This window comes from Microtus pennsylvanicus, chromosome 5, assembly GCF_037038515.1.
Source record: "Microtus pennsylvanicus isolate mMicPen1 chromosome 5, mMicPen1.hap1, whole genome shotgun sequence".
NCBI lineage: Eukaryota > Metazoa > Chordata > Mammalia > Rodentia > Cricetidae > Microtus > Microtus pennsylvanicus.
Window position 1 is genome coordinate 69,449,208 of NC_134583.1, and position 56,855 is coordinate 69,506,062.

At 49.7% G+C, this 56,855-nt stretch overlaps 1 protein-coding gene across 2 annotated transcripts; it reads right to left on the bottom strand.

The window, feature by feature from the left end:
- Positions 1-9,701: 9,701 nt before the first annotated feature.
- Rgs10 (regulator of G protein signaling 10) lies at positions 9,702-55,175 on the bottom strand. Of its 2 annotated transcripts, none has more exons than XM_075972458.1 (5): positions 54,960-55,175; positions 40,974-41,092; positions 39,772-39,858; positions 27,363-27,506; positions 9,702-10,135 (listed from the first exon to the last, which is right to left on the bottom strand). In XM_075972458.1, the coding sequence occupies exons 1-5, from the start codon at positions 55,006-55,008 to the stop codon at positions 9,989-9,991; spliced, it is 546 nt and encodes a 181-aa protein (XP_075828573.1). In that variant the 5' UTR covers positions 55,009-55,175; the 3' UTR covers positions 9,702-9,988. The 2 variants fall into 2 exon arrangements, with proteins under 2 accessions (XP_075828573.1, XP_075828572.1); XM_075972457.1 differs by lacking the exon at positions 54,960-55,175 and adding an exon at positions 49,611-49,730.
- Positions 55,176-56,855: the final 1,680 nt, after the last annotated feature.

A 56,855-nucleotide genomic window follows, 5' to 3' on the forward strand; every position in this document is an offset into this window, starting at 1 on the left:
GTGAGTTCAAGACCAGCCTGGGCTACATGTGTAAGACCCAGTACCAAAAAGCAACAAGAAAATCCCATAAAAGGCTGCTTACACATACACCCCATTAATAAATTAACATAAGCATCCTGCTGATGGACTTCTGGGACTATGTGGGGTCTTTGAGAGTAGCAGAGACCAAAACAGAGAACGAAATTAAAATCAAAAACAAGAGTTGTCATCATTCTGAGTGAGGTAACCCAGACCCAGAAAGATAATTATCACACGTTCTCACTCATAAGTGGTTTTTAAACATAAAGCAAAGAAAGCCAGCTACAATTCACAATCCCAGAGAACCTAGACAACAATGAGGACTCTAAGAGAGATCTAATCTACATGGGAAGTAGAAAAAGACGAAATCTCCTGAGTAAATTGGGAACATGGGAACCATGGAAGAGGGTTGAAGGGGAGGGAAGAGGAAGGGAGAGGAGCAGAGAAAAATATAGAGCTCAATAAAAATCAATTATGTATATATGAGTTAAGAAGAAGCCTGAGCTAGCTGGAAGGTGGTGGCACACGTCTTTAATCCCAACACTTGGGAGACAGAGGCAGGAGGATCTCTGTGAGTTCGAGGCCAGGCTGGTCTACAAGAGCTAGTTTCAGGACAGGATCCAAAAGCTACAGAGAAACCCTGTCTCGAAAAACCAAAACCAAAACCAAAACAAAACAAAACAAAAAAAACCCTGAGCTAATAGGCCAATCAGTTTATTAAACAAACAAACAAACAAACAAGAGTTGGAGGAAATCTCAGCATGGCAGAAAGTGCTTTGAGTCTTTCAGGCAGCACTGGGACCTGGGGACCGGAAGAGAGATGCAGTTGTTTGTCTTTTAGTCCGCATCTCAACTTCTGCCACCCGCATTGGTTGCCAGATCAGCAGCCCTGGTCACCTGGTACCGGACCTGGCACGTCTTTGAAGATTAGTATACGAGCCTTCACAGCCAGACCTGGGGAAGGGGCCTCTCACACCCTCTGATATAAAAGAATCCATCCAGGATGGTGACCCAGACTTGAGGGTCCTCTTTCCTCAAAAACTTCCTCTGCCAGGAGCCAAGCGGCTCTCTTCCTCCATAGCTCACTATCGCCCTCCTGAGGTAGAGCTGTGAACTGCAGGAAACATCCTGCAACCTTCCCTTCGTGGGAGCGCGCTCCTGTGGGGGCCAGATACCAATGTCAGGTATCTTCTGTCACCCTCCACCTTACTTCCCTAGACAGGGTCCCTCACTGAACCTGGAGCTCACTGATTGGCTAGGCTAGCTGGCCAGTGAACCCCAGGGGTCCCTTCTGACTCCTCAGCACTGGGATTCAGGTATGACTACCGCCCGAGGCTTGTACTGTGGGCCCCACTCAGGCCTTCCTGCCAAGTGACACAGAGACCCCAGGGTCCCCTCTCCTTCAAGACTTCCCACTCCAACCTTCCTAGCTACTTCCCCATGGTCCTCCAAGCCCCTCCCATTCCCCTGCCTCAGCCTAGCCACTCTATTTGATGAGGAAGCTGGCTTCAGGTTGGAAACTGAGCTATGTCCCAGCTGTTGGGAGCTCTGCCATTAGCTCTCTCTCTCTCTCTCTCTCTCTCTCTCTCTCTCTCTCTCTCTCTCTCTCTCTCTCTCTCTCTCCCTGATTGCTCCTTCGCTGGCTCTGCTCTGGGCCTCAGCAGATCCTGCTCTGAAGATGTGTTTGATTAGGACACTAATCATTTGAGTGACAGGCAGACCCAGCTCTGGCCCTGGGGCACTTCCTGTGGCTGCTCAAACCTCACTGGGAGTGGCATTGTTCGGGCTGTGCGGGTGACACCAGGAGGGGCGTGTGTTCGGGCTGCGCGGGTGACACCGGGAGTGGCGTGTGTTCAGTCTGCGCGGGTGACAACGGGAGTGGCGTGTGTTCAGTCTGCGCGGGTGACACCGGGAGGGGCGTGTGTTCGGGCTGCGCGGGTAGCAGTGACAGGAAACCCACTCTAGGAGTCAGAACAGTTACCTCTGTCCTTCCTCATGTGGCCTCAGATAAACCAGGTGACCGCTGTAGCTCCATGATTCCCCAGTACACTAATGTTTGTTAACCCCCAGTGTACCAGGCACTATGTCTGGCACATGACATGCATGTTCTTCAGAGCCATATGCAGTGCCAGGAACCTTTATGTCCCTGAAAAAGTCGTGTGTTGGAAGCTCGTCCCCAGTGTGTTCTGATTAAGAGGGGTAGGTAGTCTTTGGGAAGGGAACTTAAGTTTTGAGAGTTCTGATCTAAGAAAGGACCGAGGGAGTCAACTTACCTGGTCCGCATGTGGGAACACAGTAAGGAGGAATCCTGTGTGAGGAAGCCGGCCCCACCACCAGCGACCACATCTGCTGGTACCTTAACCTTGGGCTTCCAGCCTCTGGAGTGAATCTCTGTTGTCCATAAGCTAGTCAGCCTAGGGTGTTCTGTTAGAGGAGCCAAAACAGACTAAAGCATAGGCACCCATGGTACCAACCGCCATCTAACAAGAGATGAGATGGGCTTAAAAAGATGTGGGACCCAAGACCATAGCTAGGATGTGACAGAGCTGGGTTAGAATTTAAGCAGTGGAACATCACAACTTGAGTGATCCAAAATTCTCACTGTCAGAGATGATGATGGTGATGATGATGATGATGATGATGGCAGCGGTGGTGGTGATGGTGGTAGGGTCCATGATGACAATTATAATGATGGTGGTAGTGATAATCGATAGACTCTGGGGAAACTTGCAAATTTTGTAAAAGTACACACACATTTTGGTGTCTCTGTGTCATGACCTTGCTCACCTAGGAGATTTAAGAAGCGTCCTTCCTCTACGCCGGAGGGACAAGATCAGCCTCTTGAGAGCCTTGCCGCTGTGTCTGTCCCCATGTTTGCTCCCTCCATTAAGAGGGTGAGAGGGTGAGAAGACGCATGTTTGCACAGTCACCCGCTGGAGACCAGAAGGCAGCCAGTTATTTTCCTGGGGAACAGCTCTATCAAGCAGACATCTGTTATTCTGAGGAGATCTGTATGCCATAACAGTTTAAAACACAGAGTTTAGATGCTTAAATAAGAAGAAAACAGTTTGCCTACGTTGCAAAACAGTAATATAAACTGAGCTAGAATTAGCACAAGGGAAACATTTATCCCCTATCTAATCTCCAAACAAGACTTTGGGGGAATGGGGTATAATTACGTTTATTGGCACGGAAAGGAATTCACTATATATCAGTAAAGAAAAAATCGGTTGTAAACACAAAACTGAACTTTTTGAAGGAGCATTGGCTTTGCCACTGGACAGGGGTCAGGACCCCTCTGCATGTCCTGGAGACCAAGAGGAAGACAAGACCAAGACTGCTTGCCCTATAACCTTTTTCTTCTTGAGAAACAAGACACGTTTTGTGTGTGTGTGTATGTGTGTGTGCACAGAGGCCAGAGAAATAGGACATATTTTCTTTTTCATGTGGGTCCATGCGTAGAGGTCAGAGGACAGCTTTAGGTGACATTCTTCAGGAGCCATTTTTTGGTAGCCGTCAGCCTGAGGCTTGGTGCATGGGGAGGGATGGGCTCTAAGGTCAGGAGGAGGCTGTCCTAAGCAGACAGCACACTAGCAGAGGTGGCCAAACGTAGCCTGGTACCTGCTTACAGAGCTGACTCCAGGTCCCGGCAGCTGTTAAGAGAGAGGCTGGGAGATTACAGGAAGTGAGGCAAGCTAGACCCAGATCTCTCTGGCTCTGTAGACCTAAGACAACAGGTGTAACCTGAATCTTCATTCTGAGAAGGAAGGGGATATGGAGGAGGAGGGGGATATGGAGGAGGAGAGGGAGGAGGGGGAGATGGGAGGGGAGGGAGAGGAGGAGGGGGAGAAGACAACAGAGTGAGTGTATCCGGCCAAGTCTGTGCTTCTGACCGATGCTGGGCGGAATGAGGGCGAGGGGACACTAGTGCCGTCACTGGTAGGAAGCAAGTCGCTTGGTCGGAGCTGTGGCAGTGCAGGTGGAAGCAGCATGCAGCACAGTTGTGGGATTCTAGCTGAGGATGTGCTATGTTCGTTTCCGCTGTGGAACATTTGTTTAGCGATGCCAATCTGTGCTGCATTCTTTTGTTTCATTTGCTGAACTCTGTGAAGCTGTGTCACTTTGCCAGCCTAAAACACCTGATTGGTCTAATAAAGAGCTGACTGGTCAATAGCTAGGCAGGAGAGGAATAGGCGGGGCTGCCAGGCAGAGAGGATAAATAGAAGGAGAAATCTAGACTCAAGAAAGAGAGAAGAAGAGAGGAGGGAGGAGCAAAAAAAGAGAGAAAAGGAGGAAGACACCAGGGACCAGCCACCCAGCCAGCCCTGAAGCAAGATGGAAAGAAAGATATATAGAATGAAGAAAGGCAAAATGCCCAGAGGCAAAAGGTAGAAGAGATACAAGATAATTTAAGTTACAACAGCTGGGTAGAAACAAGCCAAGCTAAGGCTGGGCATCCATAAGTAAGAATAAGTTTCTGTGTATTTATTTGGGAGCTGGATGGCAGACCCCAAAGAGTAAAGGAAAAAACAAAAAACAAAAAAACCTTGAGCTGTGGAGACAGTTCAGTGGGTAAAGTGTTTGCCATGCAAGCATGAGGACCTGAGTTCAGATCCTCAGCACGCACACAAATGCCAGACATGGTGGCTGTACCTGCAACCCTAGAGCAGGGGAGGCAGGGACAAAAAAGACAATGTGGGGAACAATTGAGGCAGAATTTAATTCTAACTTCCTCCACTCCACACATGCATGCACACATAAACACATACACCCCAAAAAAACCCTCAGAACTCAAGGTGAGTGGTATGTGGGAAAGAAAAGATGCTGTGAACACCCAGCCGCCTCTGTCTGGCTTTGTGAGAGTCTGAAAAGGCCACCTTTCTCCCGGTGGCTGCAGCTTTGGGACCACCCCTCCAGCCCAGCCTCCAGCAGGTACCACCTGCAAGGCCCTCGCCCACAGGCTCCTACAGCTTTCCCTGTGACTCTGGACTGGCAGTCTGGGTGGGAATCCTGTGAGAGGTCACCGTGCCTGCTCAAGGGTTGGCGCTGATTTCAGCAGTGAAGTTTCTTCGTGCCCTTGCTAGCCATCGGCCTCTTTATAGCTCTCGCTGCCTTGCACAGGGCTAACCTTGTGGAGAAAGACAATTGAGAACAGAATCCCTGGAAGCTGACGGTACACGACCATGGAGCACACTTAAACAAATGAGCAACCACAGGCAAAATGAAAGTAAACAGTAGCGGATGTGAACCCGGACTGTGCTCGCCGGATAGTTTGCAGAGCTTATAAACAAAGAGTCCTCCCCAAGGCAGAGCTGGGGCCTGGGTGCTGGCTGTCAATTAATCAGCTTCTAACTCTTTGACACATGACACAATACATGTCCGTGGCCCAGTCACCACGGCCATCGGAAGAAGCTTAGCTCAGGCCCAGCTCTTCTCCTCCGAGGCTGAAATGAAAGCTCACCCCCAGAAGAACAGAGCTCACCCACTATTGCCTGTTGCAGACTAGCACCCCCAGTACAACCTAGCCTGTGAGCCTCAGGACTGAGCACAATCGGGCAGTCCCATCCATCCGTTCCTCTTTGGGACCATCACATCACCACCTGCCCAGCTGCTTCCCCAAGGCAGGATTCATGCAGCACTTTCCCCGGGCTATTAATATGGCAGCCACTCCCCCACAGAGGACCCGCAGCCCAGGATGTGACTAGTTGGTGCTCATTTAATACCTGCTGGGTGAGAAATGAGCCTGCTTGCTTAAAGACCAGCATTCACCCCAGCGCGTGGCCTTGCAAAGGTTCTGTCCGTTAAGGGCGTGGGCCAAAGGGGAGCTGGGTCGGAAGACAGGTGTGGCTCCAGCCTCAGATCCCCCCCTCACAAGTGTGCCTTTGTATTTACTATTCGATCTGGTGACCTCACCCCAAATCTCTTCGGGTAGGAGGCTAAGAGAAAGAGCCCCAGTGGTTCCTGTCGCCTCTAGAGAGGAGTCCCCCATAGAGAAGGCACAACAGGGATGTGAGATGGCTCCTTAGACAGGGCACTCCCTGCCATGACCACCCGCGCTCAAATCCAGGACCCAGGTGGTGGGAGGTGGGAACCAACTCTTGCAAATTGTCCTCTGACCTACACATGAGAGAGAGAGAGAGAGAGAGAGAGAGAGAGAGAGAGAGAGAGAGAGAGAGCGAGCATAATTTTAACAATGAAAAGAAGGCAGACAGTGCAGAACCCCCAGGGAGAAAAGCTCTGTGGCTTACTCTCAGAAAGCCAGGCAGGGCAGCGGAGCACATAGGGAAGAGGATCGAGTGACCGTAAAGTCAGAGAAAAAGGTCCCCTGGGCTGTACTCTCTGCAGGTGGGAAATGGAGATGAGGGTGCACACTGAGAACGAGCTGGTAACAGAGGCCGGTGAGTGGCCTGAGACAGGGTGACAGCAACATGGGCCAGAGAGAGCCTGTGGGCTACAGGAGCTGATGCCATTATCTGCCTGAGGTATTGGCGTAGTGAGATTTTAAACAGATGCCCAGGCAAAGACAGCAAAATGCACCCGTGGCCTGCAGGCTGAGTGCTGAGGTCCCTGGAGACCACTGGACGGAGCATGTCTTTTTATTCTGCTGCCGTGACATCTGGGACCTTGCTGACACTGGAGAGGATGTTCCCCCCAGAGCCAGCCAAGTTCTAAGCCATAAGTCACTGGACTGTATCCCTTCATACACAAAGCAGCCACGTTTAGAATACACCAACTAGACTATACTTTTCTCAGGCTCTTCCATGCTGGGCCACGGTCCACCTACCCTTACGGCCCCACAGCCAGGTACAAGGTATCTGGGGACAGCCATATCCAGGAGCATACTGGCCAATCCCAAACATCCTGGCCTTGCTCGCCTTATCCAGGAAATGACAAGAAGGGCCCACTCCATGCCGCCCTTTGTTCTGCCTCCCATCAGCACCCTTGAGCAACCAGCCCCACACGGACCTGAGTGACTGCATAACCCCCTGTTAGGAAGTGAGATCAACCAAGTCTCTAAAATAGGAACTGTCTCCTGGCTTGCTAGGCTCGCTAGACCTTAATAATAATAAAACTTCATCTATAAATTTCGATGGTGTGTGACTTGTCACAGTTGTTTATTCTTCTGTTTCCACACACACACTTCAGTCCTGGTGTCTAGTAATCCTCAGAACACGGCAGAATTAGCTTAGATACTAATCCGTGGGTGGATGAATGGACCACGATGGGCGGCTGAGTAGATGGATGCTGGAAGGATGGATGGAGAGTGGGTGATGGGTGGGTAAGTAGATGGATGCTGGATGGATGGAGGGGGAGGAGGGGTGATGGGTGGGTGAGTGGATGTTTGATGGATGCTGGATAGATGGAGGGGGAGGAGGGGTGATGGGTGGGTGAGTGGATGTTTGATGGATGCAAGGATGATGGACAAGTGGGTTGGTAGGTGTATGGACTGGACAGACAGACACAAGGAAAAAAGTGAGGGGCTGGATAGAAACATTTATTTGGGACCCTACATTTTAATCTCATTGCAATTGCTTCTCTAGGTACCAGATTCTATAAGTACCTAAGATTCTGGTGGTTAAGAAATAAAGAGAGAGGGAACGAGAGAGGGCACTTTTCCTCTTATGGACAGTTTATGGACTCTTTGTTTGTCCCTTTATTCCATTTAGTTCCTTCTGACACAGCCTCTGAACCCAGTGGTGTAAGAGGAAAAGTCAGAGGGAGGCCTCCAGCCACTCTGGTCTCTGCCCTTGGTGGGTTTTCTGAAAGTTGCTAGCCTGGCCCCTTGCGTCCACAGTGATATAGAGGGTCCCCTGATCCCTGCATAGCCCTGATCCCCTGCATGTCTCTGATCCCCTGCATAGCCCTGATTCCTGCATACTCCAATCCCTGCATCCCCCCCATCCTTGTATAGCCCTGATCCCTGCATACCCTGATCCCCTGCATAGCCCTGATCCCCTGCATACCCATGATCCCCTGCATAGCCCTGATCCCTGCATACTCCGATCCCTGCATACCCTTGATCTCCCCATCCCTCTGGCCAGCCAAGCAAAGGTGGACTGGAGGACCTGCATTGTTAACCTTTACTCTTTAGAATGTGCTGATCCACTCTGCTCAGTGACCATGTGGCTTTGGTAAAAGGAAGCTTAGGGTCATTCTCATTGTCATGGCGGAGAAGACACATTGGAGACGTGTGCCTGAGGGGTGTGCAACGTCCTGGGTTCGTAGTTGTCAGCAGATACTCAGTGGTTGCTCTTTCTTCAGCAGGGAATTGTTCCCCAAAGGCCACTCCTTCTCCAAGACCCAGAGGAAAGGACAGGAAGCAGCCAGCAGACTAGGGAGTCCAGATAGGGCAAGGTCATCAGAAGGTCATCATCAGGGAATCCGTGTTCATGCTTTATCAGAGATGTCAGGACACTATAATTCTTTTTGGGTTTGTATTTTTTGAATATTTTTATTTTATTTAAGATTTGCTTTTATTTTATGTGTATGAGTGTTTTGCCTGCATGGATATATGTGCACCATGCGCTTGCAGTTCCCACAGAGGCCAGAAGAGGGCACTGGATCCCTTGCAACTGGAGTTACAAATAGTTGTAGGCTACCATGCAGATGTTAGGAACTGACCCCAGGTGTTTTGGGAGAGCTGCAAGGGCTCTTAACCACTGAACCACCTCTCCAGCTCTTGACTATCTCATGAGACAAATTCTCATTATGTATCCCTGGCTGGCCTGAACTTTATATGTTGACCAGGCTGACCTTGAACTCACTGAGATGGACCCACCTCTGCCTCCCAAGAGCTGGGATTACAACATGCCTGCCCATCATATTTTAAAATGTACCTCACATTGTCTCTCAAGTGTCCTTGTTTAAGCAGTAAGTTGCACAGTCACCTCAATGGCAGGGGGTTTTGCAAACAATAAAGCCTGATTCCGGAAGGCCCATAGCAGCAGAGGCTCATTGTGGGTACCAATGAGAGCTAGCAAGCATGCTGGAGACAGTCTAGCAACGGTGTTGAGCCCTGAAAGAGGTGTGGACACTAGCTGAAGGAAGCTGAGTCTGATCTGGGGCCCTGCTGGGCTCCACTGTAAAAGAGGGGTAGCTGGTCATTCCCAGCCTCTCCACCCAGCTGCAGCAGACTTCATATGTTGACCAGGCTGGCCTTGGACACATGCAGACAGCACTTCTTTCCCCTCATTGGAATGTGAAGCCAGAGTTCACAAATGCAGAAAGGCATTTTGAGAAGAAGGTACAGGGTTGATCTGCCTCTAGGTAGTCAAAGGGAAAGCGGGAACATCCCATCAACCCCAGGTCAGCACATCTTGGGCTGGGGTCCCACTGGAGACCACCACGAGCAGCCATCACCTCTGAACAATTTCTCTTTTGTTTTTTCCCTTGGCCGAGACAGTGTTTCTGTGAAAATGAACTTTAAATGTGTGTTGTGTGAAATCAAGGGACCCCATATGAGAAAATAATGGCCCTTTGCCAATGCTAGCTCTCAAGTCCTGTCAATCAATCCTTAGCAGCTGTCGGAGATTTGCTTTAGACATCTCTGAACTTCTCTCAAGAACTATTTAACCCCAAAGCAATCAGCAAGCAATGCCCACCGCTCCTGCGTTTGCCAACAGAGTCTATGGAGACACACAACCCAGGCCAGAGAGGCGGGACGAAGGCTCACAAAGCGGAAGTAGTGAAAGGCTTCACCTGTGGCCTCACAGGAAATTTAATTAGGATTAAAATGCTCTGAGTGTCCAGTGTTGGCGGAATCTCGTTTGTTTTGTGAACTGAAACTTCAAAGCTACTTTGTTTTTAATGGAAGATTAGTCATCATGCAAAAGTTACTGGTCAAATATGTAATAAAATACACATATCCCACGGGAAGGTCTGGCACACTTCAGTCCTCACACACGACAAGCGATGACAACCCTGCACAGTTCCAAGAGTCCATCCCTCTGCTCCTCTGGCTCTCGGGGGCTCATGTGTTGTAAATTCTGGAGGCTCGTTTAGCTGCGGTTTGAGCATCGGGAGGATCTTCTTCCTCTTCCTCCGTCCTCTTGTGTTTCAAAAACAAGTCAGACTTCAAGAAGCGGCTGTAGCTGTCATACTTCATGAGATTGAAGATCTAAAGAGGAAAGAGAAAGAGTCTGAGGGCCACCACAAACTCAGACCAGGAATCACCGTGTCAGACACCTACCACAGGCCAAAGAGTAACACACCCTCAAGCATGCGTGTGAGCACAGACATACACACACACACACACACATATACACACAGACACATACACACATGCATATACACACACAGATACTCATATACACACAGATATACACACACGCACATATACACACAGAGACACACATATACACACAGATGCATACACACATGCACATACATACACAGAGACACAGACACATACATATACACACAGACACATACACACATATACACACAGATGCATACACACATGCACATACATACACAGAGACACAGACACACACATATACACACAGACACATACACACAATATACACACAGATACACACACAGACACGACACACATACACACAGACACACGCACACACACACAACACATGCTAGTACAGGCCCCATGAAATCCCTCAGTAAGTAAAAGTACTTGCCATGCAAGTCTGATGACCTGACTTCCATCCCCAAGACCCACAGTGGAGAGAGAACTGACTTCCAAAAGTTGTCCTCCGACCTCCACACACATGCTGATGGCATGCACATGCCCACACTGACACACACATTACACATACACACACTGATAATAACAACAAGAACTCTAGGGTAGGGCTGTGCTGGACAAGGCAAACACCCTGGACACTTTTGGTCATCACGTAACAGTCTCAATGGGCTCCAGAGAATCACATGCACAAATACATCTTTATTTTCCATGGAAGTACAGATGCACACCGCCTGAGTCACGCCTTTGCCTCAAATGGCCCTTTAAGAATCTTCACTGGCCATGTATGGTGGCACACGCCACCACTCAGGAGTTCAAGCTCAGCCTCGGCTACATAGTGAGTGGAATTCAGCCTGAGCTACATGAGACTTGTCTGGAAAACAAAAACTCTTTTTGAAGCCTCATATTAGGACCCAGAAGGTTTGGTGTTGGAGAGCTCAAACCTATTGCCATGCCAAGACAAAGGGAGCATGTCTCATGGAGGGGAGGGGCTGCTCACACAGTCTGCATGAGGAGAGGCTGCAGGACCAGCTCTCAGTTGCAGAGAACACAGAAGCCAGCAGCAGAGCAGACCCCTGTCAACCAGGCAGGCTGTGGTCTCTGGAACGCAGGGGTTCTGAGGTACGGTGGGGCTGAGTCCTTGGGACTAGACGGAGCGGCGCCTACTGGCACCGCACATGCGCTGTGCGGAGGCCCCACATAGAAGCCCCCTGTCTGTGGGCCACACTCCCTGGACCCATTCCTGCTCACCTCCCCTCGCCCTGTAACATGAGAGGGAAAGGAAGGAAGGACACATTTTTCTGCTGGTGTAGACTCATCTTTTCAAGACATTCTCTCTCGCTCTCTCTCCCGCCCCCCTCTCCCTCTGTGTGTGTGTGTGTGTGTGTGTGTGAGAGAGAGAGAGAGAGAGAGAGAGAGAGAGAGAGAGAGACTAGCTCTGTGATTCTCTCTCTCTCTCTCTCTCTCTCTCTCTCTCTCTCTCTCTCTGTGTGTGTGTGTGTGTGTGTGTGTGTGTGTGTCTGGCTGGCTGGCTCTTACCTTGAGATTAAAGAGCCATGAGGCACACCAAGGTGCTTTCCTGTATAGCAGCTCAGACTTGACTGAATAGAAAGTTCCAGAATGCCACTCACTACCAGGCAGGGTTGCCAAGTGGGTGGTAAAATCCTGATGTCTTTTAAACCTGCCTTCTCCCAACACAAGCAGGGGCTGAGGCCTCGGGATATCTGCTTGGAAGGCGGGAGGTGCCCAGGGAAGGGATGGTAACGTTTTGTCTTTCACCTTCACGTTCTCAGCAGGGCTGAGTGAGAACCAAATCACCCATTTTGCAGAGACCACACCCAGGAAACACTGGGCACATTGCGCTGCTCACAGTGTCCACCCTGTGCCCACCATTCCCCTGGGCCATTCCATTCCTACCAAGCTCTGCAGTTTACCTATTTGGTGCCAATTTTGTAATTTTGAAGAGAGCATAACTAGTTAAGGTTTGGATACATCACTTTTTATGAAAATATAACACCCCAGAAATCAAGACAATAATCAACAGCAGAGGGAGGAGGCAGGGGATAAGAAACTTCATTCTCCTCTCTAGGTTTCCCACAAACGTGCTAAGCAGGTATCAATGCCCTCCACCACTGGGTACCCTTCTGCCCTTCAGGTACATGGATTCCCAGGGGGTCTAACAGGTGCCCGCCTGGCTCTGAGTGTGCCTGAGGGAGCCAGTTCTGTGAAGGCCTTTCCGGGCATGCAGTCCTATACCCCCGTCACTTCCCCCAGGTCCCCAGCAAACCCAGGCAGCACCAGTAGCAGGGGTAGGGCCTCTCCTCTGAAGTCTCTGTGGCTGGGAGAGGAGTATCCTGTTTGTCGTCTGCGACTCTGAAGCTCACACTTCAGAGAGAAGAGAAGGGGTGTGTTAGAGGCACCCAGGGTGTGCCGAGGTGAGAGGCTGAATCCGGAAGGCTGCTTCATTTGGGGATAGTACCCAACAGCCCCAGAGACTCTGCTCACTCGGCTCTGGGAGAGGCGGCTTAGCAATTAAGAACACTTGTTGCTCTTGCAGAGGACCCACGTTCGATTCCCAGCACCCACATGGTAACTCACAATGGAATTACCACCTGTAACTCCAGTCCCAGGGGATCTGATGCCCTTTTCTGACTTCTCAGGACACCAGTGTAGGGCCCTGGTCTCCCTTATTCCTGTGGTGCATTTGTGGGGACAGTTTATGATCAACTTACTAAGCTTCCTGTGTGTTTCTGTGCTATGCCTGCCCCGCCTGGTGGTTAGCTGCAGGGCATTCACTCCATTGATAATATGGTAATTTCCTACCTGCCTGGGCGGAGATCCTTGTGCTGCAGTCAGGTAGATAAAAACTCCCCCAACGCTGAATAAAGTGGCATTCGGCTGATCTCCTTCCGAATGACCCTGGTCTCTCTGTGTCTTCTTTTCAATCTCCAGGCCCTTGCCCGACTCGCGTTCGGTACAGTGGCGCGCGAACTGTACCGAGGGTGTAACACCAAATCGGGTGTTACAATTGGAGGCACCGCTGGGATGATCATCGGCAACTAGACCCATCTGCGAGATCGGGAAGTAGGGATCCCTGAGAGGTCGCCCTCGGGAAGGCTGGCCAGCAGGTAAGAAATTGTGCGGCGAGGGTGTATTGGTTATGGGTGCAAGTTATTCTGTTCCTGTGTTAAAGGGCCGGTTAACAGGCCAGTTGTTAGGTCTTTTGGAAAATAAAGGCACCGGTATTAAAGTTGAGACAGCAGAGGAGATCATTAAGACAGTTTTAGAGTTTAGTCCCTGGTTCCTACATGCAGGGGGTTTTAATATTACTGATTGGGAGCAGGTAAAGGCTGATCTTCAAAATGCACTGAAAGAGCGAGGGCCACAAGAATTCCCCGTGGCGATATTTTCACTATGGCGCTTGGTCAGAGATGCTCTTCTCAGTGATGATGTTAAAGTGAGAGAGCAATTAGAGAGTTTAAACAAAACCCTTGAGGAGATTCAGGAAGTAGAATCTGTGAGTTCTATTAAGAGTTTTGAGGAACAGGAAGTTTTAGGAACAGGAAGTATTAGAAAGGATATAGAAGAAGAAGAAATTTTAGAAAAGGAGATCGCACTGATAAAAAAGAAGTTAGAAAAGGAGGAAAGGAAGGAAGCAAACGGAGATGTCTCCATGAGACCGCCTCCGCATAATCCTTGCACTACTGCTTCTGCCCCTATGGACTTAGAGGCAGAAATCCGAGAGATCCGGGACAGGTTAAATTATCTAAGTGGAGAGAAGCAGATTTATCCTGTTGTGGAAAAGATTGATCAACAGGGACAGAGGACCAGGCAACATAACCCTCTGGCTTTTAAGGATATTAAGCAGTTGAAAGAAGCAGTTGTAGACTATGGAGCTCATGCTCCTTTCACGGTAGCTTTATTGGAATCCTTTGCAGACCTCAACCTTATACCCAGTGACTGGATGCAGCTTTGCAGGGCTTGTCTTTCAGGGGGAGATTATTTGTTACGGAGAGGTGAAATGCAGGAAAATTGCAAAAAGACTGCGGGCAAAAATGCTGAAGCAGGTTTCCCTCAGAATAACCTTGACATGTTAACTGGGGAAGGACAATATGCTAGCTTAGAAGCACAGATTGCTTATGATCCTGCAATTTATGCTCAGATAGCTGCAGCAGCCGTTAAAGCTTGGAAAACTTTACCTAACAAAGGATCACGAGAACAGCTTTCAAAGATCCTTCAAGGATCTTCAGAACCTTATTCTGAATTCATTGACCGCCTTCTACAGGTGGGAAGCCGCATTTTTGGGGATGTGGATTCAGCTATGCCAGTCGTTAAACATTTGGCCTTCGAAAATGCAAACAAGTTCTGTCAGCAAGTCTTACGCCCCCATAGAGATGGAGATTTGAATGATTTTATCAGATTATGCAGAGACATTGATGGCACCCACGTGATGGGCCAGGTCATTGTTTCTGCCCTCAAGGAAGGCCAGGGTGGAGCTAGGCCTAGGAATTGTTTTCTATGCGGAAGGTCAGGACATCTCAAAAGGAACTGCCCTGCTGGCAAAGGAGCAATTAATCAGCCTAGAAGGAATCCAGGTGTTTGCCCAAAATGCCAAAAGGGAGTCCACTGGGCCAACACCTGTCACTCTAAGACGGACAGTCAAGGAAATCTTATCCCCAGGTCAAAAAACGGGGGGAGGGGCCTGCCCCGGGCCCCCAAAACACAAGTGTACGGGGCCATGAGTGGAGCAGGAGCTCCCATCAGATTCATTCCTCAGAGAAATGCCTCACTGTCAGCGACCTTGTACGAGGCACCTCAGGAAGTGCAGGACTAGATCTCTGTACCTCCGCCCGAGTAGTGTTGACCCCACAAATGGGTGTGCAAGCCTTGGGGACTGGAGTATTTGGACCTATCCCAAGGGGTTCAGTAGGTATAGTTTTGGGTAGAAGTAGTTCTGCGCTCAAGGGAATCAAAATTTTACCAGGAATTATAGACTGTGATTTTACTGGAGAAATTAAAATTATGATTGAAGCTGGTATGGGAGTCCTTGTCATCCCTCAAGGAGCGAGAATAGCTCAATTAGTGCTTTTGCCCATGTTTCGCTCTACTAATCCTTTCTTTAAACAAGAACGAGGGGACAAGGGATTTGGCTCCACAGGATCCCCTGGAGCTTATTGGGTTTCTAGTTTAGAGAATCGCCCCACTCTTACTTTAATAGTCAATGGGAAAAGGTTCCAAGGCCTTCCTGATACAGGGGCTGATTCTTCAGTGATTGCTAAAAGGCACTGGCCTGCATCCTGGCCTCTACAGCCAGCCTCTACAACCTTGCAGGGAGTAGGAACGGCCAGTTCTCCAGAGTGCAGTACTCAGTATTTAGATTGGGAGGACGAAGAAGGCCATAAAGGCATTTTTAAACCATTTGTCCTGGAACACCTTCCTCTTAATTTGTGGGGAAGAGATGTTTTGCAAGCTATGGGAGCAGTTCTGACCACTGAACCTGTGCAGCGTATGCTATTGAAGCAGGGCTTTGTCCCTGGTCAGGGTTTGGGCAAAAATCTGCAGGGGGATGTGCAGATTTTAGCAGACAAGAAAATAATACAACAGTCACCTGGACAGCGTGCAGGGTTAGGAAATTTTTCCTAGGGGCCATTGCAGAGCAGCCAGAAAGCATTCCTATAAAATGGAAAACTGAAAAACCTGTTTGGATAGCGCAATGGCCCCTGAGTAAAGAAAAATTACAGGCTGCTCGTACTCTAGTCCAGGAACAGCTAGAAGCAGGACACATAGTGCCATCCACTTCTCCCTGGAATACCCCTATCTTTGTTATTAAGAAAAAGTCTGGTAAATGGAGGTTATTGCAAGATCTTAGAGCAGTAAATGATTGCATGGAAATTATGGGGGCAACTCAACCTGGGTTGCCTCAGCCTGTGGGTATTCCTGCAGGATATTATCTTTTAGTTATTGACCTGAAGGATTGTTTTTTCACCATTCCCTTGCATCCAAAAGACTCTGATAAATTTGCTTTTAGTGTACCTTCTATAAATTTCAAAGAACCATACAAGCGCTACCAATGGGTAACATTGCCCCAGGGTATGGCCAATAGTTCTGTAATTTGCCAAATGTTTGTGGCACGGGTTATTGCCCCTATTAGGTATAAATATTCTCAACTGTATATAAGTCATTATTTGGATGACATCCTATTAGCTGGACAGGACCCAAAAGTAGTCCTTGAGGCTTTTGCTGACTTGCAAGAATGCCTAGCACATGCTGGGTTAGTTATTGCTTCCGAAAAGGTACAACAACAGTTTCCATATCAATACTTGGGGCATCAGCTGTTGCAGACAGGAGTAAAACCGCAGAAGGTTACTCTTCGCCTAGATAGACTACGAACTTTGAATGATTTTCAAAAGTTGCTTGGAGACCTAAATTGGGTCCGGCCCAGTCTGGGAATTCCTACTGGAGACTTAAAACCACTTTTTGACATTCTGCAGGGGAATCCAGACCCAACCTCCTTTCGTGAGTTAACACCTCAAAGCAAGGCAATGTATTACTCTAATTGAAGAAAAGCTTGCCTCTGCTCATATTAACTATATTGACTATAGTCAGCCACTGCTGTTGATAATTTTCCCCTCCAAGCATAATCCTACTGGAGTTTTTTGGCAGCAAGGACCCATCCTGTGGGTGCATGAACATGTGTCGCCTGTAAAAATTGTTATCTCTTATCCATCAGCTGTGCTACGTGTTATTCAGAAAGGATATAAGCTTAGTTTGCAAACTTTTGGAATGTTACCTGATAAGGTTATTACACCTTATACCCAGGCAGAAATAACTTGGTTATATAAGCAAAATTCTTGCACCGTTGGAAACTGCAGCTTATATTGCCTCTGTATCTCGAGTCCAGATGCAGTTATTGGCTATTCAAACTTTGCTTTGGGCCCGATCTGTACCCATTTACGTAGGGCATTTGCGGGCTCATACTGACCTCCCTGGTCCTTTGAGTGAGGGAAACGCTTTGGCTGATCAGCTTACTCGTCAGATTTATGTAGTTAGTCAGGAATCTTATGAAGCTGCAGAAAAAGCTCATAATCGTTTTCATCTCAATGCTGGATCTTTAAGATTTCATTTTAAGATATCTCGAGAGCAAGCCACTAATATTGTTAAAAAGTGCTCTCTGTGTACAGAACTTTTAACTGTTCCCCATTTGGGAGTTAATCCTCGTGGGCTTGCCCCTAATCATTTATGGCAAATGGATATCACCCATGTTCCTTCTTTTGGGCGCATGCAATATGTTCACGTAACCGTGGATACATATTCTCATCTCATTTTTGCCTCAGCTCACACAGGAGAAAGATTACGAGATGTAAAAAGTCATTGTCTCCAGGCTTTTGCCTACATGGGAGTTCCTAAAACTGTAAAAACTGATAATGGACCAGCCTATACTAGCACTGGCTTTGCCAAATTTTGTTCTGAGTTTTCAATTTCTCACAAAACGGGTATACCTTATAATCCTCAAGGACAAGCTATAGTGGAGCGAGCGCATCGTACTCTCAAAGCCTATTTGCATAAAACAAAAAAGGGGGAATATGGTTCCACCCCCAGAGATCATTTATCTTTTATTTTATACATTTTAAATTTTTTGACTGTTGATGCTCAATCTCATACTGCCGCTGACAGGCATTGGCGGCCAGATTCTTCCGGGATGCCTCATGTCAAATGGAAGAATCTATCAGATGGCACCTGGCATGGTCCAGATCCTGTACTGGTGTGGGGAAGAGGGGCTGTTTGTGTTTTCCCGCAGGATGCTGACAATCCAATATGGGTACCTGAGCGGCTGGTGCGTGCTGTGGATTTTCCTGTCCAGAAGCCTGAAGACAGGACAGAGCCGAGAGATCAAGGAGATTCTGGCTTGTCAACTGAAGAGTTGCGGGTTTCCTGAGGAGCTGGCTATGGTGGTCCGAGTGCCAAGGATTGTTCCTCGCCCGTCTACCTATCTACCCATCCCATAATATCGGCAGCCACAGCTGTTGCTGCCATAGCAGCTAAAGCTGCTGGATTTTTCTTTAGTCAGTCAGTTGCTTCCTGCTAGCACAAAGGATACCTTCTCAGGGCAGGTTGCAAATGCCGTAGCCATTCAAATTGAGCTAATTTTGCTCTTGGTTGTGGTTAAAGACCACTGCTAGATGTTACAGTAATAAGCTTATTGCTGTTGTTTACGGACCCTGAGGTGTACAATTTACTAATTGGCTCTTAAAATTATTAGCTATACCAGGGTTATTTTCACCAGCGCTGAGACCTTACTTAAAGGGCTCCAATTTGGGCAGAATTATTAAGGATTGAGCAAGCACAGTCTCCTTAAGGGATGCTTACATATGCTGGAGCATCATCTTCATGGTCATGATGCCAGAGCCAAAGGCAAGCTCAGGTCAATGTTGCCACGTGGCAAGTCCCCTTAGCTATTGCCCCAGAGAATCTTTCAGCACAAATCTGGCTGAACTCGGTGATGGATGACTAGTGAGCCAAAGACGGGAAAGGCTTTTGGGGGGCTGCCTCAACCTAAGACAGGAAATATGTTTTGACCTGGATGCTTTCCCATGACGGGTAAGGGGTATTGCCTGACGTCCAATGCCACCCAAGACAGGCCTAGTCATAATTTATACAAAGGGGGGACCTGTAGGGCCCTGGTCTCCCTTATTCCTGTGGTGCATTTGTGGGGACAGTTTATGATCAACTTACTAAGCTTCCTGTGTGTTTCTGTGCTATGCCTGCCCCGCCTGGTGGTTAGCTGCAGGGCATTCACTCCATTGATAATATGGTAATTTCCTACCTGCCTGGGCGGAGATCCTTGTGCTGCAGTCAGGTAGATAAAAACTCCCCCAACGCTGAATAAAGTGGCATTCGGCTGATCTCCTTCCGAATGACCCTGGTCTCTCTGTGTCTTCTTTTCAATCTCCAGGCCCTTGCCCGACTCGCGTTCGGTACAGTGGCGCGCGAACTGTACCGAGGGTGTAACACCAAATCGGGTGTTACAACCAGGACACCGGGCATGCATGTGGTGCCTAGACATATAAGCAGGCAAAATATACATAGATATAAAATAATAAAATAAATCTTTTTGTGGGGATTTATTATTATTGTGGGTTGGGGGCAGGAGGAATGTGAGCACAGCGCACACGTACGTAAGTCAGAGGACTCAGTGGGCAGCTTTTAGGGGTTGGTTCTCTTCTTCTACCATAGAATCCAAGTAGCAAACTTAGATTTGTGGACAAATGCTCTCTCCTGCTGAGTCATCTTGCCGGCCCGGCCACAAATGATTTAACAAGAGCACAGGGCCATTCCCTGCAGTGGGCAGGTGTGAAATACCCAGTCAGACCCGAAGTCCTTAGGCTGTGGTTTCCGGATGTCTGGCTTTCATCACCTCTGGGTGCTGGGGGAACTAGGAAGCAGCTGTGGGCAGCAGGCCCAGGAAGACTTCATCTTCCTGGATGTTCACAGCTCTGTGGCTCTGCAGGGAGTCCATGGGCCAGCTTCCCGCTGCTACTGACAACGGCCCCCTGGCATGGGCATGAGAGTGTTGGGCCCCAAGAGTTTCCACAATGGAGCCCCTCGTTTGTGAGATGCAGCAGGGTGACAGAGAACACGAGGAAGTTGACTCCAGATCCTTCACTGGCTATCGCAGGACAAATGGCCGTGTCGGAGCCTAGCATGTTTCCTGTGTGTTCAGCAGACCGTCAAGTGAGGACCAACATGGCTGAGAGATCTGGGGCCACAGACTACTCCAGTCATCCGACAGAGCACTCTCCCCCGAAACCATGACAATGCCCTGGGGACTGTGGTCTCACAGCAGAGGAAACAGGACTTAGGGCTAGGGCTTGGCAGGATGATGAGGGCTGCTCAGCTCTGTCTGGCAAAACAGAACCATGGACAACTTTCCCTCAGCGTTCCGGAGGCCAGAATCTGAGGTCAAGCTACCAGCAGGCTGACTTCTTCCAGGGCTCCTCTCTGTGTGTCTCATGGCTGTCCCCCATGTATGCCCTAAGAGAACACCCATCAGGGGCCAGCAAGATGGCTCAGCGGGTGAGCGGGCTTGCCCAGAGGGCCTGGGAACCTGAGTTTGATTTCCATAATTCACATCAGCGTCGGAGGAGAGAACCAGCTCCTCAATTTGTCCTCTGACCTCCACACGCATGTTGTCACGCACATAAGCATAACCCCTTAAAACAACCAAACACTTGTCACTTCGGATCAGGGCCCACCGGTGTGACCTGATTTAACGTAATTACCCTGTCTCCAGACACAGTCACATCCTGGAGGGCTGTAAGGGAGGATTCCAGCACGGGACATCGGACAGGTGTAGAAGGAAAGGAGGAAGCCATCTGATGAGAGTGACAGAGACAGAGGTGACAGGGTCACAGTCTACAGACTCCAAGGAAGACAAGGAACTGACCAGAAGCTGGAAGGGGAAGGCAAGTTCCTTCTTCTAGAGCCTTCCTCAGGAGCCCAGACCCTGCCCACAGATGGTTCTAGGCTCCTAGTCTAGTTGTGCAAGAAGTTTTTGCTGTTTAAAAACATGAGATCGGCAGTTAGTACGACACTAGGAAACGGCTACCACGCCTGAAGACAGCGGTTCACGGCCAAGGAGCTTCATCCTCAGCAGAGACTAGCTGGGCCCCAGAACCCTAGTTGGTTCTATGAAGCCGGAGCTCTGACAAGCAAAGCTGACCCCACCAGCACAGCTGACCCGGACCTAAACAATGTGGTCAGAATTCTAGACAACTCAGACAGGGGAAGGAAGAGGCGGAAGTGGCCTCCGAGCACAGCCCAGGAGGGATTTGTCCCCAGTGGGCAAGGCAGAAACTGTGAGTAGGCAGCTGGGCTGCTGCGGGGATTTTTTTTTTTTCGAGACAGATGTGGCTTAGCAAGGCTTTCTGGTCTTCAGGCCCCACATCTGCACACCTGCGCTATAAACTGTTTAGCCCCTCCCCCCTCCCGTTGCCTGGGATTCCCTGCTACGTCCTGCGCCTGCGCAACTGTGCCTTGCCCCTTGCCTTCCAGCGCAGCATCCCTGTTTTACCCAGATGCCCACCATGCCTCCTCAAGTCCCGGATGGAGCTTCAAGGAGGAAAAAAAAACAAAACCAAAAACACACTTGTAGTTCCCAACATGCTGTTCTAGGGGAGGAACCTGCCAGAAGCTCTCAGCCTCCGAGCAGTGATTCCAGGTTAATCCGCTGCCTCCATCCACTGTATTTTGACCTGATAAATATTTGATCACCTCAAAATCAAGTGCATGAGAAGGGCTAAAGGAAATACCTACCCCGCTTCCAGGTCACTTCAACCCGCATAAGGAGGGAAAAACAAAATCTTTCAATGTAACATGAAGTTTGCTAATGGGATTTTGCTGAGCATTCTCCCTCCTTCCCTCCCTCCCCGTCATCCCTTCCTCCCTCCCTTTCTCCCTTCCTCCCTCCCTCTCCCTCTCTCCCTCTCTCCTTGTACCTACAGAACTGATGTGCCCACCCTGTGAGATGGAAGTCCGTCTTCCTCTTCTAAGGAAGGAACGGGTGCACCCAGGAGGTCTGAAGGTGGCTGGCAGACAGCAGGCTATTACCAAGCCGAAGAGGGCAGACCTTGTCCCCTAAGCATGACTGGGCCACTAGAAAGGTTTTGTTGATCTGGATATCACTTCTAGTTCACAAGCATGTAAATGTGCCAAGGGTGGGATCAGGACCCCAAGAAGATCAGAAATCAAGTCAGAAAGACCCTCTGCATGGGGCAAAATATACTGTCTCAGTGTGGGCTACCCAGCCTTTCCCGGAGTCTGTGAAGCTCAAATTCAAAGTTCAGTGACAATTCATGGCACTTCTGCCATGACAAGGAGTCTCTTATCTTAAAGTTGTAAGGTCAGTCTGAAAGTCCTCCATGTCCCACCCTGCTGAAGACACCTGACCACACGGGTGTGCAACCCCTTTGCTCCCCTCTGGAACAGAAATCCATGGCCACCCTGGAAACTGCTCATTTCTGGGCTGGGTCTGATTTTTGGGAGCGAATGTCAACAGTACCCGTACAGAGATGGCGTACATCCTGGCTCTGATTGCCAACCACGGCCCAGAAGGAGGGGTGATGGTGGTGCAGGGGAGCTCAGACCAAGGTCCTGTGTGCAGAAACAGGGGAGCTGGGGTGAACCAGTCTACCCTTGTCTAATAACGTGGAGGAAGAGGATGGGAAGCAGAGAGCCCAGACTCGGTTCCTTCCTCGGCCGAGGCTGTGACTAGGAACCTGGCACACTGAGGAGGCCATGTTGCTGTGTTTGACCTTGATTAGACAGTGGCTCTACCGAAGGATGAGGGCATTCTGGCTGCACGCAGGTCTGTTGGAAGGAGCAGTACAAAGTTCCTTCTGGAAGAGAAGCACGTTAGCCTACAGTCTCCATTTTACACGTGGGGACACAGAAGCCACACTAAGACACAGAACCTGTGTGGGCTCTGAGACAGGATGGGAATCACGCCAAGAGCCAATCTACCACATAGTGGTCATAACCGTGACTGAGTCCAGCATCCAGGAAGTGAAGACCTGAGACAGGGATGGGGAGGAGGGCTGGCACCAGGCCAAGGACCAATAATTGGTCCATGGTTATGAAGCTAAGGCCACAGTGGGCCATCTGTACTCTCTAGTCCAGAAAGGACGGGCAGGATAGCCAGGGCTGGGCATCAGGGCCAAGCAGACCAGCCTTCAAGATCGAACTGTCTTAGAGCAACCAACCTAACCTGATTAAAAGAAAAAAAAAGCCAAATTTCAGAATCCCCCCAATAACCCACAGCCCCAGGATCATTTGCTGCCTTGCAGGACTCTGGCCTCTCCAGGGACCAAGAGACCCCCAGGAGACACCTGAAGCCCATTTCTTGGCTGTTGAGTTTCCTTCTCAGCATTTATCTTGGTCCTTGGGGATGGACAGGAGCTGGTTTCTTTGCATCACAAATAGCTCTTAGCACAGTCACGGAAGAAACCAAGTGGCCTTCCTTCCCGCTTCACACAGGACAACCTCCACCTCTCGGGATCAGCCACCACTGGGCGTACAGATGAGCCAAACTTATAAATTAAATCGGAAGTCATCTCTCCCCTTATCCCAAAGGGGATTTTCTCAGATTAAGAGCTAAGCCTTCACTTCTCTCGCCTCCACTAAGATGCTCACTGATGTGCACAGTGCACTCTTCATGCAATAGACTGACCATGGCTAGCTTCTGCTTGGTGTCTTGTGAGCATCATTAGCTCACCAGTCAAGTTACCATCCTGTAGTACAGAGAAGCTCGCCCATACCGCGGTGTGTGGAAACATGGGCCCCGTGTGTTCTGGCCCCGCAGCACTGTGCGGTGGTTAATGTTTAATATCATTGCCTGCCTGCTCCCTGGGTGTAGGTTAGCAGGTACTGGGTAAAGGATCTAAGAGGCTCTCGTAAGGGTGTAGGGATGCAGGGTCATCTAATCGGAGCTTGAGATGGTTTGCTGAGCTTTCAGCTCCCACGAAAATCACGCGGCACCACCATCCTCCCCGAGAGCCGCGGAACGAGGACATGTAGTGAGTGGTTGACCACCTGGAGCTTTTCTGGTAACAGTGGCTGAAAGCAAAAGTCGGCTGCCTATTCAGGTAGGCTCGCCTTAGCCACACAGTGGTCATGGTGAAGCCAAAGCTGTGACTGAGGCTGAGACCTTGAACTTAGAACCAGGGATGGCTCAGTTAACCAAGTGCTGGGCACACAAGCATTCCAAATCTCCCAGAACCCACCTAAAACTTGGGCAGGGTGACACGCATCTGTAATCCCAGTACTGGGAAAGCAAAGACAGGTTATCCCTGGCTGGCCAGTCTAGTCTAATCTGTGAACTCCATGCCAAGGAAAAAGACTCTTTCAAAAAATAAGGTGGGAATCAATTGAAGACACTCTGGCCTCTACATGCAACACATACACAAGTGTACACACACCAAAACAAATAAACAAACAAATAAATAATAAATAAATAGAAACATTTGAAAATCTTGGGGTCTCCATCACATTTCCCTCTAACTTAACATCCCTCATTTAAGACATCAAGGTCCTCAGAGGAGCTTTGTGGGAGTGCAGGTGATGCTGAGACCCTTTGTGTCTAGGCCCCTGACAGAGGCTCCCAGCGGGTGCCACCAGCACTCCCCACCTCCAGGAAATCAGCAAATGCTGCACAAGGAGGCAGTGCTGGGCATCACGGGAGAACAGCAGCTGAATGTGTGCCGAGTGCTCCTCTCCCAGCACGATTCCCTAAGGAGCAAAAGGTGACTACAGACACGGTACCACATCGGACCGGATTTAAAACATGTGGGAAGATGTGTTTAGATTACACACCATCTAACCCTGCTTGATAGGGAGACCTTGGGCACGGGGTGTGGGTATCAGGAAGGTTCCTGCAACCAGACTCCAGAAACTGAGGGATGGGATGGCTACGACTTTCTCCCAGCCACCCGCCTACACCTTAGAACTGTTAGCCTCCTCTCTCTCTCTCTCTCTCTCTCTCTCTCTCTCTCTCTCTCTCTCTCTCTCTGTCTCTCTCTGCCTCACAACAGGATATAAAAGCACTTCCTTTACAGTCAGACTTTGAACCGCACTGGTAACGAATGTGGTGGCACATGTTATTTATAGAACACGAAAGATGGGCATCTCAGATGGAATGTTGCTTCGTGGCTATCTCTGGGTGAAATCATGGTGGTGGCGGGGGTGGGGGGGGCCTTCAGTAGATTTCAGTTCCCAGGTGCCTTTTACTATCAGGTAGATAAAAAAAGTATTTTTAAAAGTTTTGTCATTTAGCCAGGTGTGGAGACACACACCTGTGACCCCGGCATTTGTGTGGCAGAGAAATGAAGTTTGAGGCCAAACTATGTCTCAGAATAACAACTATGCTGTCATTCAAGAAAGAAAAAAAAACCACCCTTTCTGTCATGTCTCCTTTCTGCACCAGCCATGGACCCCAGCAGACACTTGCCTGGACTGGGTGCAGGTCCCAGCAGCTGGCTCTATTTCTTTGGCACCACGTGCAGGCCACTGTGTAAAATCTCACTGACCTCTCTCCTCTCGTTCCCACCTTGGCCTCTGGAGCACCCACAAAGCAACTGCCTGTGTTCTCATGATCTCTGCACTCCCTCTGTCCTGAGGGTATCCTGGGCCTCTGCCAAGCAGAGAGAAATTGCCCTTGAACTGGAAGACAGTGGCGGCTATGAGGGATGCAGAGTGGCCATGGTTTTGGAAGGCAGGAGGATGGAATATCAGCTTCTAGAAACTTTTGCTATCTGAGTGACTTCAACTAATGAGCCACTACAACTCCTTGAGCCTCGCGTCTGTTGTCAACAAAGCGAGGAGAACACTTGGAGAACGGATGGGAATCCATGCCAAGTGAGACAACAGCTCTCGGGGCAGCTCAGCGGGAGTGGGCACTGTTGCTGCAGATAATCCAGAATCTAGTGGCTGGCCAAGCTCTCAACACCGGATGCATTTTAAAGCACCCGGCAGAGCCTTTTAGAAGATCCTGAGGGCCAGGACAGGCAGGTGTGCCCATGCGGCTACAGTCACAAAAACTGCCTTTCCCCGTCTTCCTCTCTCTCCCAGATCTATGCCCATTCCGGCCTTAATCAGCCTCTCCAGAGGCCCAGGCAGAGATCCTTCAGCACCCAAATCCGGTTCGGAATTTGCGTGGAATCTACGCTTGCCACTGTGTCAGGTGGAAACTGTTCTCAAAGCACTTCTGCTTGGGTTTCTGCAGGGCGTTTTGTTTTCTATCAGACGATGAGCAAAGATGAAGCCTCCTGGATGCTGGGACATCCTCTAGGCCAGTGGTTCTCAGCCTTCCTAACGCTGTGGCCCTTTAATCCAGTTCCTCATGCTGTGGTGACCCCCAACCACAAATTTATTTCGTTGCTACTTCATAACTGTAATTTTGCTGGTGTCGTGAATCATAATGTAAATATCTGATACACAGGATATGTGACCCCCCTCAAAGGGGTCATGACCCACAGGCTGAGAACCACTGCTCTAGGCATTATGTACCAGGTGATCAAAAAGTCCCTCTCGAAAAGCAAAAGCTCAGCCCACACAGAGAGAAGTCTCCACGGTGTGTAGCCTCAGAGCTGCAAAACAGCTTCCCCTGGGAACATGGGGAGGTGGTCCCACACCATGTACGATCTACAGCTTCTGAACAGCTAACCCTGGGAGTGGGACCCACCATCAGTTTGAACACACCCTTCATGTGACTGGTTTGTTCACATTGGGGGGCCTCTATGTGAGTGGCCTCTCTGGACAAGCAGCGAGGAAGGTGCTTGTGGATTTATACAAGAACAGTTGCAGGTTCCCTGAATCTTCGAATCCTCGTGGCTGTTTCTGGACTCTTCTCTCTCTACCTTCAACAGCTGTTCCATGTAACTTCTTCAGCCTGGGTCCCTCAACCTCGATCTGCCTTTCTGGCAGAAGCACACCCCTGACCCAGTGTGAATATCACATTTCCCAGCAGAGTGCAGACATGCGCGCACACACATTTATAAATCCAGCTCTGAATTCAGGTCGCATCCCTTTTGTCTAGTGACATTTACTGAATATTCCTCATAAGAAATCCTGCCAGAAAACATGGGTTGCCTCTTTAACGTGTCCATTTTTAAACTTACCTCTTCAGGTTCTAAGTGGAATGAATGTACTGCAAAATTTTCCCATTGTCATTATGACCAAGAGGTCAATTCCAGCTCTGGGCCACCAGCAGAAAGGGAGTTATTTGGACATTTGTACAAAAGCAGTTTTGGATTCTCCACTGCTCTTTCAAGACTTCCCTAACTGTCCCTCCCTTCAATGACTGCCACGTTTCTTTAACCTGTGTCCCTCAGACAGACCCAGTTCCTCATCCCATCTGGGTGGGAAAGGCTGAGAACCCCAGTGGTTCAAACAGTGCACAGCACAGGAATCAACACGGTCCAAAGTCACAACCCAGGGTTCCCCAACCTTCACCAATCAGGGCTCAGGAACCTTGGCCTGCATAGCTGGATGAGGTACTTCCTAGGGAATGTGGCATTTCCCTGAAGAATTCTCCCAGGCCTGGAGAGAACACATAGCTTTTCAGAGCAAGGCACAGGCAAGGAAGCCACTTTACCTGGTCCTGGAGCTTCTGGAACATCAGAGGGTGTGGTTCTTCCAGAATCTTTTCACTGAGCCGAGACTGCCCCTCCACGTTGACTTGTGAAGAAGCCTTGTTGGACAGGAAGGTCATGTAGATCTCCTTGGCCTTCTCCTGCATCTGGAGGAGACAGAGGAGCTGGACGGTTACCCACCAGAACAGCCTTTCCTGGCCTGAAGCCAGCTCCACCCTCCAGCCGGCCCTGGAAGAGCTGCAGCTGGGAGCTATTGCCGCCTCCAAAGCCCAGCTCCCTGAGAGGGCCGACAGCAGCAGCCCAGCCTACCCCATACCTACTAATACACGTGCAGCCAAGTCTCCTGAAACCAAACTGCCAGACTGATCACTCAAAAACACTGAACATGGGACCCCACCACAGCTCGGAACCATCCCATGAGAGCCGCAAACTCAGAGCTCATGGAAACCTTAATCGGCCTCAACGGGGAATGAAGCACTCGCTAGTCAGAGTTCCGCCCTGAATGAACCTTGGAACGGCTGAGCTACGTGAAGGAAAGCAGACACAGAGGCTGCATAATCTCATTCATGGGAAAACCTAGGATGTGCGGACCCCCAGAAACAGATTAGTAGCTGCTTGGGGATTGCAGGAGGAAGAAACTGGAACGGAGGTGAAGAGGGCAAGCACCTGCTCCTTCACTCAGTTTGGGCTGTGCGTACATCCTTCTTCCAAAGAATGCCTGGGCAGCCTGCGTGTACTATATGCGCAGGTACCACTATCCTAACCATGCACCTAGGGACCTACTGACCTAGGACCCCCACCTGCGCTGGGCTACACAAACAGCCACCAAACATCTTCATGTCCCCAGTCACAACCAGGTGCATTGTAGGGGCCATTCTGTCCAGAACTGGTTTGGGGTCTGGATGAGCAATAGAACAAACTGAATTCTCTATGTGAAGTCGTAGGGAGAATCCTCTATCTATCATCTTATAACTATGTTCAACAGAGTGTGCTTATGATTCAGATCAGACACATTATGGGAAGGGATAAGCACAGTAAACGTTGTATCGTAGACATGTCAATCAAAATAGAGAACCATCCAAGGCATAGCCCTTAATAACCAGCCCTTCCTCTAGACCCAACACAGTAATCCCATTCAATAACCTGAGGCCCCAGGATGCTCTCACTCATGTGACCCCCACCTCTCTCTCTCTCTTTCTTTCTCTCTCCTGTTGTTTTGGTTTGGTTTGGTTTGGGTTTTTTTTGTTTGTTTGTTTGTTTTGAGTATTTTGAGATGGGGTTTCTCTGTGTAACAGTCCTGGCTGTCCTGGAACTCACTCTGTAGACCAGGCTGGCTTTGAACTCACAGAGATCTGCCTACCTCTGCCTCCCAAGTGCTGGGGTTAAAGGCATGTGCCACCACTGCCTGGCTCTCTCTGTCTCTTTTTAAAGACAGAGTCTTCCTCTGTAGTCCTGGCTGTCCTGGAACTCGCTCTGTAGATCAGGTTGGCATCAAACTCACAGAGATCCGCCTGCATCTGCCTCCCGGGGGCTGGGGTTAAAGGTGTGCACCACCACATCCGGTCTCTGCTGCAGCTCTTGATGGAGCATAGTACTTTCTGAGCTCTACTATGGCTTCTCTGTTGAGTAGTTTCCTTGCTACTTTACAATCTCTCTGCACCTTTATTTCAGTTCCTTGCCTGAGAACCTGGAGAACCTGGACCAGACTCTGACCACCCGTAAGAAAGGTGTGACAGTCACGAGGATTTTCTGTTGTGTTGAGAGAATCTGGATCTCACAAATGGCAGCGTCTCTACACAGCACTGTGACCACACTCAAACGAAGTTTTTATCATGTGTGTTTCACCAGGACAGACGAAGTCCCGTGCAACCACACACATGTGCATGTCTCACGGCCAGCGCCTGCTGTACTGCAGACACACTAGGCCGGTTCCCTTCCCTTAACCTCTTGGTCTCTTTCTCTGTTAATGCTGGTGTCCTGGTGAGGACCAGGGCCAGGACAGGTGATATCAGAACTGTCTAATTCCAAACTTCAAGCCCACTCAGGTCCCATGAGAGTCACTGAGCTCTCCAGGTGCATGGCTCCTCGGTCTTCTGGAAGAGGGTATTTCCCTTCAGGTAACCAAACACTAAGAGTAAGTAATGCAGCGGGCACTCACTGCCTAGAAGTCCCTAGTGCGGCCCTGCTGGAAAGCATGGAGGTGTCCCAGAGACAGTGCCAGCAAGATATTCACTCACGTGTAGTCTCATTGCACTGAGAACGGTGCCAGGGCTGTGACATGCCCCATGGCAGGAGCCACTGAGAACCATGACAGGCTGTGACCTTCCCTGATGGAAGGCGCTAACTTTACACTAAGCGCTGTCTTCAAAGTGCCTCGGGCAGGGCAACGGACTCAGTAGTCTCACAAGAACTTCCCTCGAGGCTCCCTTTCTTGAAAAGGAAGATTTGTGTGCACCTGCCTCCCTGTAGCAGAGACAGCTACTGTGTCAACCTCAGGTCTCGGGCCCCTTCTGACCCCATGGAGTGAGGCAACGGGAAGATGCCTTTAGCGTGGTGAGCACAGCTGTGGTTTGTGCAGGAGATGATGAGGTCAGAGGCCCTAAGAAAACACTTTTCTCCTAGAGGGGCCCTCAGCCTCTAAGGATGCTTGCAGAGCTTGGCTAAAGGAAAAACGGGCTCTGAAAACTTCTGGTCTTAGGAAAATCCTGGGAAGGTTTCAATTAATAGAGCTTGACAGCAGAGAAAATGAGCTTGTTTCATGGCAGAGACTAGAAGGCAGAAGACCCCAGGAGGCTGAGGCCCGACTAGACCCCTGCTGTTATAGGAACAGTGCTTAGGTGGGGTCACCACTCAAAGCCCTGCGTCTGTTCTTTCTTGACTACAGGAACAATTAATTAACGTCAAGCCCAAAGACATAGGAGCCTCTTAAGATAAATATGACTGTTCCTAGGATAGGCCTGGGGACCATGACGAGGTCCAGAGCAGCCAGCAGTTTGGAACTTCATGTCTCTCAAAGGCCCACTGGCTCCACAGAGCCATGAGCCTCTCCCACCACCGCCATTTTGTCAGAAAGGAACATTTTTGGAAACCCACTTCCTGTTTTAGTTACTTCATGAAAGTAGAATTTCGGTCAGCCAGACGAGCAAACTGCATGCCTGTGTGCAGCCTTCCCCACCCCCGCGAGACATTCATCCACATAGACGCGAACACTCTGTCATGTGTGTACGCACACACGTGGCCCACATGAACGCAGGCTATCTTGAGTGGTTCTGAAAATGAGACACGCAAGTGAGCAGCTTGAGACGCTAATGTGGGGGCAGGTGGCCCAGGGGAGAGGAAGCAGGTGCCAGGGCTGCAGATGTCCAAACCCTGGCCCTCAGCCAACCTTTCCCCAGCTTCTGAGGACAGGATGAGCCCCTGTGCTGACCCAGCGGGGGCAGCGGAACGAGTGAGCAGCGGAGTCTCTCTGGGCGAGGATAGGAAGTGCGACCGAAAAGAGAAGCCCCGGGACTGCTGACCACAGGCCGGTCACGGGAAGAAGGCCTGGTGTCCAGGCTGAGAACACTCAACAGAAAAGGAGAACTGGTCACTTGAGCTATTCTGGTAGGTTTTTTCCAGAGCCGTGTTAACCCTGTTCTAGCTGCTGTAAGACAAACAGACGCCCTTGATGGAGTCGGTTCTAGGTCTATGAAGACACTACCAGGCATGGCCAGCCATCGCCCACACCACAGTCCTAAGAAATAGATGTGCCAGTCTCTGGCACCTAAGTGAGCTCTTCCAGACACAAGCCAGGGCCTTGCCTTCAGGTACTATAAGGCCTGGTTTACAGCAGCCCTGGGTAGGAAGTCAGCTCCCGACCAACACAGGTTCAAGAGAAGCGAATTCACTTTGCTCACAGACCCAGACACCCATCTGCTCAGAACAGCAAAGTAATGGGCTGCCCAGCACTTAGGAGGGTGCAGTGTGGTCCGTTCCCCACCCCCATGCCCACTTAGGGCACACGCTGATGTTCTGCCACCTTAAAAGCTTTTACATCACTTCCCGTGGCAAACAGCCTCCTCACTCCCAATTTCCAAGATGCGTCTCGGAGAGATGCATCCTCTGGTGGCCCCCCATCTACTCTTCCACCTTTCTCAGCTGAATCCTGCACCTCCGACCATAGTGCCCGAGGGGATCGTGCAGCTTCCAGTCGCTAAGCCCTTCCAGGGACCTCTGGATGCCTCTCAGGGTCCAGTCCTGCGTACCTTGCCTGCCTTCTTCCTTCACCCTTCTCCCTCACCAGAGGAGCCCGGTTCTCTCAGGATCCTCATACCCTGTCTTTCTCCTTTACCAGGTCCAGTGCCCTTCTAGCCCCTCCCTAAACTCAAGTCCTGCCCTGGAGGCTCTAACTACATGCTCCACCATGCAGCCCAACAGTCTCCCAAGCCGCTGCCGCATGAGTCACCAGACCGCTGGCAACAGGGGCAGGTAATCCAGAGACACCCTGAGAAGGGAAGTCACCTCCTGGCCTGTGCTGCTTTAGTCTCTCCTCTAGGACAGTGGGACTTCAAGTCCTCGTGACATCTCTTCATATGGCCCACACCCTGTCTGCTGCATGCTTGACTCCAGAACACTTCTCCCACGAGCCCACTCCTCTCCCTCCTGCTCCTCCACCAGAGGGGGACCCAGGAGAGAACACATAAAAACAAGACACAATCGTGTATGAACTTTGTTCGTATATGTTTGTGTTTCATAAAGAGAATGAAGCGGAGACATCAAACACAGCGAGGGAACTGGGGAGGTAGCTCAGCAGGTAAAGGCACTTGTCACCAAGCCTGGTGACCTGGGTTTGAGTCCCAGGACCCACAGAGTGGACACAGGAGACTTTTGAAGAATTAGCTCAGGAGATGGAGAGCAATTGGCGCAGGCACAGAGGGGACTACAGTAGGAGGTACCCATGAGAGCCTGGAGAAGGGGTGGAAGAGACATGTCCAGAAAGAGTTGAAGGGAGTCGACAGAGGAGGCTGTGCCCTCAGTACCTAACCCCAACCTTGAGCAGTTAAGAGACCCTAATCTTTCCCAAGTGGTAGTGGAGTGTGTTTGTATATAACTCTCCAAAAACTTGTCCTCACTTTTCACACGTGTTGAAGCACCTGTCCATCCTCATTCATATCACACACACACACACAGCATATACTCACACAGACACAAATTCATATGTATACAGAAAAAGAAATTTTAATCCTACATGAAAGCTCATAACAAATTTTAGCTCCTTGTCCAGGGATGTGACAACCTGTGCTTCCATGAGTACCAGAGAAACACATGGGGCACAAACATACATGCAGACACACACTCATACACATACAACAAATGCAGACACACACTCATACACATACAACAAATGCAGACACACACTCATACACATACAACAAATGCAGACACACACTCATACACATACAACAAATGCAGACATACACTCATACACATACAACAAATGCAGGCACACACTCATACACATACAACAAATGCAGACACACACTCATACACATACAATAAATTCAGACACACAGTCACACACATACAATAAATGCAGACACACACTCATACACATACAATAAAAATAAATCTTTTTTAAATGGGGGAGGGGTGCTGGAGAGATGACTCAGCAGTGAAAAGCACTTGTTGCTCTTCCAGGTTCGATTCCCACCACCCACACGAAGGCTAATAACTACCTGTAACTCCAGTTCCAGGGGAGTCTGCTGCCCACTTCTGACCTCCACAGCACCAGGGAGGCACACGGTGCAATTGCATGTGTGGATACAAAACAATCACATGTGAAATAAAGTCAACAAATCTAGTAAAGATCATTTTAAAGATGGGATTTGGGGTTTATTAACTCTCAGCTCCAAAAGTAAAAAAAAAATAAATTGGTTGAGGGAGGCTCCAGAGGAGTGAAGGCAAGAAGGGGTTGCCAAGATGAATACAGGGGTCAAGGTGAGTTCCAAACACAGACCCCCAGCAAAGCCTTCCTAGCCAGCTGAGTGCGGATGTGTCCAGTTCATGAACACTCAGGTTTGCAGGCCTCTCTGAGAGGCCTCTGATGGTAGGGGAAAAAAAAAAGCAGGTAAAGTCCAAAAGGGGCATCTAAAGATAAAGCTGGAATCTATAAATAAATAAATAAATAAATGTAGGAACCAAAAGCCAAAGAGTAAAGGGGCCGTCACAGGAAACAAAGAAATCAACAGACAAGCAGGGTTGCAGGCAACAGCAGGAAGGAGGGTCACTTGAGGCCAAAAGGTCAAGGTCAACATGGGCAGCAGAGGAAGATCCTGGGCCTTGCAGTCCAGCCAGCCTATCTGGAGACCATGAGCTCCAGGTTCCTGAGGGACCCTGCCTCAAGGGAATGAGCGCCTGGTGTCCCCCTCTGTCCCATAGGTGCGTCACACAGACCACCACCACAAGGTCCTGCCTCCAGTGGATGAAACTGGGGAAGGGAGGAGAGAGGAGCACTGGCTGGGCTGCCCCAGGCCTCCCACCCGTCAAGTCCACCCTGCGGCTCACCAAGGGAGAAGCCGAGGCAGCGGGCAGTGAGCACAGAGGCCAAGATCACACTGAGCTCCTGAGGTTCACCGTGGACCCTGCTACTCCCGCAGTGACAATGGATTCAATGGATTAAAATTTCACACCACAAGACAGTACCCAAACTAGATGGCCCCTGAGTTCCAGAGGGTGCTGAGGGTGAAGGCCATGGCTGCCCTTCTCACGCGATCCACTCACTCATGGAGAACGAACCTCCTTTAGGAAACATTTTAGAACTCTTTCGAAACACTTTTTAAAAAATCACACCCAAATATAGCTAGTTACGAGAGCAAGCTGTAGTGTTAAAATATACCAAAATAATAATAATAATACCATAGACTCCCATAACTGTAAGCTTTGAAATACTATTAAAATATAAGGGACTGTCATATTTAAATGCTGGCACAAAGGCTGGTACAGCTCTCAGAGCTGTGAACACTGGAAACCGGTCCTTACTCTACCTCCCCGCTCCATTCTCGATATGGTCTGTACAAGGTCAAGTACTTTTCCATACTTGCCACGTAGTAAACAGGCTCAGTGTATAAGAGCTGACGGATGAATGAATGAATGAACAAATGAACTCAGGCTTAGCCAAAAATGAATGCCTTGTTGGAGCTTTCTCTGGAGTTCTCTTTAAAGATTTATTTCCATGCTGGGCGGTGGTGGCGCACGCCTTTAATCCCAGCACTCGGGAGGCAGAGGCAGGCGGATCTCTGTGAGTTCGAGACCAGCCTGGTCTACAGAGCTAGTTCCAGGACAGGCTCCAAAGCCACAGAGAAACCCTGTCTCGAAAAAAAACAACGAAAAAAAAGATTTATTTCCATTTTTAATTATCTGTATATTATGGGGGTTGTGCACATGTTTGTGTTGGAGTTACAGGAGGTTGTGAGCCAGCTGGCGTGGGTGCTGGGAACCAATCCCTGATCCTCTGGGAGACTAGCCTGGGCTCTGAACTGGTGCGCCATCTCTCCCGCCCCGTCTCTGTGGTTTTGTAAGGTGTGATGCTGAACTACCCTAGAAGTTAGACGTACATCACGGGCTGACTCACGGGAGAGAATAAGCCGCAGAGCAATGGAAGCTGCGGACTACAGATACACGTGGACGGGAGGCGAGAAGTGTCACTTTCCCCGGTTTCCCAAAGTCCCCAGCCTTCCCTTGACACCTGCAATGTCGGACCTCCCTAAGCCATGGCCCTGCTTGGCCCAGTGGTCTGCCGGGTCACAGTGGAACACAGACCAGGAAAGTCAATCAAGACATGGACTGTTCCACTCTTCCAGGCACCTAAGAATGAAAGTCTCAGTAGACTCGAATGTATGCTCGTCTTCCAAGCCCATTGTCATGGCCAGGGAGGGCACACTTTCATCCCACGGGGAGGAAGGACCACACTGCATGCCTGGCAGGGGTGTAGGTGTTTGGATCTCATGGAGAGGAAGAAACACAAAGATACCTGCACTGATGAGCATGAGGGGAAAGACCGGCTACAACAGGTGGAGAAGTGAATGGTACAAGATGCTCAGGATGAGAGAGTGTGAGATACCCACCGAGGAGAGGAGAGGCGGGGAAGCCCTTGCCACACAAGTGTGAGCACCAGAATTCAGATCCCTGGAACTTTCATACGGTGGCTTTCCCTGCAATCCCAGCCTGGGAAAGAGTCAGTGCGAGCTGGCTAGTGAGCCCAGCCGTAAGAACAAGCTCTGGTTGAGAGACCCTGTGTCGACGACTAAGTAGAAAGGTGATGGAGGATGATAATTCTTCACATCAACCTCACGCCTTCACATGCATGTTCTCACATGTACATGAGCACCCACATGTGTGCCCATACACATACAAAAAACTTATGCACACATGCACACACACACACATACATGCATGTACATGCAAACATGCAAACACGCAAACAGAAAGAGAAAAACAAATCAACAAAGTTGTCCTTAAACTGGAAGAGGTTTGACAGCCTGATTTGCGTCAAGCTCGCAGCTGCCTCAATTGACTGCAGAGAGAGATTAAAGCCTCCCACGCTCCCTCTGGGGCAGATGTGGTAAGTCTGATTGTGAAATTCAGTTAGGTGCCTTCTAAGGGGCCTGCCTCTTCCTACACTCCTCAAAACCAGTAACTCAGAGCTGATTGCCTGGTTTTGCCTCCCCAGCAGCAGGACCCAGGCGAGCCTGTGGGCGGGGAGCCAGAGGTTGGCTCTATGCGCTGAGGCAACACGCGTGGTAGCCTAAGATTTGCTGCCGCTGGCCTCTCAAATCACACCCCTGCATCTGCGAATGGGAGCGCATGAAGGCTCGACGCTGTGGCCCAGACCAAGACCCAGACAAGCCGGTGTCACCAATGACTCCACTATTCCCAGCAGCATTATGCTGGCTAGCTTTATGTCAAGCAAGCTAGAGTCATCTGCGAGGAGGGGATCTCCACTGACAAAATACCTCTGTAAGACTGAGCTATCAATAAGCCTTAATTTTCTTAATTAGTGATTGATGGGGGAGGGCCCAGCCTATTGTGGGTGGTGCAAACCATGGGCTAGTGGTCCTGGGTCCTATAAGCAAGCCAGCTGTGCAAGCCATGATGAACAAGCCAGTGAGGGGCACTCCTTCACAGCCTCTGCATCAGCTCCTGCTTCCAGGGTCCTGCCCCGTTTGAGTTGCTGCTCTGACTTCCTTCAGTGATGGACTTTGATGTGGAAGTGTATGCCAACGAAAGCCTTTCCCCTCCAAGTCGCTTTAGCTTCATCCCAGTGATAGTAACCCTAACCAGCACAGAAGTCGGTAGCAGGAGTGAGGTATTGCTACAACCGCCCTGAGCATGGAGTTCTGTGGGGGATTGCAGAAGGGCCTTGGAACTTTAGGCTAGAAAAGCCACTGGGCCTCCAAAGCTTGGCGAGCTGTTCTGTGGGAGCTTGGAAGACGGACGTTGCTGAGAGATACAGATGATGGAGTCCTGGCTTGTGAGGTTCCAAAAGAAAGTTTGAGACAAGCATCTTGGTTCCTTGGGCACTCATACCACTGCGAATGTTCCACCCGTAGGGACTCAAGCCTTCCGGAGCCCCGTGATAGGCGCTGGGCTTGGGAGTGAAGAGAAGGGCTGCTGAGTCTGTTTCCACAGTATGTAACAGAACATTGCTACCCAATGCTACATCTGCCACACACAACATTAAAGTCCTGTAGGAACTTCCAAGGCCACGCACGGCATGAGGTCCCCTTCGTGTCATGTGCCCACACCCTTAGATCTGGCTACACCTACCCTTAGCTTCAAACACAGCCCCGTAGCGGCTCCACCTGGCAAACAGGACCCTCCCACCCCTGAGCTGATCTTCCCACCGGTTGTTCCTGCTCCTAGAGTCACTAGTTCCCTCTCCTCAACCACCATGGCAGGGTTCAGGCTACAACTCACTTCCCAGTAGACCCTGGGGACTCCACTGCCCGAGTGTCCTTAGGCCTCACACTTCCCACGTCTACAAACATCACACTTGCAGAGCTTTGAAAGGAGCTTCTCTGCTTTGTTCACGAGGTGGATGTCTCTCTCCACGGCTTTTCACGATGCCTGGCACTGAGCAGGCGCTCTGCAATGACTGGGCACTCCATAAGAACAGACACACACAGGGCAGGTGTGCAGGGGATGGCTGGCTGGCTCCTGAGCACTGCTTGCACCCAGCTCTACTCAGGGCTTTGGCTTCCTGTCTGGGCCACAAGGATAGATCTGTTCTCTGTGGTCCTCCTCATGCCTGACCTTCAAGGCCACCCGACTCTGAGTTAGATGCTTGGGGCATGATGCTGGTGACACCAGATGCACAAGGCCAGCAGACAGCTGGGCTTCTCCCAGGGCTGTCTTCAGCGCTGGGGACAGAGAAGAATGGTGTGTGTTCCTTCCCAGGGGACCTCAACCCTGAAGCCAGCTTTCCAATGCTGGTGCCACTTCCCACTCCCTCACTAAGTCCCTTCTCCAACCAGGATGTTCTGGGGGAAGAAACGGCAGAAAGACACAGACAGAAGCCACAGTCATTCCTCACAGAGCCAGGCCAGCTTGGCAGACTCAAGCCAAAGGAACCCATCTCCAAATCACTTCTCACCCATCCTAAAGAGAAAGGTCACAGCCGCTCCCTCCTGGGAAGAGAGCCTTGGAAGTGGTGCATCTTCCAGGCTGTTGTCTGCAAACAGTTCACGGCTACTGGCCCTGGAGAGTCTAGCTTCTAGAGACAGAACCTCCAGACCTGGCATCCTATAAGCTACAGCTGTCTGGACAGGTGTTCTATCTGGAGGGCGAGTGTGCTGGATTGAATGAGATTGGCCTGCATAGGTGCACCTGCTTGAATGTCTAGTTCCCAGCTGGGGAACGGTTTGAGAAGGATTAGGAGGTGTGTCCTTGTTGGAGGAGGTGTGTTACTGGGGGATTTCAAAAGCCCATGCCAGGGACCAGTCTCAAATTCTCTCTCTCTCTCTCTCTCTCTCTCTCTCTCTCTCTCTCTCTCTCTCTCTCTCTCTCTCACTGTGTGTGTGTGTGTGTGTGTGTGTGTGTGTGTGTGTGTGTGTGTGTTTGTGCACAAGCATACTTGCATGTGCCTTCCACCTATGGACCAGGATGTAAATTCTCAGCTACTGATCCAGCTCCATGCCTGCCTGCCTTCATGCTAATCATGATTCTCATCATGAAGATCACATACCCTCTGAAACTGCAAGCTACCCCCCCTCCCCCAGTTAAATGCTTTTCTGGTCTAAGTTGCCTTGGTCATGGTGTCTCTTCACAGCAATAGAGCAGTAACTAAGACAGTGAGGTTATAAACTTTATAAACTAAAATTAGTTCCAATATCGACAAATTTGATGGTTTCTCTTTAGAATGACAGGCACAGGCCTGTAATCGTAGCTACTCAGATGCCGTGGCCTGTCAGGAGTGAATTCAAGACCAACCTGGACAACTTCGTGCGCTACTGTCTCAAAAGACAGTACAAGGACTGGTCATACGTCTCGGTAGTAAGGTCCTTGCTCAACATGGACCATATCCTAGATTAAATCCCCAGCACTAGAAGGCAATAAAGAAGAATCCAAATGTCCAATCGTCTCTATGAGAAGAAGAGTCCTCCAGGTCTCAGAGACAAAAGTACAAGGCTCGTCAAGCTGAGGCCCTGAGCACTCCCAGCGGCGAGCTGGAGACGGAAGCAGACAGGAAGTACAGCCCTTAGGCCCCTCAGTGAACAGTGCAGGCATTGGAACCAGGACGGGACATCCTCTGTCGGCCCCGGCCCCTCACTTCCAACAGCCTTGCCCAGAATCCAGACTCTTTCGCGGGACTTACGGCCTTTAGCAGCCCTTTAGAAAGACAGAGAAGTAACTTCAGATCCCCACCCGGCCACCGGTCTCACATCCATCCTTCAGGAGTTGCACGGGACCTAAAGGCCACCCTGACAAAAGACCAACACCTGGGAGAAGTCAGAAACTTCCTACACAGAATGCCTGCCGGCTACGGGAGGGTCACACACAATCAGAGACGGGATCTACCTGATGAACGGCCGCTAGTCTGCTAATCCATTGCTGGGCTCTGACAACACCAGCGTCACCTTGGGGAGTACACTCATGACTTATTCATGGAGGAAACCATCGACAGAAGGACAAATGTTTACATCTACTTTGAATATTGGCCTGCTCAAACAGTTCTCTTTAGAAACGGCTAACGTGCTCTTTAAAAAAAAAGTTACTAATATCTGGTCAGCACTAGGCACCAGTTGGGGAGCTGAAATCATCCCTCGGATCTAGTATGAATCAGGACAATCTGGGTAGTCCCCAAATCTAGGCAACAGGCGGCTGTGTCCATAACAGGAGGGAAAGCTCATGGCAAAAGCAGAAGGCAGAAGGTACCTGATTCTTGTCCTCCATTTTCTTGAAATCTTCACACGCTAGCCAAAACAAGACATTTTCTTCACTGAATTCCTTTTTCAAAAATTCCTATGGATAAAGAAGGGGGAAGGGAATCATACGGTGCTCGGCGCTGAGAAAACCCAAGTTTCCTTTAGAAGATGACAAGGCAAAAGCGGACAGAGGAGCCTGGTTTAATCATCCCTCGAAAAAAACTCCACCAGGAAAAACAAAGAACGTGTTTAATGTTGAATCAGGAATTCCTTACGCCTTTCACCTTAATGGTTTTGACACTGCAAGGCGGAATGGAAACGAAGCGAGGAACCTATTCGCGTTTCTAAGCTGACAATAAATTACCAAAAAGTAAATTAAAGTGGAAGATATATCGGCCCTTCCAGACACTGTTTAAACAAAGTGCATTCCTCCAGAGCCAGGCCCTTTTTTTTTTAAACAAAAGAAAACATATTAAGCCTGTCCAAATCACAGTGATGGAGACCATTTGAAGTTGGAGGTGCGCTGTCCTGGGACTGCTGGTCAAGTCAGCACATGGTTAGTTGTGGCTGCATCCAAACCTCCCTGGCATTTAGATGATGCTTACAGTTCTCCTCCCTGCCTTAGGAGCTCCACGGGGACCAGTGGCATCTCGGCCCCTCACTTAAAAAGCCAAGTTAGCAAGGGTCAGTACTGGAATTCACGTGTGACCCTCCAAAGGGCAGCAGCAGTCATAGTGGCAGGGAAAGTTATTTCTTGACAGCATCAGTCCTTCCTGTCCATCAGCCCTTCCCTGTCCATCACAGCCCTCCTTTGGGAGATTCTCTCTCCCCTGTTTCACTTTGTCAGCTCTACCACCCAGCCTCTCACCAATACTGATGCATCCAGAGAGGCTCAGAGACTGGAAAGAACAAATGTTCATGCCCAAGAGACCCAGATCACCCCTGCCAGTCCTGGTAATCCTTCCAGAACCCACACTGCTAGAGCATCCTCCTTACCACTCCACTCTCCCCACTCCCAATATATGAAAACCAGAGACAGGCTGCATGTCCCTTTGGAAGTCCAAGGTGGTCATGAAAGATGAGCAGTTCTTAGTCTCTAGCTGGAGCAGACAGTGATAACCATTGTCCTGGTCCCTGTGCCCCCACCCCCATCATATGCACATCTAAGTTTTTCCTATTGCGTCAGTTCCAATGAACAATGAAAAGACAAACCCTGAATCTCTTCACGCCTTCTGGGTCTTCCAGAAGATTCTCCAAGGAGGTTGCCCACTTGGCCGTGCTCTTGAGGCCTTGGTGGCTGCTGCTGGAGCTCCCGTCACCATCATGGATATCTACGAGACACGGTTCAGACAAGGTCACCACCCAAAGAGTGTCTGGTGCAGACGGCGCACGTGAGGCTGTACGGTCAATCTGTACTGCAGGTCACCACCGCTGTCACCAAACCAATGCGTGCTAGGGACTGTCACAGAAGACTCTACTGAGGTAGGTGGGGCCACTATTCCCTCTGTGGTTCAGGAAAAAAAAAGGTTAAGACAAAAAAGAAATGAGGCTCAGAGCAAGAGACTTGGCATTTCTGTTACGTCCTGTGACAGCCCACTTTGTCTGTCCAATGGCCCTTGCATCTGTCTGCAACCCACCGCCCACGGACCCCTGACCCAGCATTGACTCCTTCCTCTCCCCTCTGGCAGTTACGGTGACCCCATGGATCTGAAAGCTCCAATGTAGCAGTGTACATTCTGTGGTACATAAGGAAGAGTGTAAAGCAGGGACAGGGTGAGGACGATCACACCAAGAGGTGTCAAGAGACACAGGCATCAAGATAAACATCTTCATGCAATTTTTTAAATTCAAAATCAATGCCCAGAGAACCCAGAATGGGGCTAGGGATGCATGTGTGGGGTAGAAAGCCTGCCTAGCATGTGCAGGGTCCTGGGCTCTATCCCGAGTCCCAGAACAAAGAAAATCCATGATAAGCAAATGCCAACATTTTAAATAACGCAGCAACAGTCCCCATGTTCCCTTCCATCCGGACCCCAAGCATGGTTTTGCATCATACTTCACCAGGTTTTATTTAAAGTTCTGATGTTGAGTTCACTGCAAAGGGTTCTGCATTAGTTCAGTTTAGTTTCTTTAAAAAAAAAATATTTCATAGCTGGGGATGTGGTGCAGTTGGGAGAGTGCTTGCCCGGCACACACAGAGCCCTGGGTTCCTTCCTTACCTACACAAAGCAGCCATGGTAGCACCTGCCTGAGATCCTAGCCCTGGGGAGGTACAGAGATCAGGAGTTCAGTCATCCTTGGCCCCATCGTGAGTTCAAAGCCGTTTTGAGAAATATGAGTCCCTGTCATGAATGAATGACCTATCACCGACGCCGAGGCAGCCCCCTAAGCTGGTGGTGCACAGGGTGAGTGGGTGACTGCATGGAACATCTTACATGAACAGGGTTGACATTGAACATCCTCTTTACCAAAGAAAGAGTGACAGAGGGTCTCAGACTATCACACTGGGGCGGCTCGGCTGAAGGAGGAAGCAACGCATAAAACACATCTACGGTCCTGACTCAGTTCTAGAATCTCGGGAATCACGGGAAATCTGCCGGCATGCACTTTGGTTGGGTCCAAGTTCAAAGCCCAGCTTGACTGGCTTGAGACACAGAAGGTTGTGGTAAAATTTGTGCATGCACTGCAGAGGAGCCTCTGAGCTCAAGGTCAGCTAGGGATTCAAGACAGACCTCGGATGTTCTCCGCAGCAGGCAGGGAGATTTTACATGTTCCCAACACAAAGAAATGAGGAGACTCTGAAGTGGTAGATACGTCAATTACCCTCACCCGATCCTGATACGACATTGGTTTAAATGTCCCACCGTACCTACCAAATATATAGAATTATTATGTCTCTGTAGAAGAATGAAAATATCACTGCGCATAAAACCCAAGTCCAAATAGATCAAAGACCTTAACATAAAGCCAGTCACACTGAACCTCATAGAAGAAAAAGTGGGAAGTACGCTTGAACTCATTGGCACAGGGAATCACTTCCTAAATATAACCCCAGTAGGACAGACACTGAAAGAAACAATTAATAAATGAAACCTCCTGAAACTGAAAAGCTTCTGTAAAGCAAAGGACACAGTCAACAAGATAAAACAACAGCCTACAGAATGGAACAAGGTCTTCACCAACCCCACGTCAGACAGAGGTATGATTTCCAAAATATACAAAGAACTCAAGAAATTGGTCATCAAAAGAACAAATAATCCAATAAAAAAAATGGAATACAGACCTAAATAGAGAACTCTCAACAGAGGAATCTAAAATGGCTGAAAGACACTTAAGGAAATGTTCAACGAGAAATGCAAATCAAAACAACTCTGAGATTCCCTCTTACACTGTAAGAATGGCCAAGATCAAAAACACTGATGACAACTTATGCTGGAGAGGTTGTGGGGAAAAGGGAACACTTCTGCATTGCTGGTGGGAGTGCAAGCTGGTACAGCCACTTTGGATATCAGTGTGGCAATTTGTCAGGAAATTAGGAAACAACCTTCCTCAAGACCCAGTAATACCACTTTGGGGTATATATCCAAAGGATGCTCAATCGTGCCACAAGGACATGTGCTCAACTATGTTCATAGCAGCATTGTTTGTCATAGCCAGAACCTGGAAACAACCTAAATGCTCCTCGACCGAAGAACTGATAAGGTAAATGTGGTACATTTACACAATGGAGTACTACACAGCGGGGAAAAAAACAACATCTTGAAATTTGCAGGCAAATAGATGAATCTAGAAAACATCACTTTGAATGAGGTAACCCAGCCCCAGAAAGACAATTATCATATGTACTCATAAGTGTTTCTTAAACATAAAGCAAAGAAAAACAGGCTACAAATCACAATCCCAGAGAACCTAGACAACAATGAGGACCCTAGAAGAGATGTACATGGATCTAATCTACATGGGAAATAGAAAAAGACAAGATCTCCTGAGTAAATTGGAAGCATGGGGACCATGGGAGAGAGTTGAAGGGGAAGGGGGAGACAGGGAGGGGAGCAGAGAAAAATGTAGAGCTCAAGAAAAATCAATTAAAAAAAGAAAATCCCTAAATAAAATCAATTTAATTACCAAAAAAAGAATTATTACGTCTCCGTTGGGGGGACAAAAAGTAGGAAGTCCACCTGAGAGCAGCACACTGTCCCTTTCTCCCCTATCTGGAAAGAACAAGCTACTGAGGGAACTGTGTTTACAGCTAGCACAACACTAGAGACACGGTTATATTAAAAAAAAAAACAAACTTGAATCTAGGAGTCTAGGAGAAAGTAAAGTGTCAATTAAGAGACCAGCAAAGTAAATTACTTTTAAAGCATGCTTGAAAAAAATCTTATACCTTATTAATCGCTAAAAATAGCTGAAATGCTTTTTAAAGAAAATTCATATCAGAATACACTAAACTTGGGCCCAAAGAGTTGGCTTGGCTGGTGAAGTGCCTCCCATACAAGTGTGAGGACCAGGGTTCGATTCCCAGCACCCATATGTGAGCCCCAGGCCACTGAGAGACTCTGCCTCAATAACAAAGTGGAGGAACAACACTCAAAAGTTGTCCACTGGCTTCAACACATATGTACATACACTTACATGCATATCTGTGCACACACACACACACGTGCACACACACACAGAACACTAGACTTACTAGTTGACAGCTGCTATTCATTTAAGGTGCAAAACAACACATCCTAACCTTGATTTTGCTGGAGTTGCCTGTCTGAACACCACACGTAGCTCCACACCTTAACCTCTTAATTTTCTGGGGCTCCATCTCCTGCACCCCTAGAAAACAGCATCAGACAGTGTGCCGATGCTTGCCGTCATGACACATACTCATAATAGTGTGAGAAATTATTTGTGGCAGTATCGTTCCTCTCCCCATCGAAGCCAGTTCCCCAGAACACCTACCAAACACCCTGCTGACTTCCCGAAGGGACTCTCTCTAGCGCGTGGGTAAGAAATGAGTTCCTGGCTCCTATCCGTCATGGAATGTCAAACTCTGGACGCAGTTTCTCCCCACATATCAGATTTGTAAATCATCATTATAAGCGGTTTCCTGAAGCAGGCTCATTCCGCCAAGCATCCCGGTCGCCTGCCTTCTGTCTTCTGCCTCGAGAACACGGCTTGAGCATTGACTCCACTGCCCTGGCAGATCCTCGTGAGCAAATAAACAGCAGGACACGAGCCCTGTTCTAGGAGCGACCTCGGGACGCCACAAGTTCTCTTCCATGTTTTCAGCTGTGGCCTGAAAGGATGCCATAATTCTTGGTGCTCTCTTAAATATTCAACCGCACCGTGCGAGGGGGCTCACCGCCCTGACCTCTGGCAAATGAATGCACTTGGTGGGTTGCTCTCAGGCCACTGAAAGCTGGCTCTACTGCTGGGGAAATGCAAACACCCCTTCACTGCTGATGCTACCCCAGGTCTGTGGGTTAGCTTTTAGTGGCAGCTTTCAGTTAAACAAAAAGTGAGATGGCCCCTTTGGTACCTGCAGCCAAACCCTAGCACCCACATACAGCAATACCTAGATATGCCCAGTGCTAGGGAGGCAGAGATAGGAGGACTCGGTGGCTTACCCACAAGGCTGTAAAGCCAATCACAGAACCCCAGGTTCAGTGAGAAACCGTGTCCCCAAATAACAAGGTGGAAGTGATGGAGGAAGACACGTGACATCAGTCTCTGGCTCATGTACACATACACAGAATGCATGTGCACACGCACACACATAAACACAGAGTTGTACAACTCAAGGTCCACTATTCAGACTTCCACCTTAGACTAGAAACAGAAGTGCAAGAAAACGACTTGTCCTGGATGACATGTTTACAGAATCACCACATGGAACCAGCGGGACCTATCTATCCCCATCAGGACTGCTTCCATACGACTCCGAGTCCTTGGAACACAGGAAATGGTAGCCTCTCACAGGTACACTCCAGGGCTCTCCTCTCCCTTGCATCAGGACATAACAATAATACTGGGTGGTGTCAGGAATACTTAGAAAGGTATTCTCAAAAGTCCTGGTTCCTGGTGTATGGGAGGGGTATGCGCACATGAGTGCAGTGCCTAAGGAGGCCAGAAGAGGGCACCAGAGCTGGAGTTCCGGGTGGTTGTGAGCTGACGGACCAGCAGGCTGAGAACCAAACTCAAGTCCTCCCAGAGCAGTCTGCGCTCTTAGCTGCTGAGCCTCGTTAGGACTTCAGTTCTCTTAACTACAAGAAAGCCTTCCCTCTGGTCCACCTCTGCCTCTGGAACTTTCCCACAGGCTTCTTCTCCCAGCTCCTGTCATGTGTTTTCACTTTCCTTGGATATTGGTTTGGATCTTTTCCAGGACTTCAGATGGACTTTAAGGGTTTTTGTTGTTTGTTTTCAATACCGGGGATTGACTCCAGGACCTCGCACATGCCAGGCAAGTGTTCTACCACTAAACTGTGTTCCCACCCACCACCTCTCCCTCCCTCCTCCTCTCCCGCCCTCTCCTCTTCCTCATTTAGAGAAACGATTGCCCAGGTTGCCCTTGAACTCACTCTGTAGCCCAGATAGGTACTGAGCTTGGCAGTCATCCCTCTTCAGCCTCTAGAGGAACTGGGATTATAGGTCCACGCCTATAATCCTGACTTTCAAGTCAGATTAAGATTTTTGTTATTGTTACAACAGATCTCCAACATCTGCAAACACAACTCACTTAATGGCATCTATATTTTGTCTATCTTTTCATTTCTGTAACAACATGCCTAAGGCAGGCTACTTTATAAAAACAGGAGGTTTATTTTGGCTCATTGATTCAGCTCCCAGAGGCCCCAGATCTAAACAGCACATCTGGGTAACGTTCCTTCCACTTTCCTAATACCTCACAAGGGGAACTGGACTTCAAGACAGGAATTTTGAGACAGAGTCAAACTGCACCCAGATCACGGCAAGCCATCACCCCCAGGCTCCCGTAAGACAGATCACCAGCCCGCTCCATCTGGTGTCACCCGTAAAGACACCCTGAAGTCACCATAGTTCTTTGACTCAGTGTCCCTGCTCTAAAGACTTAATCTACGTTGTGAAATTTTATTTATTGGAATTCAGTAATTCCAGGTTGTATAACACCAGTTAATAAATCTTAAGTCACCAAAAAAAAAAAAAGCATGGTGGCACATGTCTGGAACCTGACACTTGGAGGCAGTGGCAGGAGGATCTCTGGAAGTTCAAGGCCAGGCTGACCCACATAGGGAGGTCCAGACCAGCCATGGCTATGTGGGGAGACCCTCTCATAATACTACAATGACCAATACTAATAATAACAATAAAAACAGAAGAAAGTCAAGCAACACCAAGATTTCACAGCCGCCCAAACCTTGTCCTAAAATCCTCAAAATTCAGGTACTCTCTCATTCATATGGGTGGATGCATGCATGCATGCCTCTGTGTGTGTGTGTGTGTGTGTGTGTGTGTGTGTGTGTGTGTGTGCGCGTGCGTACGCTGTGCACTAACCAGAGATCCATCTCCAGTGTCAGCCACTCTCCACCTTGCTTTTTGAGTCTGAGTTTCTCACTTTTACCCAGAACTGGCTGGTTCTGCCAGACTAGCTGACCATGAGCCCCGGGGATCCTCCTGTCTCCGCCCCCCTCCCCAGGACTGGGATTACAATCACAAACTACACTGGCTTCTTCTACCTGGGTCTGGGATCACACTCAGGTCCTCATGCATTCAGGAAGCAAGCACTTGACTGCCTGATCCAGCTCCGCAACCTGTTCATCCTTTTTCGTTGTAGATGATGAGGCAAGAAAGCAGGCTTAGGATGCCCAGGTTGGGGCGGGAGATACATTAAATGTGTTTTTCTAGCAGCGTTAAGATTTCTCAAGCTATAAGAAGCAAGTTGTAGTAATATGAGTTTGTCTCGGTTTTTTTTTCTGTTCCCATTTTGCGATGAAGAAAGGGGTTCTATGGTTGCTCGGCTGTTTTCTTTTCTTCTCGCAGCTACCTCTTTTCAGATCTTCACAGTTTTGCATGCCTGGCCCTAGTTTTTCAGTAAATTCCTCTTTAGCTGATGACAATGCCACTTACAAATCGTTCGCCAGGTGTGAGGCTGTGTGCCACACGTTCACGGCTGTTGAATCATTTCAGCCTCGCAGAGCAGTCTCATGTGACATTTACAACATCCCCATTTTACAGGTGAAGAAGCCGAGAGGTGAGACCTGTCAGGGTCACCTAGCTGGGAAGTGGAAATTGTGGCCCAAAGGCAGACGGATAGTTTGGGTTCAAGGCTCCTGTCCTTTCCCACAAGGCTCCATCTCTGGGTTTCATTTTGACTTCTGCTCGTCTTTGTATTGAAAGGCCAGAAAAGAGCAGCTTGAAGGAGGCTGACAACAGCAGGCAGTGGTGGCGCACACCTTTAGTCCCAGCGTTTGGGAGGCAGAGGCAGGCACGTCTCTGAGTTCGAGGCCAGCCTGGTCTACATAGCATTTGGCCAGAGCTCTGTGGAGATTGAGAGACTAATAACAGTCACGGTATGGGGAAGACTGCGGTCAGTTCCACACTGAGTGAGCTGACTTCGCTAAAAGCCTGCCTCCGAAGAGGTGTGCAGCACGACCATGCAGATGGCTGGAGCGTGTTGCTTGCGATCCATTTCGTGATGCATTATTTATAGTAGCTATGATGTCACAGCTAATCGAGACTTTCTCCAGACAGGAATTCCCTAGAAATCCATACTCAAAAGGCATCTGCAGCACTCAACAGACCTGAGTGCTTGTGGTTTTGCTCTACGCTAGCGCTCTGTAGGGAGAGCTATGCAAGGACCGTAAGTGGACAATTTCCCCCATCCAAATAATATTTTAATAAGCTCTCAACATCCAACTTCCTCAACAGCTGAGGCAACTTACATCTTCACAGATCTGCTCTAAGTACCACCAGCTCACAGCACATTGAAGGAGGCATTCACATCCAGGAAAAGGCAGAGATGTTAGCCCTAAATTCCAAAGCAGTTAGACAGCGCACCCCCTTCCTTCCAAGCACTCTCTTCCAAGCCCAGTGCGGTGGCTCTTCATCTATAACCCAGTACCTTGAAGGCTGAGAGGCAGGAGTAGGACCAGGCCACCTCAGCTACATAGCAAAGTCTCCAGACCAGTGTGAGCTCCAAAAGACCCTGGCTCATAAAATTAAAACAAAAAAAGAAGAGGAAGGTGGGTACAAGAAAGAAAGAAAAGAAAAAGGAAGGAAAACAGATACGCTCCTTAGCATGAGGTTTTAAGCGAAGGCTGCACCCACAAAACTTATTCAAAAGCTCGTATCTCCCACACCACACGAAGCATAATACGTTTTTTTTTTTAAGTTATATCCCAATATAGAAGCAGAGACTCTGTTTGTTTTAACTGGTGATCTGCTTAAGGCTCCACAGAAACTGGCTCATGGAAATCCTGTATCTAAATATTACTTTATGTATTTATCATTCCACTATCCTCTATCCTATGAGAACCACCTTACATGCAAGGGCAGTTAGCAAAAAAAAAAAAAGAAAAAGAAAAAAAGAAAAAAGAAAAGAAAAAGGAAAGAAAGAAAGAAAGTGAAATTTAAAAGTTTTAAAACAAGCTTACTAAGAACCGGCACGTAAGACAAGAACAGGAAAACAGGCCGCAGAGGGTGCACAGCTCTGAACATGCACTGTGACATTTTGATCAGAGAGCTCAAGACTCAAAGGAAGGCAAGGGTGTACAAAGTCACCGGCACAACACTCTCTATGTGACAACCTCCTCCCTAAGCCCCGCTGCATCCCTCAAGCCAAGAACTGGTTCTGAAGGGGCTGGGGGTAATCCTTACTGTCCATGCTCCGGTCCACACAGATCCAACCACCGCTGCCTTCTCAAAGCCTCTCTGTAGGAGAAAGTCAGGAGCTCAGGGCACCCTGACGCCGTCAGGTCCAAAAAGAAAACAATACTCAACATCCTCTTTTGGGTGGACTAAACAACAGATGGTCAGGGCTTTCAGCATTGGCTAGAGGGAAGGAAATAAGATGCCACGGTCTCACACTCTCGCTTGCACCCTCCCAAGAATCCCCGCTTTCTAGGTGGCAAGAGGTCCAGGAAAACAATAACAGCACCCAGCTGGGAGGTGGGGCCAGCCTGGGCTACAAAGTGGGTTCCAGGACAGCTAGGACTGTTACATATGGAAACCCTATCTCAAAACAACAACCACAATAACAATAATGGTCCCGAGGCCCTGGAAAAAAATGACAATGGTCCCAAGGGCCTGTCACTGACTTTCCTTATCTCCAAGAACAGGGCTTTGATCTTTATGCATAAATGTACCTTTCCTCCCCCACACAGTCTTCCCGGTCTCTTCCTCACTTCCAGATAAGGGACTTCTGGGCTAGGGGTGTGGCTCAGTGGTAGAGCACTTACCCAGCATGCACAGGGCTCCGCATTAATCCCAAACCCTATAAAATTGTCAGAATCAGTCATGCTGTCTTTGCGTGTGCGGGGGCGGGCAGTTTTAAGACAAGGTCTTCCTGTGTAGCTCTGGCTGGTCTCAGACACCTAACAACCCCAGCCTGGACGTCATCCATGAATTAGCCCATATCTTTATTTTCTTTCTTGCTTGATTGGTTGGGTTTGTTGTTGTTTTTTGGTGTGTTTGTGCATGTGTGGGTGCGCATGTGTGTGCGTGCGTGCGTGTGTGCGTGTGTGTGTGTGTGTGTGTGTTAAGGGGGGGCTCCATGTACCTCTGATCGGCCTTGACTTGCTATGCAGCCAAGGACGATCTTGCATTTCTGATGCTTCTGGTGCTAGAATCCACCGTGTTGTGCTGCAGATTGAATTCAGAGCACTCTCTTACTAAGCTCCGCCCCCAGCCCACATCTTTCTCCTTGTGTGCCTCTTCCTGTGTGTGCTGGTGCGTGTGCACAAGTCCAGCTGAAGACTGTGGTGTCCCTCAGGCACTGCCCACCTTCCCTTTTGATACAGAGTCTCTCGTTGGCCAGGAACTACTAACCAGGCCAGGCTCGCTGGCCAGTGAGCTCCCGGGACCCACATGACTCCACTTCCCCAGTGCTGGGATTACAAGCGTGCGCCACCCTCAGGGTTCTGGCGATTGAGGCCTGGTCCTCGTGTTGTATAAACGGCACTTTACCAATTGTGCGCTCTCTCCTGGCTCCAGTCCACACATTTCTCACGAACAAAGGTGATGTGTTCCTCAGGGGGTCAAGCACACATCTGGCACTCCTAAATACGGTTTATAATGATCAATCCTTTCAGAGGAATGAGCTGAACTGAGCACTGATCCAGGGGTCGGAGGCCCTGAGAGGAAGAAGGGCTACTGAAAACGGGAGACTATACAGTAACCAACAGAAACAAGGCACACAGAGGTGAAGAAAGTAACTTACTACAAAGAAGAAAGCAACAGGATGGAGGGGGTCAGGTTCTATTTCAGAATGGCTGGCTGGAGAAGCCGGGAAGGAAACTGCAGTAAAAGATGCAACAAGTGAAAACCTTTTAGTCACAGATTTACTGTGAATGGAGAAAATAAGCCAGGAATTCCCAGATGGCAGGGAAGGAGACAGGGAAGAAGCCATCAACTCCAGACTGGGTCACTAAATAGTTAACAAGCTAAGTGAGTAGATATGTACGCAGGTAGCCCTCGACTAGGGTCAGAGACAGGTTATCTTGTCTGCTCCACTGGAAATGAACGCCTGGAGACCCAACTTTCCTTCTTCCAAGACAAGCTACTGTCGGGTGCCAAGGATCAATCAGGCTTAGAGGAAGGACACCCACAGGAGGTAGGAATACCCAATGTCTCTATGGGTAGTGTGAGGGGTGGGAGGATGGGTTGATAACAGCCCAGGTGGAGGCAACAGGCAATCCGGGCACATGGCCCTCAAGAGATGGGAATCAGATTCAAAGAGAAATTTGCCCCTGGAAGTCTGCAGGGGCTGTTTCACATGGTGGACGCCTCCTGACAGCCCTTATCAAGGGGCTGCTGCTACTGCCTGACTGAGGCCTCTCTTGTCTGACTGCCACCCCCAGGCTGCCGCAGAGGACAGCTATCTGGGGGAAGCAGAAGCGACCAGAATATATTTAGTACAGTATAAACAAGTTCTTAGAACGCAGCATGAGGGGACCAAGGGGGATCACTCAGCTCAAGGAGGGAAGTGTCTGGTTCGCCATGAAAGCTTTGGAGACAGCCGCCCCAGACCCTGCCTGGGCACTGCATCTAAGTCTCCTCTTCTGAGGAAAGAAGACGAACAAAATCTGGACAAGCAGCTGCTCCTGAAGCCACTGCACCTCCTGCCCACCCATCTTGTCTGCCCGCTGCTCTTGCTGGGACCCAAGCAGGCTGAGCTGATGCCATCTAGACAAAAAGACCATCTTATCCTAGCCTTTTCCTGCTTGCAGGCTAGCCTTGCTCTCCCCCAGCCCCAAGGTCCAGCCCATGAGTTCCTACAAAAGTTTGCCCAACAACCGAGACACTCCACTGTTGAGTTGTTAAAAACAAATACGTTAAATTTCTGTGCGGATTATCACCTTGAAATAAAAACTTAAGCCCAACAATAATTCTGAAATGTTCCCAGGGTTTAATGAGATAATGTAAAAAGAACTCTGACAGGCCACGAAGCTAGCTGGCTGTAGGGCGTGGCTTTTACTTCGGTTCTGAGGTAGGATCTTGCCAGTTATTAGCAATGCAGGTTGTGGGTAGGGAACAGGACCTTCTGAGAAGTCCTCACACTTCAGCATAAGATCCACTGGGGTACTTGGCTGAAAATGCAGCTGATTTGTCCTGCTCCTCTTTGATCCCCAAGATTGAACTGGGGTCTGACTTTTATCAAGGCCCCACTTCCCCCACCTGGTAGGCAAAACACACTTTGAGAGACCTCAGAAATGAGACAAAGGGCCTCCAAGTATGAACCTTAGAAATGGGCGGAGCTTGCAGCCCTCAGCTTATGGATACCGTCTTTGATAAGACTTAGTTCTTTGGTCACATATAAAATGCTCTGGAGGAGACAGGCTTGACGGCAAGCTCCAAGTCCAGACTCTCGCAGGGTGCATCCAACGTTGGTGGGGTCCGAGTTGGATATTTTGGGAAAGCTCTTTAAAAGCAGAGTCAGGTGGGATGTCACTCTGGGGCAGAGCACTTGCCTCCGTGTGCAACACCAACCCCTGCAGTTTAACTTCTGGCCTTTCCCCCAGCGGTGTGAGCAAGCAACACCAGCGGTCAGATCTGTGGCCCTGGAACAGGTACATGCTACACTGTGTCTTAAACTGCACTTCAGTTTGGGAATGCAGGGTGGCCATATACAAAAGCATCCCAAATCCATGTGTCCGTCATGAATCAGGGTTCTATTTGTATTATATTCGGGCCAAACTGAATCCAAAGTCACAAGCGGGCTATTCGCCACTGCTCTGTATAGCATGGCAGAGAAAGAAAGGGAAGCTAGGAACTCCTACACCTTTGGCATATCCAGCATTGCATCTGGAGCTCCTCGTGTTTACTGCTGGCCCTACTGTTAGTAATTTGAACACTTATTTATCGGAATTAGAGTCTGTAGTTAAGGGCCAGCAAAATGGCTCAGTGGGTAAATAAATATGTCTGTATCTAAGCCTAATGACCTGAGTTTGATTACTGGGACCTGTACTGTAGAAGGGAGAGAACTGATTTCCACAGGTTGTCCTCTGATTTTCACTGCAAACTGTGGCATGCACACAGACAGACACACACACACACGATAAATGTAATTTAAAAATTTTAAAAATTGAGTGTGTAGTTAAGTCCACAGCTCTCTGAAATCTACTATACAGAGGTTCATCAAGTCTGGATGTCTGACATGTTTTGTCCCACCACGGTTAACTTCAGCCCACCTCTGACTTAGCCACCAGTTCCCAGATATCCCGAATTTATAGCAATTGGCTCTTGCACCGAGGCAGCACCCACACAGCTCTGTAACACAGAGAGGTCCGGGACATTCATTATTCAGCATCGCTGAATGAGGGAGTCAGGGTTGAAATCAGAAGTTCAACCCCAGTGCCTAGAACCTGAACACCATCCCGTGGCCTGTGTCAGCCATCCACACTCAAGGGAATCCGACCACGCGGGCAACACTAATGGAACACTTTGATTCATGTTAGGCAGCGGTGCAAACTCTACAAATAATTCCATGAAATCTGACTTTAGTAGGGTCGTCTTAAATATTTAATGAAATGATTTGCATGAGTTGACGAGTGGAGGGCAGGTTCCAATTAAGCACTTAGAGCTCCACTTTGCACAACCCGATGCCTCACAAAGAAGTTACACAGCTGGCCAGCCACCGCCGTGGGATTCAGTCTGTCTGACTGCAGTCGCTTAACCACAGTTGACGCTTAGGGGTAAAGAGGAAACCGGCTGACACATAATGAATCTCAGGGCGACAGGGAAGCAAGCCGGTGAACTCCGAACCAAAGTCAAGCAAGCAAACAAACGTAAGTTTGAAAGATCCGCCAACTAAGTGTGGCCCAGGTTACCCAACACCCTGGCTTCAGGACCCCACCCCTCCGACGCGGCTATCCTAAGAGTGAAGACAGGAAGAAAGCAGAGAAGACGTCAACACAGCTCCTGGCCACAACATAAGCCAACAGGGGGTTAGGTGTTATGAACAAAAAGGATGACAAGATTCGAATCACCATTTCTGCGCTGTGGGTTCTTTGTCTTGCCAACTTGCCCCAAACTGCGGGTCGGGTTAGTCTAAGGTGAAAAGACAAAGTGACTCTTCCGCCGTGTCACACAAGTACCTCCCCCGCCCTGGGGTGCAACCACCTTGGGACTCCACTTTTTGGCGCCGCGGGGCCGGGCCGCTCCGGGGGATGCAGAGGTCCGGTGGAGCATCCTTCCCACCTCGACCCGCGGTGGAGGCTGCACATAGGAGGGGAGCCTGGCTCCCACGCTGCCTCGGAGTGTGAGGCTGTTCTGTGTCTCCCGTGCCTCCCAGATCTTCTTCAGAAGAAAAAAAAGAAAGAAAGCTGCTGTAGCTCCAGCTTCAAGCCTAACTTCCTCCCGGGGCGGCTCCCCGGCTCTGCGCTCCCGCCGTGGCTGGGACAGAGCGAACGGGGAGGAGCGCGGCTGCTGTCCGGGCGGCACGGCAAGCCGCGCCAGGGGACCCCACGACCCGGCCCTTCCCGCGCCCCAGCGCTCACAGCCGCTTACCAGACGGCGGCCGCTTCCTGCTAAGTCGGCTCACGGCGCGGGTGAACATCGCCGCGGGCTCCCGGAGGACGGAGCAGCCGGGCGGCTCGGCTGCTGAGCCCGAAGAGGGTAAAGAGGAGGAGGAGCCCGCGCGACGCCGCCCCTCCAGGCCCCGCCCGCCGCCTCCTCCCCGCTGCTCTCCCCTCTCCCTGCCCACCCGCGCCCGTGGGCACTGAGTCCAGCCCCCAGCTCCCCGCGCAGGGCAGGGCGCGGTGGCCTCGGGTGACCCTCAGCTCCCGCGCACATCCCGGTCCTTCCCCTCGCGGCCTGGGAGAAGCACAGCATTTCTTGTCCCTGCCAGGCCCGACCGAGTCACCTCCCAGATCGCCACCCCCCATCCCGCCCCCGGGTCTACCCGACTCCTAGTCCGTGGGTGCGCGGCCTGCTCACGCCGCGGATGCCAAGGAGGTGTCACCAGAACCGTGAGCCAAGCTGTGGGCGCCCACTCCGGCCCACGCCACGCCTTGTGCCCCGGCTTCGAGTGTCTGGAACAGACAGACCTCCGAGAACGCTGCCTGAGTCTCTGCGATTCCAGCGCGAAACGGAGCGCGCCGGCACATTTTTAACTTGGACGACACTTGGGAGCAGTCTCAGGAGAACCTTTACGCTCAACTACGGGAATCCTGTTGGTCCCAGCGCCAGGCTTATCGCTCCTCTCCTGGTGCCTGTCACCTGCTCAGCGCCGCGCTCCACGCTCATTTAGTTTCTCGTTTCTTCTACAGAACAGCCCAAGAGGTGGGGTGTCATTAGCCCCATTTTCTTGAGCATTTGGTTCGCAAGGAATTGTTTTTCTGGCGAGTTTTATTTTTCTCCTTGTGGATCTGGCTTTGTCTCGAAATTGGTCTTTATTTTTAGCTGTGCTAATTGCTATTTTTCTAAACCATTCCCCAGTCCGTCCGTCCTCCCCCCCCCCCCCACCGCGCGTTCTTTCGCAGGATTTTCACTAGTTGGCACTTTCCTTTATATCTTCTATTCTGAGCTTCCCATTTTGCTCTATTTTCCTCTCTTTTTGTCCACCCTGCAGTCCGAACGCCATCTCAGCTCTGGTCCTCTGTGGTTAGTCTCCCTACCCTTTTCCTCTCCATCATTTCCAGACACAGCCCTTTGTGCTACCCAAAGAGGATGTTCGCTCCCCTGAAGGCTGCCGAGGTCTTCAGCTGTGTCTTGCAGGTGAACACTATCAGAGAGTCTGGCTTCCAAGCGGGGCTTTCTGGGTGTTTCCGGCTGCTGTTGGCACACTCCCGGGACAGGCTTCCCGGCCATTGAAATCGCTCTTCACTAATATGCAAGCACTCTGTAAGAGCTGAACCTAAACCGACAGGCGTGGCGGTGCATCCCTTTAATCCCAGCAGTTCCAGGACTCCGAAGGCAAAGCAGGCGGATTTCTTTGAATTAGAGGGCAGCTGGTCTACATAGCCAGTTCCCTGACAGCCAGGGCTACATAGAGTCAACAAAGAGATGACTAGGTAGATAGATAGATAGATAGATAGATAGATAGATAGATAGATAGATAGATAGATAGATAGATAGAGATAGGTAGCCAGTTTATCCCAATAAGACCACTGCCTTCTTAGAAGAGTAGCAGAATTTTCCCAACGGACCTCCATTGAAAGTTTCCCCAAAGGCTAATCACAAATACGCCTAAACTAACACAGGAAACAAGGAAACTAACACAATGGAGTAGAACTTAGCCACAGCCAGCCAAACCCAACACTAGAAGCCAGGTCCACCCCACCATGCCCTCAACAGTCCTGGTGTGGCTTAGGACATGCTCTAAGGCCCCGCTGAGCTAAGAGCTTCAAGCTTCCCAGACAATGTGTGTGGGGGAGATAATGGGAAAGGCGAACTGCTCAGACC

Coding starts and splice junctions, on each gene's coding strand:
- Rgs10 (XM_075972458.1), bottom strand. CDS start 55,008: ATGTTCACCCGCGCCGTGAGCCGACTTAGCAGGAAGCGGCCGCCGTCT. Junction 41,093..54,959: donor CAGGAAGCGGCCGCCGTCTG/GTAAGCGGCTGT, acceptor CGTGTCTCGTAG/ATATCCATGATGGTGACGGG. Junction 10,136..27,362: donor TCCAGAAGCTCCAGGACCAG/GTAAAGTGGCTT, acceptor TTTCCTCTTTAG/ATCTTCAATCTCATGAAGTA.